The sequence below is a fragment of the Acomys minous genome (assembly GCF_964271855.1).
Source record: "Acomys minous genome assembly, chromosome: 12".
Taxonomy (NCBI): Eukaryota; Metazoa; Chordata; class Mammalia; order Rodentia; family Muridae; genus Acomys; species Acomys minous.
The window spans coordinates 11,052,181-11,124,269 of NC_140493.1; the positions used below are offsets into that span (position 1 = coordinate 11,052,181).

At 40.8% G+C, this 72,089-nt stretch overlaps 2 protein-coding genes across 3 annotated transcripts; both read right to left on the reverse strand.

The window, feature by feature from the left end:
* Positions 1-18,909: 18,909 nt before the first annotated feature.
* LOC311580036 (uncharacterized protein) lies at positions 18,910-35,473 on the reverse strand. Of its 2 annotated transcripts, XM_084751194.1 has the most exons (16): positions 32,121-35,473; positions 30,145-30,180; positions 29,307-29,360; positions 29,110-29,163; positions 28,455-28,505; positions 28,293-28,346; positions 27,128-27,181; positions 26,913-26,960; positions 25,495-25,524; positions 23,826-23,857; positions 23,572-23,734; positions 23,222-23,259; positions 21,163-21,273; positions 20,552-20,591; positions 19,809-19,923; positions 18,910-19,154 (listed from the first exon to the last, which is right to left on the reverse strand). In XM_084751194.1, exons 1-16 carry the CDS (start codon positions 33,859-33,861, stop codon positions 18,980-18,982), a joined length of 2,796 nt encoding a protein of 931 aa, XP_084607320.1. In that variant the 5' UTR covers positions 33,862-35,473; the 3' UTR covers positions 18,910-18,979. The 2 variants fall into 2 exon arrangements, with proteins under 2 accessions (XP_084607320.1, XP_084607321.1); XM_084751195.1 differs by lacking the exon at positions 28,455-28,505.
* Positions 35,141-49,850, reverse strand: LOC311579772 (uncharacterized protein; the record flags this gene model as incomplete). The annotated part of the gene is made up of 4 exons (XM_084750615.1): positions 49,794-49,850; positions 43,551-43,613; positions 35,239-37,583; positions 35,141-35,170 (listed from the first exon to the last, which is right to left on the reverse strand). Exons 3-4 carry the CDS (start codon positions 37,099-37,101, stop codon positions 35,141-35,143), a joined length of 1,893 nt encoding a protein of 630 aa, XP_084606741.1. The 5' UTR covers positions 37,102-37,583; positions 43,551-43,613; positions 49,794-49,850.
* Between the last annotated feature and the right edge of the window lie 22,239 nt (positions 49,851-72,089).

Genomic DNA, 72,089 nt, shown 5'->3' on the forward strand with positions numbered 1-72,089 from the left:
ATCCACAATGTAGGGTGTTTTTTTTTTTTTACAATATTTTTGAGATTACAATATTATGACATCATTCCCTTTCCCATTCCCCTGCTCCAAACCTCCCATCTTGCCCTCCTTCAAATTCATGGCCTCTGGTTTTTTTTTTTTGTTTGTTTGTTTGTTTGTTTTTGTTTGTGTGTGTGTGTGTGTGTGTGTGTGTGTGTGTGTGTATGTGTATTTATGGTACACACTGAACCATCTTACAGTGGCTTTTATTTGCTTGTTTGTTGAGTATCATAAACTTTTAATTACTGCATGTAGGAAGAGGAGGCACGTGGCTCTCTGTGAGTTCAAGGTCAGTCTGGTCTGCCGAGTGAGCTCTAGCCCACCAGGCATATATAATGAGACACTGTCTCACAAAATTACATACTGATAGAATTATGCAATGGCATCTCAGGACCTTAAATCTATGTACCACAAATTTTGAGATATCAGTAGAATATTCCAAAGAATTTCTTGAGCTCTGATCACATAAGAGTTTGAGGAATCGATGATGATGATGATGATGATGGTGTGTGTGTGTGTGTGTGCACATGTGCTCACAAAATACCTACTAAAATAGGCACAGGAAGGTGAGGCTCATATTCTATGTGTCAAACCCAAGGATCAGTCTGCTCATTTCTGCTTGTTGTGAATAAATTAGATATGCATATTACAGTGTCAATGTCAGACACTGAAACTTTGAAGCTGACACCAAAATTAGCCCTCATCTTTACTGAAATATGCAAGCAACTTTGACTTGTGAATGTGTAAGAGGACATGAGCAGGGAAATAAACCATACTGTCACTTGTGAACAATGACCAAGGCAGAGCTGTCGTAACAGTTGGGAGCTCCATTGCAAGAGTGAGGTAGGAAAGCATAGTCACAAAACCATCACCACGATGGTGAAATTAATGTGATCCTTACATAGCACTTAGTGTTTGCTTTGCTCTGTCTCAACTATATCATATGATTGATCTGTTGAATCACATCATACTTAGTCCATGTCATTACTAAGCCTCATGTTCAAGACATTTCCTCTTCTTCTTTAATTGCAGTTGCTTAAAATATTAGGACAATGTGGAGTTCATTGGTCTTTTTACTGCTATAACACTTGCCTGAGAGCAGCTTAAGGAGGGGTCTAGTTTACTTGACTATTTTAGGGTTTTAGTACAACGTGGTAGGCATGAAAAGACTTGACAGAGCAGGTAGAATTGTGGCTGCCAAGATGTGAAAAAGAGAATCCATGGGCTGAAGACCATTTTCCTTTTTTTCCTTTTATTTATTCCCTATGTGGAATAAAATGACACCACCCACATTCAGGAGGGTCTTTCCTCTCTGTGATGGTTTCTGTTTGTTGTCAACTTGATCCAATTTGAGTCAATAAAAGCTAAGCCCCTGGGTACACCTCACAGGGATTTTCTTGACCAGGTTAGTTGAAATGGGAATACCTACCCTGAAAGTGGACAGAATCTGCTAGTGAAAGCTCAAATAAAAATAGGCCTGAGAACAAAATCTTTTCTTTCTGCATTCTTGACTTTATCTTTATTGGCAAGTTCATACCTTGTAGTTATTGTTGCTGCAGCATTTTTAGCTGATATCAGAGCCGAGCTCCTTTCTGCTTCCAATGTGGACTAAAAAGCAATGGCCTTCCCAGAATCCTTCAGCCTTTCCATGTCAGGGTGCAACGATGAAGCAACTAGCCTCAAGGCTCAGCAGCACCCAGATTCAACTCTCCAGTGTTAAACTACGCAGTGCCAGGCAAGCAGAACTGATAAATCCCCTTTGTAGAATCCTCCCTGGAAATGATTTTGAAAAAAACAAACAAACAAACAACAGAGGTATGCTCTGCAAATCAACAGGCTTCACAGTCTAACCAAGCTTATAAGAATTACTACCACATTATGTTTATTTTAACTTTGTATCTTCAAGTTGTCATTTAGAATGTTTATATAATTGGTTGTTTTTAAAAAGAACTTTTATTTACCTGTTTCAGTTGCCATCTCTGAGGCTTCCTGGCTCTGTCTTTTAACCCAGGCTGCAAGCTTCTAGCCTCCATACAATCCTAAGTTAGGCCTAGACTGTTTTCAGCCCTGAGACTTACTGCTGAAATAAGATCGCCCTTTTCTTGTTCTTATTGATCTCTGGGCTGGCTGGTTCAACTCAGCTGTTCTGGCTCGAACTCCTCTCCCAGCTGACTTACTCAATCTGGCTTCTCTCTCAGCCCAGAATTGCTCTGCTTGGCCTCAAACTAACTCAGCAATCTGCTCTAATCTTCTGGCTCTTTCTCTTTCTCTGCCTTGCTCTGCCTTCAACCTCTCTCTGTAAAACTCTCTGGGTAAAATGCCTCCTCTCCCCCCCCCCTCTGCATTGTTTAAATAGCTTTTCTTTCTCTTCTAATGAGAGTTGGGCATATCCTATTCTGTCAAGTCTCTGATTTATCACTTTTTTTTACTGCCACTCAATTAGACATCACTTTCAAACATGGGTGTTTTTTTCTACAAACTAACATTACCTTCATTGTTTGAGATTAAAGGCATGTACCACCACACCTGAACCTAAGAATTTTTCTTTATCTAAAACTTGCTCTATACCAGGCTGGCTTTGAACTCAGATCTGCTTGCCCTCTGTCTCCTGGATTAAAGGCATGTTTGTATTCCAGCCAGATCACACAGATCTAGAAGGTCTTTGGATTTGATCTCTTGCCAGAGCAGCGCTGTTCTGAATTAAAATTCCTCTACAACTTTTCCCTTTCCGTTTAACCTAAAAATTCCCGCAAGTTTAACAGCCCAAATGTCCTTACGAAAATCCATTGATGTGATAATCCTTTAGAATTGCAGTCCTGGTCATCTGTCCTTCAGCAACAATCCATTTCAGGGTAAAGGTTTTCCAGTGTGCTGGTCTAGTGAACCATCTGTCTCTCTTCAGCGGGTTTGCTAAGCTGTCTCCATGCAGGAGGATCTGCCTTCTTTGTGGTCTGCACTGCTTTCCTCCTGCATCTCTTCCTTGAGTCTTGCCTTTCATTTGGAAGCTTCTCTTATTTGGAACAGATCTTTATCAATTTTGATGCAACCCATAGTCTTTCTTCCCCTATGGAAATATAGGTAAAACCTTTTCCCCAACATAACATATTCCCTGAGTTCCATTCTGGTGCTAAAACATCTTTAAAGTGCATAGGTTGATCTAATTCAGTGGGTTTTCTCCTACCATCCATTGTTGTTCAGTTAATCTTGTGCCCTCTTTCTGTTTATCAAGACACAATTAGCCCTTTATGAATCCACACATAAACTAGACATTTAGATGCTCTCATTCCATGCCCAGCTCCATGCCAGTGAGCTAGGCTCCACTCGAGCCAGCCAGGCTTCTTACCCATTATCAATGGGCTGCCTATCTTAATCCTCAATTTCATTAGGTACCATAGAGTCACAATTAAGCATTTTCTATTCTCGTAGTTTCTCTGTCTCTTGTTTCTCAAGTCTTCATATTGTCATGGCTGATTTTCCTTGATGTGATTTTTTTCAACCTCTTTTGAGAGGAAACCCATAAAGATTGCAATTGACAATACAGAGGGGTTCACTACAGTGGTCATAATTGCAACAAGTACTGCAGATGGCCTTTTCAAGCAACATTTCTATATGCTAAATTCCTATCCTTGATTTCAAGGGATCTGAACTGAAGTTTCCCATTTTTAATACAGGAAAATTCTATCTAATTAAAATTCTTTGGGTGTGGCTTGCTGTGATTCTCTGTCTCAGAGGTTTCTGCATCATGCCTTGCTCTGAGCTCAAGACCCCTGGTGCTCTAAGGTCTCCCCAGTCTCTCTAGGCATCCAGTGGAACCCGAAGAACTGAATCTTCCTCTGGAGGAGGAGGAAAAAGACCAGCCTGGTATAGAGCAAGTTTTAGATAAAGAAAAGGCTTAGGTTCAAGTGTGGTGGTACATGCCTTTAATCCCAAACAATGAGGGTAAAGTTAGTTTGTAGAAGGAAACACCCATCTTTGAAAGTGATGTCTAATTGAGTGGCAGTAAAAGAAGGTGACAAGTCAGAGATTTGACATCATAGGATATGCCCAACTCTCATTAGAAGAGAGAGGAAAGGGAAGCAACTTTAAGGCTCAATGTAGTGAAAGAGAGGAGGCAGTTTTACCCAGAGAGTTTTACAGAGAGAGGTTGAAGACAGAGCAAGGCAGAGAAAGAGAAGATTAGAAGCACATGCTAAAGTTAGTTTGAGGCCAAGCAGAGCAATGTTGGGCCTGAGAGAGAAGCCAGATTCAATATGTCAGCTGGGAGAGGAGTTTGAGCCAAAACAGCTGAGTTGAACCAGCCAGGCCCAGAGGTTAAGAAGAAGAAAGGGTGAGCTTATTAAGCAGTGTAAGTCTTAGGGGCTCAGCAGTCAGGGGCAGAGAACATTCTAGGCCTAGGTTAGATTGTATGGAGTCTAGAAGCTTGCAGGCCTAGGCCTTGGCTAGCAGACAGAGCTTCAGAGACGACAATTGAAAGAGGCAAATAAAAGTTCCTTTTATAGTCATTAAATTTCGAGGCATGCCTACATGCAGATCTACCAGGAGTACACTATAAAAGCACTATCCGGAGCTGTTGCGTCATCAAATATTAATGTCTAGTGTCTGTATCATTACTAAGTTTATTACTACAAAAAAATAAGCAAAAAGCCCGAGCAAGTGGCGCCAGCCTTTGGGAGGTCATTTTGGATGCTCATGTGGTAGTGTGAGGAGCCGCTGATGGTCATTACCTACTTCCACTGTTTTGTTAGCGGCAGATAAAATGCTGTCTTTACTTTCCCATTCCTCTCGATGCATTTGTTTCTATAAAGAAGAAAATTCTCCCATCAACTATTTCATTTCCTTTTCCTCCCAAACATTATTATTTTTTTTTTAATTAATCATTTGGGAATTTTGTGCGACGTGCCCTGACTACACTCACTTCCCATTTCTCCCAAGGTCCACCCTCCAACCCCATTCCTCCTCCCACCCCTCAAAATACCCCACCAAGTTCAGCGCGTACTGCTCATGCACTCACTGAAGTATGCTCAGACTCCCAGGGGCTTGCCCCTTAAAGAAAACTGAGTTCTTCCCCACAACCCACTGCCAGAAGCCATCAACTGTGAAGAATTACACACTTCAGCATCTTTAACACAATTTTAAGGACTCTTCTCAATACCTTCCTGGATGGACTGTTTCTTTTTCTCTTTCTCTTTTCTTTTCTTTCTTTCTTTCTTTCTTTCTTTCTTTCTTTCTTTTTGTTGTTGTTGTTGCTGCTGCTGTTGTTGGGGGGCGTTATGGTTGCTGAAGAAATATTTGATTTTTTTATTTTCTCAGTTTGAGAAAAGATCAGTTCAGACCCGCTGTTAACAGAAAAGCTTCGGACAAGACAACCTTCAGTTTATGTGAGCACTGGGCAAGTCAGAGGGGGAAGGTTTAAAGAATTTTTCTTCAACCACAGGAGTAGCAGATCTGCTGACAGAAGCAAAACAAAGGAAAGATTTATCCGGGTGGGACTAGGTGATAGGGTGCTTTCCTAGCGTGTATGAACCCTGAAAAGGAAAGCATTTGATTGGTTCCAAGTGGTTGTCTGCCTTACTTGAGGGCTATCAGGTGAACGTCCTCCCTTAGAAATGGGTTGGCTGTTTCCAACAGGTTATGCCCAGTTTCATTGCACTGTTTGTGTTCGGCTTCATTTTCCCATGGGTGACTCATGACTTTTCTTATCTCTCAGGCTGATGCCTCTGAATTAAAAGTCAGATTCAGCAACATTGTCCTAAAGTGACCAAGGAGTTTTATTTTCTTTCTAGTATCACTGTAAATTCATGAGTACATTTTAAAATATTTGATGTGTTTCAATGCATATTATTATTTTGATGCTTAAATTGGTCACTGTATGGCCAGTGTGAGCTCTTTGGCATATCTTTCTCATGAACTTGAGAGGTTTGAATGCCTTCTGTGCCCTCAGGTAGAAAAGATATCTTGGACACATTTGGTAACACTTAGGGGAAGATTAAAGTGGTTAATTCCTCAAGAGGATAGTGTTGTTTTTAGTGGAAACTGGGGCTTGAGGACAAGAAACTTACACAGTCTCCTAACTGATGGAGTTTTTAGACATATGAGAGACAAAGCTAGCAGTATATATATGTGTATATATATATATGTATATATATATACACATATACATACATATCATCTATATGATCTTTCTTAATAAGATGTATATATATATATATATATATATATATATATATATATATATATATATTCATAGAGAAATTTGAGCACTGGGAATAACAAAATAAACACCAAGTTAGTACCTGTGCTTTTAATTAAAAAATAAAAACAAATAATTTTTACACACACACACACACACACACACACACACACACACACACACATTTGGTTTTTTCAAGACAGCATTTCTCTGGGTAGCCTTGGCTGTCCTAGACTCAATTTATAGACCAGGCTGGCCTTGAACTCACAGTGATCTGCCTGGCTATGCCTCCCTGAGCACTGGGATTAAAGGCAAGTGCCTGGCTAACCTATCTTTATTTTTAAAACTGTTTGTACCATGTATTTCTTAACTTCACATCCTAGGGTTTTTCTAAGAGTTGTTTCCTATGGAGCTGTAACAATAGAAAGGTGTAACTATCACGTAAATCTGGGGTATTTCTTAATGTTGGCATTGTGGATAAATTTGTGAGCTGGTCAACCACTTCCCTATAAGTGACTTATCTTAATAAATGATCCTGAAAATCATATTTTTACATATTGCTCTTACTCTGTCTAAGCTATTAGTAACTTGTACAAGTTTTACTCCAGAGTGTGTTATGAAGCTATCTGTGGAGAGATTCCAAGATGGCGGCGAGCGGTGTGGACCTTGTTTAGACGCCAGAGAAATCAAGGCAGAAAATTGGACTTATTTCTTAAGCAGGAACACCAAGCTCCCTATGCCACTACAGTGGGAGAAACCATAGTGCGCCAGGAACAAAATAGGGACAAACTTGTGCACCCCTAAACATGGAGAAAAAAAGCACGGACCCCCTGGGGAGCAGAGCATCCACGGCGCAGCGACAGTGACAGCACAGAGACAGCCACATCGATGAAGCTACCTGTGTTTGTCAATAAGTACTATTACTATCCCTGCTACTAATTGCTGATCATTGGTTCGCTTTTGCTACATTATAAAACACGACCCCCTCACCCCCCAGTGTTAGCATATTGGAATACCAGAGCATTCACTGCTTTCCGCAGTTAGGTAGAACGTGGGTGGTTTTGGTATGAGCTGGTTGGGGCTAGATATGTTAGTGTGATTCCACCCGTTTGAGGCTGCACCTGGGACGGTGGCTCTGGTTGCTCAGCCATCACGGATATATCCATGTGGTTGTGCTCATGTCAGGATGCTAGTCTGGATTGGTTCATATAATGGAAAGATTCCCAAGAAAAGAATGGCACTCTTCTAACAGGCTAGTTCTATTTGGAAGTCTCTGCTTGTCACTGAAGAGCAAGTCTCCATTCCAGCCCCAGATTCAAGGATTCAGGGAGACTTCCTGCAACAGAGACTGTTCATAAAGGGGTGATGGAAAGGATGGGGACGTTTTGACATCTGACACCCATCAGAAGACAATAGTGCTGCTCTCAGTTCTTCTTTCACACAGGTATCTGACATCAGCTTACTGCCCACAAAGCCAACAAAAGCTGATGGTTTCCTTTTTTAGCATATTTGGTGACTTCTAACATTACTCAGAATGAGACCAAGCTCCTTGCTCTTTGTCCCTGGCTGGTACTGAGATTTCTTAAGTAATATCCCTCTCACATTGCTCCTCCCAGTGGATCTCTCTCTCTCTCTCTCTCTCTCTCTCTCTCTCTCTCTCTCTCTCTCTCTCTCTCTCTCTCTCTCTCTCTCTCTGTGTGTGTGTGTGTGTGTGTGTGTGTGTGTGTGTGTGTGTGTGTGTGAGAGAGAGAGAGAGAGAGAGAGAGAGAGAGAGAGAGAGAGAGAGAGAGAGAGAGAGAGAGTCTGAAGATTTAAATGATTTTTCAACTGGAATGCTTTTCAACTCAGCCTTCAAAGATAGGGCTTTTTCTTGTTCTCAGGAAAACCTCCTTTTCAAATATCACTAGGAAATGCCTTGCTGCCAGGTACATAGATGACTATGCTTTGTAGTTTGTGCTACTGGTTCCTTTTATCACAGGTCCTTGCACACCCACAGAGTAATCTGTGAAATATATATATATATATATATATATATATATATATATATATATATCACATGAATGTAATATTTAATAAATGTGTAAGCAACTATTATATGTTTTGTATTTCCATGGCCTAGAATAGTGTTCATTTGGGAAATAATTACTGAAAGACTCAGTATGGAGTCTATGCCTTCACACTCTCTGATGGATGTGCTTGTATTATATAGATGGACATGACTTCAAAAACAAAAGAGAATAGACTAAACTTCAGCCAAATGCAGTATGGAACATTAGCAATGACGTTAATGACTGTTTTGGATAACCTTTTAATCACAAAATTGTCAGGGGCTGTGCAGAAGCAACAGCAAAACAGCTCTAGAACTCATGGAATGGGACCCACCGGTTAGCACAACCCTGGTGGGTGTTGTCTCAGGGAGGCAGAACCCAGACAACTAAGTGTCCTGAGGACTTCATGCTGTTATAGAGCATCATTCTGTGTGTTGCCACATCCCTCATAATCTATGAACCGTATGAGAACTCTAAGGGGGCTTCTGGCCGCTCACTGGGCAGCATCACTGGCACTCACAATAACAATGCTTGATCTTTTTCAGGCATTGCTGCTGGAGCAGACTAATGATTCAACCACCACCCTTGAAAAGAACTAAGAGATGTAGATTGTTACCAATGACCGCCACCCTTTGAAAGAATTTGGAAAAATAGATTGTTTAGCAAGGTTAGAAAAACAATGTTTTGTTTTTGTTTGTTTTGGTTTTTTCGAGACAGGGTTTCTCTGTGTAATAAGTCCTGGCTGTCCTGGACTCACTTTGTAGACCAGGCTGGCCTCGAACTCACAAAGATCTGCCTGCCTCTGCCTCCCAGAGTGCTGGAATTTTAGGCATATGCCACCATGCCCAGCTTAGATAAAGATGCTTTTGCTAATGGCTCTGATATAGAAAATCTTAGAGAAAAGTAGATTGTTTAGAAAGCTCAGGATAAGATTTTTTTTTTTGCTAGTGGCTCTGATGTAGAAAATCTTGAGAAAATTTGAAGTTAAGAAAAGTACACCCTTAATATTAAAGCTGGGGACTTTTTGACATTGGTGAGCAAGAACAGTAGCCCAGGCTAACACTAGCTGATGTGACTTTTACAAGGTGGGCTGGTGACTAAGATTATAATTAATTTTCTTGTACCCTTTCCCCCCTCAGCTTCCTGATATAATTTAATAAAAGTATTAATGAGTAGATATATACCTTAAAATTTTAAAGTAAAAATGTCTGGGTTTTTTTTTTTCATATAAAAGTTTGAGTTTGTGATTCTTTTAAGATTTGTATAAAACTACTTTTAAAGGTAATTGATTCTGTTTTTGTAAACACAAATTGCCTGCCAGTAAAGAAAAAACTTGTTGAAAAATTACCTTGCTTGCTCACATCTGTTAATATATAACAAGTTGTTTAGTTACAAATGTATATGTGTTCTTGGGAATAATTTGATTTTCAAATCTGTTTCTCAACCATAATATGTAAAACATTTAATCATGTGGGGAACATGTTTTGTTTTGTTTTGTTTTTGTATAGTCATTGTAATTGTTCACCTAAAAAAAAATAGAAAGTAAGCACATTGTGATTTTTGTACTGTTTGAAAGATCTTGCTGGGATGTATAAGCTGTGGGAGAAATAACAAAGTTGTTGGAACTCACTCTTCAGAGTTTGTCCATCCACCAAATATATGTGTGTGTGTGTGTGTGTGTGTGTGTGTGTGTGTGTGTGTGTGTGTATGTGTACAGTAGCTGGAAAGGTTGGAATATTTTCCATCTGCAAAGAATATGTATGTATGTATGTATGTATGTATGTATGTATGTATGTATGTAAGTATGTAAAAAGTAAGAGATGCTTGAAAAAGAAGCTTCTTGGAACCTACCTGTTGAAGTCAGTCTTCATCGTCAAGTGTGAGTGTCTGTGTATGTGAGTGCATGAGTGTGTGTGTGTGAGTGTGGGTTTTCTTTTATCTCCTTTCCTTTCCTTTTTAGATGCTTGCCATGATCAGTGGAGTTCCCAACTAAGAGACAACAGCTCTAGTGCCCCGCTTACCGTAATAGGTATAAGCCCCCCTCCCCAAGAAGCTATCAGCACTGACCCACCACCAGCAATTTAGTTCTACCCCCTCAGCTTGCCACTACAGTGCAAACCGTTGCCTGTAGCTATCAGTTCTGGCCTGGAAAGTTCCCCTCAGACAAAGTCTGCTGGGTTTTCAGCCAGCTGGCCCATCTATGACCTGCTTCAGTTCCCCTGTTGATGTCGAAGCTGGTCTTCAACACAAAACATGTCAAAAGAAATAAAATACCCAATATTAATCGTATTAGCACTAGTCATAATGCAAATTATTTGTACTTACAAAAATCAGCAGAAAATATGTCCCTGGTATTTTAGTTTCACTGCGTGCTTGTGTATGACAATATACTCATACCTTAATTGACCATAGAAATTAGATTTAAGAGGTACTGAATTAACTAAAAGGATTTAAATAAAAGACAACATGTTTTTGTTTTTGTTTGTTCCTGTTTTTCCACCATGTGCTTTACTACTATTTCTGTTTGTCTTACAGGTTTCTATTGCTGTGGGGGAAAAAACCCACCATGGTCAAAAAGCAAGTTAGGGAGGAAAGAATTTATTTGACTTACACTCCTTCATCCATGTTCATCATCAAGTACCTCGAGGTCAGGAACAGGAACTCAAACAGAGCAGGAACCTGGAACCAGGAGCTGATACAGGATGGCTGCTGCTTACTGGCGTGCTTCCCCTAGTTTGCTCTTCCTGCTTTCTCATAGAACCCAGGACCAACCAGCCCAGGGATGGCCCCACCCACCATGAGCTGGGCCCTCCCTCATTGACCACTAATTGAGAAAATGTCTTACAGCTGGATCTCATGGAAGCATTTTATCAACTGAGGTTCCTTCCTCTTTGATTACTCTGTGTTTTTGCCTAGTAGACAGAGGAAAACTGTCAGCACACCATCCAAAGTGATGGTGATGTGTCCCACATTCACCTGGGCTAGCCTTGCATACGAGATAGGCTCACCTTATATTTTACTGACATTGTGTTTTGGTATGTATGTTCCCAATGAGATTCAGAAAAATGCACAGCTGCTGCCTCGTAAAGGCTCTGGCATTGCTATGAGCTCAGTTTTTTAAAATATCACTAAGATGCCATTCTAATGGTACAGAAAGATATGCCGGTTCATGGCTGAAACCATCATGGGTTGTCACAGATCTGCCCAGTGCAAAGCAAGGAATATGCATGGATAATGCTTTCAATGCTGCTGGATAATCTATAACATCGAAGAAATGTCCTGAGCATTCTGTGAGAAGCTGTTGCCCTGAGCAGTAGAGTACATGAAGGGTGTACGCCATGCTCCTTTAACCCAGTTTCCTAAGAGATCCCAAGCATGCTTCAAAATCATGGCAAAGGATGGGAAGAAGATATAAAAATACTTGTAAATAAAAGTGTAAGGCAAGGAGAGGAGAGGAAGGGCGGTGAGCAGTACAACACAGCCTCATTCCCGACTCGCTGCCATTTCAGTGGATTGCCAAGAAGTCTCACACTATGGAAAAGGGGACTACAAGTTCGAGTCTAGAAAAAAAAATGTTGAGTGCAGCTCTCTAGAACATGATAGGAGCTTGGCTCTCAGAGACAGACAGCACCGGGTCAATGGTGACAATGGTGTGTATTGTTATATGGGAAGAGATTTACCTCGGACCACTTATGAAGAATTGTCCAAGGACTGAAAGATGGACATCAAGGAACTGGGGAGAGAGAGTAGAGGGAGTTACGGAACAGACAGAGTGTACCCAGACAAGAGCAACAATGTCGGGCATGATTAAGTGAGGGTGGGGGAGGGGAGGCTTAAATCCCTACACACTATTTGAATGTTTTAAATATCATTCTGAACCCCATTAGTGTGTTAATGAGTTATCACTTGTTATATACCAATCAATATGTCTTACTTTGAAGAGAATAGAAAAAAAAGACAGCCAAGAAGAATACAAGGGTAATCAAAGATCTCATTACATGTGGCTAGAATTTGCATAGGAAATCTCCAGTACTTAGCATTTCATTCTGTTTGCCCAAGCAGCCATTGGTGTTACGGCTTGATTAATAATCAACGGAGTCAACATCGCTCCATTATTTCTCCTCTACAGGAACAGACTTCCAATTTGTTTACTGGTAAGTTTGGATTCCTGTGTATGGTGAGAGAAATTAACTTTTGATAATATTAGAACAGTGGATAATATTAGAACAGCTGTACAATTTAATCTCGATTATTGACCAACAAGCACAACATTAAAATTAAAAGAGACCAAAAAATCGGGCTGGAGAGATGATGGGTCAGCTGTTAAAGCCTAGGATCACAGCCAAAAGTATAAAATGGACAAAAGTAATTTCAAAAACAAATTATTCCAGTTTGTGTAACTGACCCTGTAACACGGGCTTCTAGTCCTGTCCACAGAGAAACTCCTGGCCTATAGATTGGGGTCAGGAGAGCTCAGTGTGGACTAGTTGCCTAGAATATGTGAGGCCCTGATTTTGATCACAGTAATGAGAGGAAGAGAAGGGCAGCAAAGATAGAAGGATACAGTGATGGAGTGCAGAGAGCTGAGATTTTTCTCTTTTCTCATGAGATACCTTTGAAACAGTGACAGGGCACCTTCACACTCAGAGCTCTAGGGAACTGTTTACAAGCCTCATCACATTCATCTTTTCATTTCACAAGAAACATTCCAAATGTCTCTCAGAGCATTTCTCTAGTATCAGCCTGTTTTCAACAAGTCTCCAGGCAAACTTGGATATCTTTGCTACCCAAGACAGTTGTTTCCTCATCTCCTAGGGCGCCATTTTGCTTTGTCAGTATCTATACATCTATGGCACGCAAACATGTTTCTTGAGCTGCAGAGAAACTCACGAATGAAAGAATGGCAAATAGCCAATGAGATGTTTTGCAAACAAATAGGCTAGCTGATACACGTAGGTCATTTCATTAGTCTGTTCTATACATGAGAGCAGGCGTTTGAAAAAGAAGCTAAGTAACTATTAGAAGAAACAGACTGTAATAAATGTTAACATGGATATAGAGAAGCAATGCTGGGGGGGGGCGGGGCAGACGAGGAGGCAGACAGGGCAGATGGGGAGGCAGAATTCCCATTTTGGGGAAAAAAAAAAGCAATTTCCTCAAAATGTTACACATGTGTTTAACACGGGATCTGCTTGCTCCGCTATTCCCTTCCTAGATACTCCTTTTCAAATGTATGATTTACAAATGTTTCTCCCGTCTGTAAGTTTGTCCTTCACTCTGTTGATTTTTTTTCCTTTGCTGTTTTAAATCACTTTCTTTCCTGACATTATAATATAGTGACATAATTCCCTCCTTCAAACCCTCCCATGTAAGCCTCCTTGCTCTCTTTCAAGTTCATGCTCTTTTTTTTTTTTTTGCTAGTAATTGTTGCTCACACACACACACATATGTGTATATACATTTCAAATGTTTTGTACATCAATATAAATATAGATTGCATCTCTGTGTGTGTGTGAGTGTGTTTGTCCCTAAGTATATAAATACAACCTGCTCAGTCGGTGTAAGGTGACATGTATGTATGTTTTCTAGGCTGACCATTTGGTATTGGATAACCAATTGGTGTGCTCTTCACTGCAAAGATAGTTTCTCCTGCTCTCCGCATTTCTTAGTTGCCCATAGATCTTTTGGTAGGGTTAAGGTCCCATAAACTTCTCCTTTCCATATTAGCATGACTATCAATGCTATTCTCCTTCAAGTCAGGTTTAAGCATTTCTGTTAGTGAGACTTTACAAATCTAACTTACGACCTTTACTAGGAGACACAATCTCTTCTAGATTATATAATCTTCCTCACCCTCTTTTGCAATTATCACCCAGTTTTGGCCACAGGAGCTGTGCTATAGATGTTAGCAGTTATGACTTGGTTCCACAACTCTATGTTTTGATAGGTCGGGGTTTTCTGTAATGTTCGTCGTCTGTTGCAAAGAGGCTTTTTTTTTTTTAAATGATCAGGAGGACTACACTTATCTGTGGGTGTAAGGACAGCATTTAGAATGGAGTTAGGGATTATGCTAGCTTAATGTGGTAGTTCTCCTGAAAGATCCATGACTTCACTAGCTTTGTGGTACTGGGCTAGGTTCCCAGTGCTAGGCATGTTTTCCCTCTTCTTGAGCAGGGCTATTTTTTTATTTTATTTGTATTAATTGAATTTTTACATAGTTTATTACTATGACACACACACACACACACACACACACACATACACACACACACACACAATAAACTACATACAGCAAGAAGAACCATGAAACAATCAGGAATTATATAAATGTTGTATTTATAGTGTTTTGGCAACCTTGAAGAAAGCATCATCCCTATCTTGGTGAGTCTAAAATTCTGAATGTAAATCAATATCTATCATATCTAATCTCTGTCAACTTAAAACATCTATCTAGACCTAAAAACATCTTAACGCCTAAACAACTAAGCTTAATTGTAAAACTAAGCTATCTGGTCTTCAACTCCATCAGAGACTTGAAAAGGATTGAAATTAATTGCCTGAGTAAACAGGAAGTTCAGGTTAACAGCTTCCAAAATGAAACAAAGAGAGAGAGAGAGAGAGAGAGAGAGAGAGAGAGAGAGAGAGAGAGAGAGTTTGTTGCCCAAAGAGTCACCCAAGTTCTCTATAACGTTGGAGCATCATCTCCAGCCTTCTGGTCCAGTGTATCTGACAGATAATATTGTGAGCCAGGAACTATTTGAGGACTTGTTTACCCCGTCTTGGCAGTTTGGCTGTCAACTCTGCTTGTATCCAAGCTTGCCCTTTTTAAGGCAGAATTCTGTCAATGGCTGAAACAAGGACACTTTGCCCAGTGGCTTGTTTGCCACATTTGAAGTTATCTTCACAACGAGGTTCTTTGATATTCATCATCTTCTTTGAGTTAGGCTGAGTGTTGCCAGGAATTAACCTGTCTTGTTGTCAATGAATCTTTAACATATTAAAAACATCTTTAAGTGCCATATTATGTAGGTCTCTGAGGTTTTTGAGGAACTTATCTAACTATTTTACTGTATCTAACTATAAAATCCTATTTATCCGTTAAATCTAGGATGTATATTCTTGTGATAAAAATAGACTAGCAATTGACATGACCACGATTTGATCAGCTAACAATTAACTTGTATAACCTATTTATCCTAAACAGCCTGCAACAGCACTTTCAAAGTATTGGAGGTAAACCTTGTATTCTACTTGAGGTGTATAGGTACAATACCTCATATTAGAGTATATATATATATTATGTGAAGAATAATCTTTAATTTGAATTCTATAATAATGTATCAAAATTAAACTTATTTTGCGTCAATATACAAAATTCCATACCAATGAATTAAAAATAACCAGTGAGTGCCAATTAAGGCCTTAATTTGAGGAGTAGATTCAATAATCTACTTTTTAATCCTATCCTATGTATTTCTATACTCCTGTTCTGATGAGGAACAGCAACTGAAGCACTTGGCGCTAGAACATGAGGGATGCAGGATGTCAGTGTCCAGCATGCTGGAAAGAATGAATCCTGTAAGGTCTGATTCAGCGTCAAGTGTCCGGTTCTTTTGTTCTGAATACATATTGTCGCGCCTCGCTTGACCGGCAAGTAAGACGCGACCACCGGTTCTTCTCCTAAGTAGCTTTATTCAGGCCTTTCTTCTTCGCTTCGGTGAAAAATCCCCCCAAGCCACGCCCCTCACATTCATTTATAGCACTCAAACAGCCAATCACACCAAGACACGCCTCACGCTCTGATAGGCTCGCGAGCAGCGGGCCTTTTTCAAATAAGGGGTTGTTTAAATCGAAACGGCTCCGGCTGCATGCCGGGCGCCCTGTGGAGGCGGGGGTCCACAAAGGGCTCCGTGGCTCTCCACAACATATAATTTCTCATAAGCATTATAAAGTCCTTACATAAATGTGTGAGGAGTGTGGGATGCACGAAGTCCATTTAGAGAGCTGCTGCTTACTACCAAGATGTGAGTTTCATAAATGCAGCCCTTGGGTTATTATGCCTTGTGGACCATTGTTATAGTTCATAGGCACCATAGCTGGGTAGGCCTGTTTCCTCGCCTTTGGAAGTTTCCATAGCACCTTTTGGTACTATGAAAGTTAGTTGTCTTTTAGGTCAGTTCCAGTTTAGGGGCCTCTGTGTAAAACTAAGGTTATTTTTCCCCTAATACCAACCCTACCTCCCAAATAATGAGACAGACACCTTTATATTTAATAATAATAATAATATATATATTTATTTATTAATAATAGAACTTTAGCTGGGCAGATATTGAGCTACCCTAACCCTGGGCTGGGCTCATTATCCACCATCTTATTCTTGTCTGGGCTGCCACACCTGCCTGCAGCCATGCTTCTCTGCCAAGGCAGTGACAGCAATGGAGTCCTATCTCTGTGCGACTGTGAGCTCCAAAGAAACCCTTCCTTCTATAAGTCAGCTTTTACACAGTAATAGGAAAGTAACTAACTCAATTTAGTACCTCTTCTTCTCCTGAATGAAGAACCTTTTTCTCCAGGCTGCTTGCTTCTGGGGAGAGGTGACGTCGGTAACCTTTGGTTCCCTGCTTTAGTCAATGCAATGCCTCTTGTTTCACTAAAATTGGGCACTTGTGGTCTTTTCCCCGTTTTCTTAATTCTATGTAGCTTGTGCATTAATGGCTGTTTAGATGGTGTCTCTGTGGGGATGCTGACTGCTGAGATCTTTCTCAGCTACCATGCTCAATATAATTTCATTTATGTTTTATTTCTTCCAAGGATATAAATTAGTATATAAGGGATACATTTCTGTAACTATCTTGTGATTTTAGAACATTAAAACAATGTGCAATATATATATATATATGAAAGCAAAGGGAACATGATAAGACATTATAGCAGAGGAGGGTTCCTCATATAGCTCCTTTCAATTTCAAAGATGGGCAAAGACATAGTGGGCTAATGACTGCATCCTTCGACGTTCAGTCTTCATACTTCAATATCACGGACTTTTGAAGATTTCTGAGAATGGTGCATATCCAACCCAGATTAAGTGACCTCAGAGAAGGCTCTGAAGTGGAGATTTTCATGCACCGACTTTATTCGGAATGCTCGCGGAAACCAGACTCATGCAGACGGGAGCAAGATTGGGAGGAGGAAGAAATCAAGGTCCTTGTGATGTCACCGCACGGGGGAGGCAGCTGCTCAGACTAGAGGGAGGTCTAGGAGTCTGGCTGAGGTTGGAGAAATTATCCCTTTTTATTATCTTCCATCATTCACTGGGTGCTATATGTTTCCCAAGAAAGGGGAAGCCAGTAATGAGGCAATCCCAAAAGAGGATAAAAGCTGAAAACTATCTGCCCGTGCATTCTCAACGTAAATGAAATAGACATGTAATTTGAGGAAGGATGTATAGGAATACATCCCAATATTCTAATAATCATTGTAATTTAATGGTCACTCAAGTTGTAATGTTCTAGCTAGAACCTAGGACTTGTTTGCATTTATTAATTTGACTGATTGATTTCTCATCTACTAAACTGGACTTTGGGCGGGGGGAGGGGGGAAGAGTTCCTAATTGCATAGCTTTACAAAAGCACTCATTGTCACATCTTCATTTAGAATCCTCATTTATGATTCCACAGGCAGCCTTGACTCTGTATTTTTTTTTCTTTTCGGGTGTTCATGGAAGATGTGTATAACTTCTGGGTCTTGCTCTAAAAACAAAGCACAGCACTCCCTCCCCTTTCCTCTTTCTTGTTTGCTGGATGTACACGGGAATAGGTAGGGAATACAAGGGAATCATTGTGGGCCATGGAGTTAGAAGACGAAAGATGCCTGTTGAAAATGATCGAACATGGGAGAAAGAAAGAAGGAGGGGGTGGTGCTAGCATATTCACACCTACATATCTTTGTGCATGAGGGAGGAATAAACTTTCATACCTGTTGAGTTTGTTGTTTCAGGTTTCCTATGGTTTAACACCAGGTATTTGGAGATAACGAACCAGAGTGTCTAAAACACAACGCTGTCAATGTGTTTGAAATGAGGTAGAACTCCCTTGGTGTGAGCGTGTGCCTGTGTTGATATAGTGTATCAAAACACTTGAATAAAATGAAAGAAGGAACACGATGCAGTTATAAAGGTTGAGACCCATAAAATGAAGCCATCCACGGGGGGCTAGATTATGGATTTCAAATGTAGTAGGGATGGCTAGAAAATTGCACAGGGAGGCAAAAATAAAAATGATATGAAACTCATGAGAGCTATGAGGAAGTTCAGGTGTCTCAGGAGAGGCTGATGGAGCACAGTGAACGTGGCGGTGCAGCTGGGGCAGGGGGGTGGAAAGGAATGGAGAGTACATCATAATTAAGTAGCAAAGGGAGGGAATGAACCAGAACATGGCAGGAGGACACTGAGAGGTGTGACTGGTTTGCATTCTCTACAACGTGCAGAATTCATAGTGTTTGAACAAATCCACGTCTTTACTAAGCCCCCGAACTATCGCATTATTTTCCAGGCACCGCCCATAACAGAATGACAAGAACACCTCTCATTCTGAGCCTTGCTTTTTGAATAAGACATACTCACATTTGCCCATTTTTCACTCTTTAATGATTGCTTTTTTTTTCTCTTCTAAAATAAGTACAACAGGAAAGGCAGTACAGAGTTTTAACTGGCTGTAGACTGTTTACACTGGTTCACACAAGAGCAGCTTGTCGTGTGCCTGTATTGGTAGCTGGTGGTGCTGCCGTTAGGGCAATCAAGGTCAATGTGCCTGACCTCGTGGTTTTCTTCACGGCAGCAGGAACATGAATTCTCCAATTGGTAGGTCTTATAATTATAACTAAAAGAAAGGGATTCAGTAGTAAACATTTCAGAATATCTGCAAACATTATACATCTTGACATCAATGCTCATATCCTAATGACTTCCCTACATGGCTTAATAGCCTTTACTTACTATGCTCCTTCTTTATACCTTGTGTCCCTTCCAACTACAAAATTTTAAAGTAGATCAGTGACAATTGGCCATTGAGATAAAAATGAGATTAGAAAGAAATAGTTATAACTGCCTAGTGGGAACATTGTGGTGCAAAAATATAAATAAGGTGTTTTAAATCAATATCAAATTATAATTATTTTAACTAAGTTAATCTATATGTAAGATTGTACATTAAGGAAATATAATGCTGTTCTAAAATTCAACTTTCAAAATTGTTTGAGCAATGTGTTTCTTTAAGTAAGTACTTTATATAGCCACAGTAGGAAAATGAATGCATTAACCACAAATACGTTCAACGTCTTTAGAAAATGACGTCAGAATAACTAAATGCTGAAGTCATTACTTTTAGTCCTTGGGTCTTAGTGTTCTGTATATTTTTTCATTGTGTCCTAATCAGGGAGTTCTTTCATGTCAAACTCCCCTATGTGATGTTGCTTGATATTCTTTATAAGCACCAAGTTAATTAATGCATGGAGCACATCAAAGGGAAACTCACTTGAGCTTGGCGGTCCCCTTGCAATCTCCTACACATCTTGCCATCTCAACCTTCTTCTTACAACCATTGTACTTAATGGTTACGTTCACAGGAGAAGTTCTGCATTCACTGTTACCTAAAGCAAAGTGCGCGGCAGACAAAGTGAGATTTAACCTTTAGCACTTACTAGGTGTACTTCATCTCAACCAACAGGAAAAGGTGTATCCACTACCTCACTATGGTATTAAGGGAGATAACCATCTCAGCCCCTGCTCTGAAAAAGAAGCCAGTTAAAACTTGGACAGGCATTGTCTCCTTGTTGCTAAGACAATGGCAGGTGAAAGAGGAAGTGATACTTAGTAGAAAGAGAAAGGGGACAGTCAGGGCAGAGAGAAACTGATGGGACATTACGGATGGGGGAGTGTGGTCTTACTGCTGATTACATAACCTTGGGTTCTAATATACAGATTTACAACACAGCCTGCTGCTGTGAGGGTAGAGAAGTAGTCTGGCTATTTGCATAGGAATAAAAAGTTTCCTTGTAAACACAATCACTTATGATTTTTATAAGAAAAGTTATTACTATCAATTAATAACTGTAACACCCCTTGCAAGCATATGAGTCGGCAGGTTATACTATAACCCAGATTTCTGTATTTTAATAAAAGTGGCCAACCTTCTATTAATGATTCGTTGTTCTGTCTCAAAGACATACTACTTTTTCAACCATTTAGGTATGTTTCTATATAGAGAAGTTAACTTACATGTATAGCAACATTTCTTTGAATCATAGGTTCTGTCTTTCTGTAGGATTAAAAAAAATTAAGGTATTTAATATTGAATGAAATGTAACATTTCTTAATGTACTAAAGTAGCAACAGGAAGGGGAAACTGAATGAGAAGAACATGCTGTCCTCAACTCTATTGACAGTTCATCACAGTTCATCATCCCCACTCCATTTGCAGGGAACCTAACACCTTCTTCTGACCTCTGAGGGCACCATGCATGTGCATGGTACACATACATACACACACACATACATGTAGGTAAACCATTTGTACACATAAGTTAAAATAAATAAACATAAAGTATCTGAATTTTTGTAATTACCTACTTTTAGAATAGCATTAAAAGAAGTTTTATGGAGCTAGAAAAACAAAGGCCTTTCTTGTTCTGAAGATTATACTCACTAAAGCTGATAATTCTGGAGTCTCATGGCTCTTGATTCATGAATTTGCATAAATATCCATGAAACTAACAACAGATTTCTATCTCTTGACCAATGGTCAAAGTTTCCAAAGGAGCACAGAGGTGAGAAGGGTCTGAGTTGAGCTTCGGGTGACCTTGCTTGCTTTTGTTAAGACCAGGGCTTACCTCTGCACACCAGGTTTGCTTTGGGCAGTCCTGAACCACAGCCACCAAGCCAGTGCTGTTGCAGGTGTAGGAGACACAGGGGTTCCTAGGGTCCTCAAAGGACGAACCAACCTGAAAGGTAAGTGGGGGGAGAAGAAAAGTTGTTTGCCTTGGGATCTCTTTAATTTACCAGTTAAAAACTGGTCAAAACAACAACAACAACAAATACAATTTCTGGTCTGAGTTATCTGTGAAGGGGCATTTTCAGTGGTCAAGTAAGCACTTAAGGAAAGCTGGTCTACATATCTTCAACTTCAGGGAATGAATCAAAATTCTCTATTGGGAGCACAGAATGCATCAAGATTCCCACTCTTCAAAATAAAACTTAACGATAGCCACTGTTCTCTATGTCTAAGAATAGTCTGCAAGAAATGATGTTTTATTGTCTGCAAGGAGTGCATCACTAGTTGTGCTCTGTGCTTCAAGGAAAAAATAGGACATCCAAACGTAGACAAGGACACAAAAGAGGTTTGTTGAATTAAGACTCATGGGTCCACAAGATGTCTTAGCAGGTAAAACCACTTCCTGCAAGATGGAAGGATAAGGTGAGTCAGATCCTAGGAATCCATTGTAGGAAGAGAGGACTGATGCTTATGAGATACCCTCGGCCTTCACACATGTGCCACGGTGCATGCCCATGCCGCAATAATACATGGAAACTTAAACAAGGACTAATAGGGCTGCAGAGGTGGCTCAGTCGTTAAGAGTAGTTAACTGCTGCGTTTCCAGAGGACCAGGGTTTGGTTCCCAGCACCCACATGGAGGATCTATACTTCACTTCCAGGGAATCCAGTACCCTATTCTGCCCTCTGAGGACACCAAGAACTCATGTGCTGCACATGCATAGATACAGACAAAACACTTACACACAGAAATAAAAAAAAAAACACAAATAAATATCTAAAGCGGGGCTAGTGTCAATCCTCCCAAGATTACTCCTCAGTTCAATTGTTGCTAGAGCCCTTCGGACTGTTTTGTAATTAATTTCCTTCCAACATTCAAACCACAGTCTGAGAACTGGCATTTAATTTAGGTAAGTGGGTTCTTGATCTTCCTAATGCTCCTCATGTTGTGATGACCCCTATCCATAAAATTATTTTCATTCCTGCTTGATAACTGTAATTTTGCTACTGTTTTGAGTCATAACATACATATGTGATATGCAACCCAATGAAATGATCATTTGACTTCCAGGGGGTTATGACCTACAGGCTGAGGACCTCTGGTTTAGGATCTTAGGCAGGAAGATAAATTACCTCATAAACTGAATTTTTACTATTTACATTCTTCTGCATATAAATTGTTGGTGATTCTCTTTTTGTCTATCTCCATTACGTTTTATGGTTTCTAATGTCACACCAATTTCAGCAATGGAACATTGCAAAGATCAAACTGGAGTTTGAATGGGGCAAATGATTTGTGAAAATAACACGCCCACCCTGTTATATGTTTCGTAGCATGCCTCATCTATTTTAGTTGGCAGTTTAAGCATTTAGCAACACCAGTTGAGAGTACTTACATCAATTTGGGAATCCACGGTTTTCTGAAACCCTTTCTGGAAAGTTAAGCCCTGCCCTAAGTGTGAGCTCAGTGGTCCAGACCCAGCCCTGTACAGGCTAAGCCCCTTAGTGGGTGGAACCCTTGTGTTTTCTTGTTTGAACTCTGGCAGTTTGGCCATCTGATCTTTCTGGTTGTAATTACAGTTGAATTCTCTCTGTTCATTGATTTGAATGTCATACGGTATGTCTTCTCCATCTGGCAGGACCCTGGGGGAGATTCTGTTTAGAGACCAACTGTTGGCTGGTTAATGATCGAGAGCACCACTTCCTTTGCAAGGAGCATGGCAAGTGCTCTTGTTGTATGTAAACAGTGTGGACAAGGAAAGACTTAACTTTGAACCTGACCAAAGTGTTTTTAAAATTGTTTTTTTATTATTATACCTTGAAAATCCCTTGGTGTGGCTTAGTATTGTGCTTATTCATGTGATTATATAAATAAAGTAGAGGAAAAAAAGGCTTACCTCATAATCAATATTGTTAAATAAACATGTTCTTGGTTCTGAAAAATAAATGTAATATACTTCTTTATTATTTAGGAAGGAGAAATTGTAGATGAGATCACACTCATCGACAAATTATGCATCCTTAAAATATTATCACTGCCTTTTAACCTATTGGTACTGTTAATATCTCTTAACTCTGGGAAATTTTTTTATTACAAACAATGATAAGTTTTAAGAAATACTAATTGTTTCATTTATCAGATCCTAATGTCATGTGTGGCATCGTAGCTCAAGATTACCCCTTGAGTGTGTATAACTGAGGAAAACAATTACAGATTTAGTTCATATAATGTATTAGAGACACATACCACAGTGGCCAATTTCACAGCAGGATTCATTCGATTTGAATGTCACAAGCTTCTCTCCAGATTTGCAAGTAGGTGGAGGTGGACACTCTTTGGGTTTACAGTCTACGGCCTGAGCTTCAGTACAGGTGCATTGATGGCAATTCGATGTCCATACGTCCCCAGGCTGCAGATAAGAACCATGTTTAGACTTTTTTTTCCACAAAAAAAGGCAGAAAGAAAATTTAGATTAAAGCAGAACGGAACTGTATACTTACAGACTTCTGTTCTCCCAGTGGACCGTAACATGCTGTTAATATAAAGTGATAAATATGAATTACATTTTGCAAATTACAATCACTTGCTATTTATAGATAACCAACAGGGGGCCCATAGAGTAGTTGACACCAGGACTTTAAAGGCCAATTTGTGGAAACATTGTGTCTGAAGGTGGATAAATCACACCCTCCTGCTCTCAGCTAAGTGTTTTGCATAAGTGTGTGTGTGTGTGTGTGTGTGTGTGTGTGTGTATGTGTGTGTGTGTATGTGTACACTGTCCAGCTCACTGTTGTATAAAACTGCTTTCTGTCTCTACAATCCAATAAATACCAAGACATTATCATTGGCAAATCTAAAGATTTCAAATTTCCTTAACCAGTCGTTTGAATTTCCTGTCAGAGGTGACACTCACTTCACATTCAAGAGGATGTATGTTCTTTCTTTCAACTTAGTGTCCATCTGGAAAACCCTATTCATCCGAAAAGCTCTTCTTACACCTTTCATTTTGTCTCTAGGCTTTTCAATGGGACTTTTTCCTCTGTGATGTGCAACACTGGGTAGAAGGCTTCTACCTCCTTTTGCCTCTTTGGCCATGAGCTGTGGACACCACTCTAGCTCTGTGAACACAGTCTCTAAACAGAGCTGTAAAAACTCCAACATAAACGCACAGCACAGGCTATGTCTTCTTGCCCCAGGCACTTCTCTTCTAGATTAAAGTATTCTTTCAATTATTAAAGCATCGGATTTAGGAGCAATGCTTGTTAATTGCACTCTGTCATCCAAACTGCCTCTAAGTCCCCATGTCTTGCCCTAGCTTTCAACCTTGCCTTTGTTTGTTCATGGCTAATCCTCCTCCTCCTCCTCCTCCTCCTCATCATCAAGTCAGCAGCTCAATGGCTTAGATTCTTTTCTGGCTCAATCCGTTCTCTATACCAAAACTATGGCTATTGTTTTAGTGCCTAATTATCTAATTGTTTTTATTTTAAATGTTCATATTCTAAAATAAATACTTAATTCTGGTTTCCAATGTCTCCCATATTAAAGCTGCTTCCTTAATCAGCTCTGCTCTCTAATTTATTGGCCCTAGAATGCTCTGTTTACTGCCCTCAAATTCCAATTCTACAACTTGCGTTCTTCATAGAACATGTATTTACTTCACATTGTGAATATTACTGCCTGTATTATATGAAAACTATGTTTTAAATTTTTTCCTTTTCCTCTAAGTCAGGTTAAAACTATTTTCTATTTTAACCGCTCACTGCAAAGTACATTACATTATCTTAAAGTAGTAGGAAATCAATAAAGTTCCCAGAAATTATTAAACTCAGGCACATCTGTGATGTTCAGCTAGAACAGAACCCCCAAAATGTTCTCTTGAATATTTATTAAGTGCTTACTGTTAGGAGAGCAGTTGCATTCACTAGCTTTTATTATGATATGTCTCTTCATGAAAGAGCTAGCAAGTGAACTGGTATGTATTGTTTGGCTGCATTTGTTTGCGGAGGAGAAAATAACTATTATACATTGTTTGGCAAGTAAAATCAAGAATCATGGCCTTGGTTCATTCTAAAATATTCCGTGACCAGTCATGTACTACAGGGACTTCAGGCAGCGGAAGTACAAGAAGGCTCGTCACTGAAGAATTACTCTGCAGTGAGGTGCACTCACCTGGGGCTGGTGAAAGGGTCCCTGGGCACGCTGTGAAGATAGAAAATCCGTTAGTCTCTCGGGTTTTTGGAATGGTGTCATGGTGTTGGGGAAATATATTTACCTGATTCGTTCCTATAACTCTGAAATAACTGGCTACATGCCCAGTGTGGCAGATACACCACCTGTCTCCACTCTGTGTTGTTTATGGCATTTTGACATTCTGCTATTGTACAGTGTTTCTTTTTGGGGGTCTCAAATTGTCACGGAGAAAATAAGAATAACCTTGAAAATTTTCTTGGACAAAATTCTGACAAAGAGGCCAGTGAGTAAAGAGTAAGGGATGATTTGGTTCTATTCCCCCCCTCCAGATGTATTAAATGCTTTGATTTGGTTCTATCCCCTCCAGATGCATTAACCAGATAATGTGAATTCATCCTTTGAGCTTCTATGCTTCACAGATACGGGCCGGCCATATTTTCAAAACTCTAATTTCAAATTTTAATTCAAAATTTCTGAAAGTCAAATTTATACTGTTATCCCATCCTACCAAAGGGGAAAAATAAAACAAAAACAAATGAAACAAAACTGACATTTTTTGGTTGGGCATTCTTGAAAGAAAGTTAAATTTTCTACATGTTTATTTAAAGCAACTCCACCAACTAATTGTTACCAAAAACTAATAATAAAGTAGTAAACTAAGTGAAATTTAAAAGATTAGATGTCTCTAACTCTTTGTTCAGGCAATCTAAGATAGCTCCTAATTATAATAATAGTAGAATCTAGCAATAGAAGAGAAAAATGATGAGAATATATATATATATATCAGAATAATCTGATATGCACACTGCTGTTACAGTCTCTTCTTCCAATGCCTCTGGGTATGTCAGTCTCCTCATAAAACTAAGATGGGATCTTGTTTGTTGAAAGGATACAGTCACATTTAAATTTAGAGCTAAAGCCTTTCACACACTTTTCTGTATTTTCTAACCTTCCTCCTTGACCCTCGTACTTGGATCACCAGCATGTGGCTGATCCCAGAACTCACCCATGCATCCTCCTGTCTCAGCTTTCATGTTTGGTAGAAGTTTGCTGCCCACCTAGCCAGGATCAAACTCAGCCGTCTTTATTCTGGTGCCTTCACTCATGACCACCAATTAGAAAACAGTAAAGGAACCCTCTGCTCTCCTCCTCTACGGAATCATACTTTTTGTATGTTTGCATGTAACAGTATTACCTGTGCCTCTAATAACCTATGTCTGCACTAGAAATGTTACAACATGGCAGTCCCTGCTCCTTGCTGATGGTCTTACTTTTTTCTTTTCTTTTTATTTATTTATTACTCTTTATGTGCACTACAGAGCCTATTGCACTATTGCATTTTAAGTACAGGAAACATTAATGGACCATGAAGCGATTGGAGGTCTTCTCATACTGACCTGTTGTATTTTCAGTGTCTTGACTTTCTGTTGCTCTCACAGTGGTTTCTGGGATGAGAGGGATAAAAACACAATGTTTTACTCACAATAATAAGAATCCATGTCATGCCTGTGTGTTCTTCTCATTAATTCATGTGCAAGGAGGACCCCCCCCCCATATGGAAGAGATTAATTTCATAGGATCCATTTGAGTCTACTGGATCTTTCAGTTTTACCTGGTTGTGATATATAGGGGCTGGTTGTGACTCTAGCTGCTCCTGAAGTGGAATCTGCAAAAGGAATTAAATAGATGATTCCAGGACCAGTACCATGCCATAAGCTTCCTTTCAGGGAACTCAGATGGAGTCAGGCATGTGGCACAGCCCGGAAGCCTGAGATAGGATAGCAAGTCTGAGACCAGCATATGGCACATAGGGAGACCTTCTTTCAGAACAGCAGAGAGGTCCAAGGATTGGTGGAGGGCGGGAAGAACTGTGTTTATATGTCATCAGAGCAGACAGTCTAAAAATATTGTGAGCTTAACTAACTTCTTTCTCTTTCTTGTTGAAAGTATTTGTGTGGAAAGTCATAGGTATAATGGTTGCTTCCCTGGGGGATCAACAGAGCACTAGCTTCACAACAGTACTGGAAAAGCTATGTGGATCTGACTCATCAGAGGACCTTTTGCCAAATCACTGCCTCTGAAGGAATGAACCATCTCAAGTCTTGCTCCTTCCCATGAATCACTGGGGTTCCCTCTCTATAGAGTAGACTGAAGAGATGCCTGCTATGACGGGGGTTCATGAAGAAGAAAGGGATGACCATTCTGAACTGTATGCATCAGTTACTTATATTGCTTTGATTTTATTCTGTTTAAAACAGAATTCTTTGACTCTGGAACTCTAGAATGATATTGACACTGCCTTGCCCAATTTCAAGCTCTGCGAGCTGAAGCTCCCCCAGGTGAAACCACCTTGCTCAGTCTTAAATAAGAAGGCTGCCAAAATGATACATTTTTTTTTCATCCCACTAATATTTTTCAAGTGTCTCCTTTATGTGACTTTGTGTTCAACCCTGGGCTGTAGTAGTGAGCAGGGCACTCAAGGATCTCTCTCATTCCAGCACGTGGGAACCAGAAGGGAAGAAAATCATAAGAAAACTCAGGCTCAATGTTATATGGACTTTTTGAAGGGGGGGGAGGTAAATTGTATGTAATAATTGTGGTCCTGATAGGCAGACTCTGGCAATAGGTAGTGCTTTCAACCCTGTAAGGCTCAGGGGCTGCAACCTATAGTCTATGGTCATGGCATGCCTGCAGGTTGGATCCACAGGGAAAATGTCGCTCTTTTCCTCAGCCTACCTTCTCACATTCACTACAGCCTTCACAGAGTAACAGCTCACCTGTCCGAACTTCTCCTTGGGTAGTTTCACTGCCTCCTGTGGAAGTTGTGGCCTCTGAGAGAGAAAACAGAGAAAGGAGTAAGATTGCAGTCTAGGAAAGTATACACTGTATACTGCTATAATAATTCAATGTCCACATCTGTTGTGTGTTTCCATAATTACCAGTACTAGATCCCGTTGGTTCTTTAGTTTCAGAGACTGCAACAGTGGTACCTAAACCAAGAACCCAATGGACTCATGAGTTCAATTGTGTGCCTAGCAGTTGATTCAAATAGGAACCACAGCTCTACAAAGCCACTGCTGAGACCTGCCATGCTAGAAGCTGCCCCATGTCACGATTCTACACCAAGTCTACTGAGACAGCTGTGAACCATAGTGTCATTTACTTAGAATGTACACGGTCATTACTCTAGATGCATGATCATCTAGCACAGAGGTTACCAACCTTCCTGATGCTGTGACCCTTAAATACAACTCCTCATGTTGTGGTGACCCCCAATCATAAATTTATTTTTTTGTCACTATTTCATAACTGTAATGTTGCTACTGTTATGAACCATAATGTAAATATTTTTGGAGCTAGTGGTTTGCCAAAGGGGTTATGACCCACAGGTGAGAACCACGGAGCTTGTGTGTGCTCTTCTTGTGAGCTTGCAGCAATAAAGGAGGCAATACAAGGTGTGTTTGTTTGTTTGTTTGCTTGTTTGTTTGTTTGTTTTGCTCTTCCCTATAATTTTCTTATCAACTAAGCTTATTAAATAGTGTGTTTTCAGAAGATTTGAAGGAGTTACTAGAAGGGAAGGTACAAGCCTTTCACCTGTGGATGCTTCACTCTTTACTGTTCCACTTCCTTGTGGGGAAGTTGTGGCCTCTGAGAGAACAAAAGAGGAAAGAAATTATTGGCAAATATTTAAGGATGACAGAAAACACCCTGTGGTCCTCTTTCCAGGAAGCAGAGGCAGCATCCATTGATGAGAAGGCACATGGAATATTCACATCACGTCCTTAACTCACCTGTTTTCGAACTGTGTGGGGTAACGGTTGTAGCGGAGGTAAGGCCAGTGGTGACTGAAACACAGAAGGGGGTGTCAGCATTATGGTGGCTTTTGTTGGCCTCTAAATGACTTACTCCTCAGAAGTCTACAGAGTCTCATGTAGACTCCTTTCCCTTGCACCTGCTATGATGGTTATTCTCCACTGATTATCCCATTTCAAAAGCAATCAGAGGGCTCAGCTTCTCAACTTGAAGCAATATTCCTAATTCTAGAAGAGGAACACAGGTGGATTGCTCCTGCACACATTTATTTACTGCCCAGAAGCAAAAGGCAATGGGTTAGTAGGTTTGTTGGAATTTTTAAATATCAAAAGTACTAATTATTAGTACTGCTTTGGGGACATAGATATCTGTATCTAGGGATGTTTCTATGGCTAATTTATGTTAACTCTACCTTTCAGGAAAGAGATCTTCTGAATATCTTAATGTCATTTTTTGTACAGGAGAAATCCTACAGATCATCCATCATATTTTAATAGAGACTACTGGGAGATTCTTTTAAAAACGGGCATGGTGGTGCATGCTTTTAATCACCGTACTCTGGGAGGTAGAGGTAGGCAGATCTCTCTGAGTTTGGGGCCAGCCTGGTCTAGAAAATGAGTCCAGGAAGTTCAAAGAAACTCTACTCAAAACAAACAAACGGTGTCAAAAATCTCCCAGTAGTCTCTATTGAAATAGGATGGATTATAAGCCTGGGCTACCCTCCCCATTCCAGCTAATATTTTTGAACTTTTAAGGGGAAAAGACAAGAACAGTATGTTGATATACATTGTACATACATAATATTGTGCAACTTACATGGAATTAGTATGTCTGAAATTTCTTCAAATGGTCCTAGTAAAGAAAAGATAGAGTCAGGATGAAATATATTACAACATGGTCCTTTAAGAAATCATCTCAGTTAGAAATCATCAAACTAAATCAAGCCATAAATGTCTTCACAACTGTAGTACTTCCTTACTATAACTAAAGATTAAGTCTTAAAATGGTAACCCTTGCAGCTATTTCATCACTTTTCAGTGGTAGTGTTTTACATTTGGAATAAACCATCTAGTTTATTTTTGTTTAAATTCATAGTTTGAATAATGAATATTTAATTTATTTGAGTTTCATTTAAGTATTTAATTCCTTTCTAGAACCCTGTTTGAATAAATGAAGCCTAAATCTTTGCCAGAAAAGAGTAAGTAATCTAGTCCTTAAGTCTACAGATTTAACCTCAAGATCTGTTCTTTCAATTTATTTGTTAAAGCCTCCATCCTGTGTAACACTCTGCAAACTAAGAGATTCTTGTTATTAGGGTGTTTTATCTTATTTTAATATGTATGTATGTTTTATTGCTTACATATATGTGCTGTGGGGTGTAAATGTGCGTGCGTGCGTGTGTGTGTGTGTGTGTGTGTGTGTGTGTGTGTGTGTGTGTGTGTGTGTGAATTGCCTGTTGAAGCAAGAATCAGATATCAGATCCCCTTGGAACTTGAGTTATAGCCAGTGATGAACTACCAAGCAAATGCTGGAAATTGAACCCTGGACCACTGCAAGAGCAGCAAATGATCTTAAGTGCTGAGCCTGAGCCATTTCTCCAGCTTCTGTTGCTGTTGCTGCCATTGGTGCTGCACTATTGCTGCCACTAGTTGTTGTTGTTGTTGTTGTTGTTGTTGGAGGTGTTGATGTCGGTGGTGTTTGTGAGGGTGTGTGTGTGCTAGGATGGGTTATGTGCCATGAGTCCCACGTGGAGGTGAGGGAACCACTTCGCCAAATCTATCCTTCCCCTTTACATGGGTTCTGTCACTCAAACTTAGTCTACAGATTTATGTGGCAAGAACCTTTACTGATTGAGCCATCTTCTGGCCTAAAAATTAAATTTTTTCCAGCATTATGGTTCTAGGTATCTTCATATTCTATACATTTAATTCACAGTAACCTTAAAAACAGAATTTATTTCCTGATTAAGCTCTGTGGAGACAGCTGTCTATTCTTTCACGAAAACTCTCCATCACCTAACAAGATATGAAACACAAAATACTAGACAAGTTTTATATGATCTTCAGATTGATTATTTAAATCATCCCCATTGGTATTATGAGATTTCCCAGGCAACCTCATACGAAATGGAAGGCAGGGTCATATGCTCATTCACCCTTGCCTGACTTTTCAGGTGCAGTTATTTGGTCATGCCCTCGTTTGTGACAGTGGTGGATCTACATGGTTCATTTTCTATTCATGGTTAAATAATAATATTATATATGTTTTTAGTAAAACCAGTGAACATTCTGTCATGTATTTCAAATTCATATATTGAGAGAATAGACCATCTCCTAATAATTTCTTGTAAAAATTCAGATTCTTGGTTATATAACTTAACTTCATCATAGGTTGAGCCTCAAACATGCTTGTGGTTAGAGCCCACAGATAAGCCATATATGCTCTGATATCAGAAAGCACAGTAGAGAGCACAAAGCTTCCCGTGTGCCTGTCTGTGTCATCGTGCTGTACCAGGGTTTGTTATTTTATATAAGAAAGATAACAAATTTCTCATGAAGTGTGAAAATTCACAAGATAATACAGGCGTTTTGGCGGCCATGAGTATCCAGCAATTTCAGGACTGAGTAGCTTATTTAAATATTGTAACATTGTTATAAAATAAATGGATATGAGAAAAAATATTTTAACCTTTTATACATACCCCAATAGGAATTAGGGCAACCATCACCTTGGCCACATGAAACCCTCTACTTTCAGCTAATCAGACTTGCCTTCAATTATTGTAGGCTCACCTCCTGGCACTCCAGTAGTATTTCTTCTGGTGGTTCTGTCATGTGCCTGTGGGGTACTTTCCAGGATTTCAGTGGATAAAGTGGATGTCAGTGTGTTTCCAGGTGATGGCTCAAGTGTTACAGTCAGTCTAGTTGATGGCTCTAATGTTGAAGTCAACTCATGAGAGGTGCCTGGAGATTTTGATCCTGGGGAAGATGAACTAGATGCACCAGTAGTTGCAGATGTTTGCCCAGAAGACACTGATGCTCCAGGTGATAATGCACTTGAAACTGATTTTTCAACATTTGACAAAGTTGTCTCTGTGACTCCAGTTGATGCACCAGATATCACAGAACCAGTTACTGATGTTCCAGTTGTTACCCGTTCTTTACTTGATGATACAGTGGTTGATGATTCTCCAAATGATGAAACATTACTCACTGTTACACTAGTTAAAGGTTTTCCTGGGTAAGTAACTGTTACCCTAGTTGTTTCTGGTGCTTGAGAGGATGGTCCAGCTGTTGTTGATTCTTCAGATAATGGTGAAGTTTTCTCTGTCACTCTAGTTGACACACTAGTTGTTCCTGTTCCAGTAATGGTTTTGTTAGTTGTTTTTGGTCCCTGAGATAATGAAGTTGCACTTGTCTGAGGATGTCCAGTTGTTGATCTAGTTGGGTCAAAAATTACAGTTGTTCTCACAGTAGTCTGAGATGGCTGTGTTGTTGTGTCACTCACATCAGATGATAGTTGAGATGTTACAGTCACTCTAGGTGTCTGGCCTGGTGTCACAGTTGAGAGATTGTTTTTCACTGTACTTCTGGAAACAGAAACTGATGGACTAGTAGATGCTGTGTTCCCAGGTGTTTGTGCAGATGTCACTGCCTCGCTAGCTACTTGTTCAGTTGTTGTTCTTTCTCCAACTGATGATGAAGGTGTCCCTGTTGTTTCAGTTGATCTAACAGTTGTTGCTCTATTAGAAGTTGATACTCCACTTGTTTCAGGTGCAGGAGACGATGGTCCAGTTGTTGCTGATTCTCCAGGTGATGGTGAAGTTTGCTCCGTAACTCCAGTTGACACTCCAGTTGTTCCTGTTCCACTTACAGTTTCTTTAGTTGTTTCTGGTCCCTGAGATGAAGAAGGTTCAGTTGTACTTGGATGTGTAGTAGAAGATCTATTTGTGTCAAAAATTACAGTAGATTGCACAGTGCTCTCAGGTGACTGTGTGGTTGTCTCACTCACTTCAGGTGACTGTCCAGATGTTACAGTTGATTGAATATTTGTCCCTGTGTTTCCTGAAACTGAAACTGATGGACTGGTTGATGCTGTGTTCACAGGTGTTTGTCCAGATGTCACTGTGTCTCTAGGCACTGGTTTAGTTGTCTCTGATTCTCCAACTGAGGATGAATGTGTTCCTGTTGTTGTAGTAGACGTGCCAGTTGTTGCTGTTGCAGAAACGGACACTCCAGTTGTTTCAGGTACAGGGGATAATGGTCCAGGTGTTGTTGCTGATTCTCCAGGTAAAGTTGAAGTTTTTTCTGTCACACTAGTTGACACACTAGTTGTTCCTGTTCCAGTAACAGTTTCTTTAGTTGTTTTTGGTCCCTGGGATAATGAAGTTGCACTTGTCTGAGGATGTACAGTTGCTGATGTATTTGGGTGAGAAATTACAGTTGTTCTCACAGTGCTCTCAGGTGGCTGTGTTGTTGTCTCACTAACGTCAGCTGTTGGTGGAGATGTTATAGTTGATAGTTCAATTATCATTGTACTTCCAGAAACTGAAACTGACGGACTGGTTGATGTTGTGTTCCCAGGTGTTTGTGCAGATGTCACTGCCTCGCTAGCTACTGGTTCAGTTGTTGTTGTTTCTCCACCTGATGATGAAGGTATCCCTGTTGTTTCAGTTGATCTAACAGTTGTTGCTGTTTTAGAAGTTGATGCTCCACTTGTTTCAGGTGCAGGAGACGATGGTCCAGTTGTTGCTGATTCTCCAGGTGATGGTGAAGTTTTCTCTGTAACTCCAGTTGACACTCCAGTTGTTCCTGTTCCCCTTACAGTTTCTTTAGTTGTTTCTGGTCCCTGAGATAAAGAAGGTTCAGTTGTACTTGGATGTGTAGTAGAAGATCTATTTGTGTCAAAAATTACAGTAGATTGCACAGTGCTCTCAGGTGACTGTGTGGTTGTCTCACTCACTTCAGGTGACTGTCCAGATGTTACAGTTGATTGAATATTTGTCCCTGTGTTTCCTGAAACTGAAACTGATGGACTGGTTGATGCTGTGTTCACAGGTGTTTGTCCAGATGTCACTGTGTCTCTAGGCACTGGTTTAGTTGTCTCTGATTCTCCAACTGAGGATGAATGTGTTCCTGTTGTTGTAGTAGACGTGCCAGTTGTTGCTGTTGCAGAAACGGACACTCCAGTTGTTTCAGGTACAGGAGACAATAGTCCAGTTGTTGCTGATTCTCCAGGTAAAGTTGAAGTTTTTTCTGTCACTCTAGTTGACACACTAGTTGTTCCTGTTCCAGTAACGGTTTCTTTAGTTGTTTGTGGTCCCTGAGATAATGAAGTTGCACTTGTCTGAGGATGTCCAGTTGTTGATCTAGTTGGGTCAAAAATTACAGTTGTTCTCACAGTGGTCTGAGATGGCTGTGTTGTTGTCTCACTAACATCAGCTGTTGGTGGAGATGTTATAGTTGATAGTTCAATTATCGTTGTACTTCCAGAAACTGAAACTGATGGACTGGTTGATGATGTGGTCCCAGGTGTTTGTGCAGATGTCACTGCCTCACTAGCTACTGGTTCAGTTGTTGTTCTTTCTCCAACTGATGATGAAGGTGTCCCTGTTGTTTCAGTTGATCTAACAGTTGTTGCTCTATTAGAAGTTGATACTCCACTTGTTTCAGGTTCAGGAGACGATGGTCCAGTTGTTGCTGATTCTCCAGGTGATGGTGAAGTTTGCTCCGTAACTCCAGTTGACACTCCAGTTGTTCCTGTTCCACTTACAGTTTCTTTAGTTGTTTCTGGTCCCTGAGATGAAGAAGGTTCAGTTGTACTTGGATGTGTAGTAGAAGATCTATTTGTGTCAAAAATTACAGTAGATTGCACAGTGCTCTCAGGTGACTGTGTGGTTGTCTCACTCACTTCAGGTGACTTTCCAGATGTTACAGTTGATTGAATATTTGTCCCTGTGTTTCCTGAAACTGAAACTGATGGACTGGTTGATGCTGTGTTCACAGGTGTTTGTCCAGATGTCACTGTGTCTCTAGGCACTGGTTTAGTTGTCTCTGATTCTCCAACTGAGGATGAATGTGTTCCTGTTGTTGTAGTAGACGTGCCAGTTGTTGCTGTTGCAGAAACGGACACTCCAGTTGTTTCAGGTACAGGGGATAATGGTCCAGGTGTTGTTGCTGATTCTCCAGGTAAAGTTGAAGTTTTTTCTGTCACACTAGTTGACACACTAGTTGTTCCTGTTCCAGTAACGGTTTCTTTAGTTGTTTTTGGTCCCTGGGATAATGAAGTTGCACTTGTCTGAGGATGTACAGTTGCTGATGTATTTGGGTGAGAAATTACAGTTGTTCTCACAGTGCTCTCAGGTGGCTGTGTTGTTGTCTCACTAACGTCAGCTGTTGGTGGAGATGTTATAGTTGATAGTTCAATTATCGTTGTACTTCCAGAAACTGAAACTGATGGACTGGTTGATGATGTGGTCCCAGGTGTTTGTGCAGATGTCACTGCCTCACTAGCTACTGGTTCAGTTGTTGTTCTTTCTCCAACTGATGATGGTGTCCCTGTTGTTTCAGTTGATCTAACAGTTGTTGCTCTATTAGAAGTTGATACTCCACTTGTTTCAGGTGCAGGAGACGATGGTCCAGTTGTTGCTGATTCTCCAGGTGATGGTGAAGTTTTCTCTGTAACTCCAGTTGACACTCCAGTTGTTCCTGTTCCCCTTACAGTTTCTTTAGTTGTTTCTGGTCCCTGAGATGAAGAAGGTTCAGTTGTACTTGGATGTGTAGTTGAAGATCTATTTGTGTCAAAAATTACAGTAGATTGCACAGTGCTCTCAGGTGACTGTGTGGTTGTCTCACTCACTTCAGGTGACTGTCCAGATGTTACAGTTGATTGAATATTTGTCCCTGTGTTTCCTGAAACTGAAACTGATGGACTGGTTGATGCTGTGTTCACAGGTGTTTGTCCAGATGTCACTGTGTCTCTAGGCACTGGTTTAGTTGTCTCTGATTCTCCAACTGAGGATGAATGTGTTCCTGTTGTTGTAGTAGACGTGCCAGTTGTTGCTGTTGCAGAAACGGACACTCCAGTTGTTTCAGGTACAGGAGACAATAGTCCAGTTGTTGCTGATTCTCCAGGTAAAGTTGAAGTTTTTTCTGTCACTCTAGTTGACACACTAGTTGTTCCTGTTCCAGTAACGGTTTCTTTAGTTGTTTGTGGTCCCTGAGATAATGAAGTTGCACTTGTCTGAGGATGTCCAGTTGTTGATCTAGTTGTTGTTCTCACAGTGGTCTGAGATGGCGGTATTATTGTGTCAGTCACCTCAGATGATAGTTGAGATGTTACAGTCACTCTAGGTGTCTGGCCTGGTGTCACAGTTGATAGATCGTTTTTCACTGTACTTCTGGAAACAGAAACTGATGGACTAGTAGATGCTATGTTCCCAGTTGTTTGTCCAGATGTCACTGCCTCTCTAGCTACTGGTTTAGTTGTTGTTGTTTCTCCAACTGATGTTGAAGGTGTCCCTGTTGTTACAGTTGATCTGCCTGTTGTTGCTGTACTAGAAATTGAAACACCAGTTGTTTCAGGTGCAGGAGAGGATGGTCCAGTTGTTGCTGATTCTCCAGGTGATAGTGAAGATTTCTCTGTAACACCAGCTGTTGCGGTTTCAGTTATAGTTTCTTTAGTTGTTTTTGGCCCTTGCGATGATGAATATCCAGTTGTCCTTGGATGTTCAGTTAATGATATAGTTGGGTCAAAAATCACAGTTGTTCTCATAGTGCTCTGAGTTGAAGTTGTGAATGTCTCTGTAACTTCACGTGATAGTCCAGATGTTATAGGCACTTTAGGTGTCTGGCCTGATGTCTCAGCTGATTGATCCCTTGTCCCTGTACTTCCTGAAGCTGAAACACTAGTTGTTGCTGTGTTCCCAGGTGTTTTTCCAGATGTCACTGCCTCTCTAGGCACTTGTTCAGTTGTCCCTGTCCCTACAGCTGATAGTGGATGTGTCCCTGTTGCTCCAGTAGATCTGCCAGTTGTGGTTGTTCCAGAAACTGATACTCCAGTTATTTCAGGAGACTGAGATGATGGTCCGAGTGTTACTGCTTCTCCTGGTGATGGTGAAGTTTTCTCTGTAACTCTAGTTGACAGTCCAGTTGCTCCTGTTCCAGTAACAATTTCTTTAGTTGTTTTTGGTCCCTGAGATGATGGAGGTCCAGTTGTCCTTGTTTCAGGAACTGATACTATAGTTTTTTCTTGTGCTTAAAATATAGAACAAAAAAAAAGAACTTTAAAATCCGGATAGAAAAATGGCCAAAAGAATTTGCAGACCTATTAGACTTATACCTGAATTCTCAATGTAATCTGTGAAAGACATAAAGGTCTAGATAAGTGTGCTGCCTACTTCGTAAGAACACACATGCCAGCCTAGTCTACTATACCCAGCAAATGTTTCCATTAGAATATATGGAGGAAAAAAAAGTCATGATAAAGTTAAATTTAAACAATATCTATCTGCAAATCAAGACATACAGAAGGTGTTAGAAGAGAATCTAAAGCCTAGTCTGAAGAAAGGAAACACCCAAACATACACACACACACTCAAGTATATCACTACTATCCTTAACAACAATGAAAATAAAAGGAATCAACAATTTTTAGTCACTTTTATTTCTCAACATCAATATTTCTCAATAAAAAGTCACAGACTAGCAGAATGACAAAACAAACAAACAAAAAAAAACAAAAACAAAAAATAATCACCCCAAAAAGAGCAGGGTCCTTCTTTCTGCTTTATCCAGGAAACCCTTCTCAACATGAACCATAAACATTAACTCAGGGTTAAGGACTGTAAGAAAAATATCCTAAGCAAATAGATCAAATAATTAAGCTGGGGTAGTCATTTAATATCTAGCAAAATAGACCTCAAACCAAAATAGAAAGATACTACATTCTCATCAAATCTACCAAGAATCTACCTTAATCCTTAACATCTATGCCTCTAACACAAGGGCACCCAAGTTTGCAAAAGAAACTCTCCAACAGCTTAAACCTCATATTGATACCCAAGTGCTGATAGTGGGAGACTTCAATACCCTACTCTCAGCAATGTACATGCCATCCTGACAACAACTAATTAGAGAAATACTGTACACTTAACATATATTTACAGAAAATTTTATTCCAACACAAAAGAATTCTTCTATGCATCACAATAAAACTTTCTCTGAAGTTGGCCACATACCCAGACACAAAGCAAACCTCCACAGTTAAAAAAAAAATTGAAATAACTCTCTGTGTATTATCAGATCACCATGGATTAAAGCTAGATATCAACAGAAACCACAGAAGCTTACACACTCAAGAAAAATGAACAACTCTCTCTACTGAATGAAAAATAGGTCAAGACAGAAATAGAGAAGTAATCAAACTGAAGGCTGAAATCAACAAAATAGATACAAATGAATAATACAAAGAATCAATAAAACAAATAGTTGGTTCTATGAAAAAAATCAGCTGGATAGACAAACCCTTATCCAAACTGAAAGGCAGAGAAAGAATATCCAGATAAAGGAAGTCGGAAATGAAAAGAAATATATAAAAACAGAAACCCAGGAAATACTAGGAAAAGCAGACACATAAGGATGTTGTTTAGAATCTTTTATTCCACCAAGTAAATCTAAAAGAAAATCTAAAAGAAGTGGGTAATTTTCTTGGTAGTTTCCACTTACTAGATTTAAAATCAAGATCAGATAAATCATATAAATGGGCCATAGCTCTTAGTGGAATAAAAGAAGTCATTAAAAGACCCCCAACCAAAAAATGTCCAGGGCCAGATGGTTTTAATGCAAAATTCTACCAGATTTTCAAAGAAGACTTAATGCCAATAATCTTATAATTTATTCTTAAAAAATAGAAACTGAAGAACCATTGTCAAACATATTTTATGAGGCAACAGTTAGACCAAAACCTAAACCACATAAAAATTCAACAAATAAAGAAAATTACTGATCAATGTCCTTTATGAACACAGATGCAAAAATACTCGATAAAATACTTGCAAACAAAATCCAAAATCACACAAAAAAGATCATGTACCATAATCAAGTAGGCTTCATACCAGAGATGTAGGCATGGGTCAATGTACAGAAATCTATAAATGTAATCTATCCCATAAACACACTGAAAGAAAAAAACCCACGTGATCATTTCATTATATGCAGAAAAGGTCTTTGACAAAAATCCAACACCCATTCATAATAAAAGCCCTGGAGAGATTAGGGTCATAGCTAAACATGATAAAAAGCAATTTACATAAAGCCTATAACCAACCCCAAATTAAATGGAGAGAAACTCAAAGCAATTCCACTAAAATCAGGAATAGGAAAAGGTTGTCCACTCTTTCTTATCTATTCAATACATAGTTGAAGTTTTAGCTAGACCAATTAGACAACGGAAGGAGGTCAAGGGGCTGCAGATTGGAAAGGAAGAAGTCACAGTATTGTTATTTGCACATGGTATGATAGTATACATAAGTGACATTAAAAAATCCACCAGGCAACTCCTGCAGGTGATAAACATGTCAGTAATCCACCTATATGTAAGTAACAAATGGACTGAAAATGAAATTAGAGAAACAAAACATTTTACAGTAGCCACAAACAATATAAAATATCTTGGGGTAACTCTAACCAAGAAGTAAAAGGCCTGTATGATATAAACGTCAAGTCTTTGGGGAGAAAACATTGAAGGGGATATGAGAAGATGGAAAGATCTCTAATTCTCATGAATTGGCATGATTAACATAGTAAAGATGGCCGTCTTACCAAAAGCAATCTACAGATTCAATGCAATTCCCATCAAAATTCCAATACAATTCGTTATGCACCTTTAAAGAACAAGTCTTAACATCATAAGGAAAAATGAAAACCTCAGGAGAGCTAAAACAGCCCTAAACAAGAAAAGAGCTGCTGGAGGTCTCACCATTCCTGATTTCAAGTGGTACTACAGAGCTATAGTAATAAACACCACATGGTGCTGTCATTAAAACAGACGTTGACCAGTGGCATCTAACTGAAGACAAAACATAAATTCACACACTTATGAAGACTAGATATTTTTTTTATAAAGAGGCCAGAAATACACAATGGAAAAAAAAGAAAAAGCATCTTCAACAAATAGTGTTGATGTAAATAGATGTCTACATATAGAAGATGCAAATAGATTCCTAACTATCACCTTGCACAAAACTCAAGCCCAAGTGCATCAAAGTCCTCACCATAAACTGAGATATACTGAGCCTGAAAGTGGGGAATACTCTTGACCGCATTGGTACAGGAGACAGCTTTCTCAACAGAACACCAACAGCTCAGGCTCTAAGACTAACAACTAATCAATGAGACCTCATGAAGCTGAAAAACTTCTCTATGGCAAAGGACACTGTCAATCAAACAAAATGGGACCGCTGACTAACATGTGGAACATTGGGAGAAGAACAACACGGACATGGCGAGAAATCAATTCTGCTTGGTTCATGGTAAGTGTGGGATGCCTATTAATCCCCCAACTAGAGACATCAAGGCAACAGTGGTGTATGAATCCTGAGTTCGTGACAAGTCAAGGCTGGAGACCTGTATGGAGCATTTCCATTGCCAATGTTCCTCAGACTTGATTTGCTTCCTACAGACTACACAACCACCCCTACCAGGCCTCAGGTGACTGCCATAGGGAACCCTCTTAACTCAATACGGCAGAGCCGACCCACCAGCCAAACCAACTCCTCCATTTCCTGTAGGCATATTTGCTAAGCACCCACTACCCAGCACTACCCCTGGAAGCATGACCTTTTATTATGGGGGAGCAGGGATTGAGATGGGATCTCTTGGCCTGTCCTAAGATTGAATATGTAGACCAGGTTCAACACACAATGATCCACCTGCCTCTGCCTCCCAAGTGCTGGTATTAAGGATGGGTGGCAACCAAATCTGCCTTGCAACCTTGATTTTATTCTTCCATCAGAGATTTGAATTAGAATCCTGGTTGAGGTGCCCTGTGCTTTGACACTGAATTACCAGGGTTAGTTCCTTCCTGAATCTGTGGCTGGAATGAAGTGCTCCTAAGTTCCACATTCTCATTATCATCAAAATAGTTAGTTCTGCCTTTGTCTTCTGACATCCATATCAAATAAACTTTTTTTTCTCTCTTTTTAACTCTTCTCTTCTATATGATTACCTGTGGCATGCAATATTTCCACCTCCCTCTGGCCTTTGTTTAATAAATTCAAGGTCTAACAACACTGGTCTTTTCTAGAGTTCGATACTACTACCATCCTGATGTTAACAATCCCACTAAAGGAGCAGACAAGAAAAGAAACTGGGTTTTCAGAAACATTAATTTAAAGAGTGGTTGCATTGACTGGTATGCATTTTCAGCAGAATTAGACTTGTGTGTATAACAAAAAGTTGCCTGTTCCTTCCCCATATTTCTAGTCCTTCCAGAGGAGCTTTATCCCCCATATAGTCTGTTAATTTGCTTCACATATCTGAATAAAGTTGTTATCCCTAAACAATCTAGAAGTCTCTATTTATTTACTGAATCATTACATGCCCACCAGGCATTCAAGTGCCTAAGGCAGAAACTAACCTAGGATTTGCAAACACTAGGGTATCTAGAACATGGAGAGATGGGGTGGGGTGGGGGGGTTGAGGCAAGCAGGAAGGGAGGGAGGACCTAGCAAAAGGGAGGGAGAGAGGGAGGAGTGATGGAGGGAGAGATAAAAGAAGAAAGGAAAGAAGAAAGGAAAGAAGAAAGGAAAAAAGGAAAGAAGGAAGGAAGGAAGGCAGATAGACACAGACAGACAGACAGACAGGCAGGCAGACAGGCAGACAGACAGACAACAAATAGTCCTTATTTAGTGTTCACGGAAATCTACAGTATTGGTGCCCGGTATGGTAAGAGATTGAATCAGTAAGGAGTGGAACCTCATTCCTCCTAGACCCCTACCACAGTTCTTTACTTTTTGGAGTAAGCACTCTCATTTGACACACATAAACTATGAGTAGCTTCTAATACAGTTAAAATTTCAAAGAGATAAGCAAGATTCAAGCAAGTTAACATGTATAAATATTTGTGCATTTTAAACTTCATATAATTTTTATAATTAGCATTTTTGTTAATCAGAATGAGATGTCTCATAAATATTTTTTCCAAAAAAGCTGTTTTTATTCTGTCAGTTACATTCTACTCAATATATCTAGTAAAAACCAAGATAACTGAACACTTTCTATCTGGTACATTTTTTAAGGAAAGTTTTTTCCTAGCTCCTAAAAAATACTGACCAATAATTCACTTGTTTTTTTTTAAATCTATTTCTTCAGCTCTAGAAACAGAAGTATTATGCCATGCAAGAACTGTATAGTAAAAGGTAATGATACCTCTTGCGTCGTTTATATATTTCTCATAGAAAGGTCCCTTATTTCTCCAATAATAATTAGAACAGCAAGTTCTCAATAAACATAGTTTTCAAAATTGAGTTGGTTGTTTGAGTATTTTATAATTGAACTATTTGTAATGTCCTTACTATATTACATTTTTAATCTAAGATCTCAATTTCCACCAGTTAGTTGTGATTTTAAATATAAACAATGCTTCAATTCCTGCCTCATCCAGAGCTGAAGAAGTTGCCAGCTGTGCTATTATAATTAGATTCAATTTGAAAATTTTGAGGTTCTACCTATAGACTGTGGTTGTACTACAAGTGTTATTGAAGAAAAAATCCACAGTGAAACAAAACTGGTCATTTTATAGGTTTCAAATTTATCCCAATCATTCTCTTTTAATTGTGTCATTGAAAAGCCCTCTCAGACTTTTTGCAAATACCTGAAGTCTTTCTTTGTGATGGCCGTTGTTGGGACACCTTGAAATGCTATGCCTACGTACGGAGTGTTCTGAGCTAGTGGCCTCAGTACTGGAAGCTCTGCCTGGGCTGCCTTGTCCCTCGGTAGCTCCTACAGTCTGGTCTATACTGCCTGAATAACATTTAGGAAAATAAAAGCTGGGATTTTACCGACTTCCGAAAATGCAGGGAAACGAATGCAAGTAAGTACTAAATATCCTTTCATGTTCCCAATACTTGAATGCTCTGCTTGTGACCGGTATAACTGACGGGGACTGAATATGTGATTATTTGCATCACATATTCACTTTAATGAATCACAACGCAAACTCACTGCTTGGCAGGCTGGTAGTTCTCCCTGTTGCTGCGCTTGATTGGGCTGAGATTTCAGTTGCCCCTGCAAAAAGAAGAGAGGAGATAAAACTAATAAAATCTGTGGACCGGAGAGACATTTCCACAGCCACTTTTGCCACCCAAGTCTCGTTTCCTTTGTTTAAAGTGAAATACAACAGTTGGCGCTAACTTCGCCCAATCACCAGGTCAGTATTCGTCATCAAAAACCTGGCTATCTTCTCTGCTCCAGAGCGAGACATGATAACAATAATTCTTAATGATCAACAATTAGCCTTAACCCTTCGTATGTCTAAGAGCACTAGCTAAACCTTTTAAAGGAAAATCCTCCCATTTCCTAGCTATTTGAAACACTAAAAAGCTGGGGCTTATGTTGTAAATAGTCTCTTGGGTTTATTTTCAGTTTGTGGGACAGTGTTGGGGAGGATAAAAGAGTAAGCTTTCTTTACAAGCAGCATTACAGGACGCAAAAAGAATGGAAAGTCTCCCTAGTCTCCTTCCCCCGCCCTTCTGGTTTCTGTAAGCACATTTGCACCCATGAGGATTTGAACAACATACATGCATACGGACACCCAATTTTTTTAAAAATAAGGCTATAGGGCACATGCAGGCTCTCCTTTGCCGTTTCCCTGATCAGATTTGGAAGCAGATTTTTTTTACATCAATGTTTCTGCCCTCCTTTGCTAAGGCGGCATGGTGCAGCAGTACATCTTCCTCCTCCTGTCCTCTTTAACTGAAGGCAACTACTAGTGTTAAAAAATCAATGCCAGCACAAGCAGGGTATGTATGTATCATAGAGGATTAATGTGGGGTGTCTGGGCCAAATGGTGACGGCTATAATTCTGTTGCATTTGTCTGGCAGGCCTCCTGTGGGGGTGTCTCAGGGCGAGCACCCACCTGCCAGGCGCAAAACACCACCTGTCCCTTTCCCAACCTGTCAACAGTGCTGTTGTCAAACTTTTGGATTTCTGCCAAACCAAAAAGTGAGAAGTGGCACTTCCCGACAGTGTTTGAATTTGCAGTGGGGGCGGGGTGCATGAATTTGGCCATGTATTTCAAATGCCGTGCTTCCCACCCTTACCTATTCCAGTTTGTTGTTAAATCTCAGATTGTTAAAGGACAGCATGAGGCTGCCTGTCCTTGTCTTCCTGCCTGCGGGCAAGGATGTGCCTGCTGCTGCTGCTGCTGCTGCTGCTGCTGCACTAAGAACTGAGTTTATGACTGAGGAAGCTACATAATTCCTTCCTTCCTTCTATGTTGGGTGTTCTTTCTCTGTGAGACAGTGTTAATTACATAAACCGCCCCCCTCCCCATCTTTTTCTGGCCTACTGGAGATAACGGTTGTTTCTTTCTCCTGGACGAATCTCTCTTATGAATCTTATCACTGAGATTCCTAATCTTCAGAAGGCCTTCACTTAATTAAGAGAAACTATCAGCACCTTCTTCCTGAAGACTCTTTTTTTCATCGTTAGCAAACTCACCTTTCTTTTATTTTGCTCATGAACTCTTAATAATTCATTTGGTCACTTACTGTCTGCTACCTAGCAACGCTCATCTAACTCTCATCGTTTTATCCCTGTCTTTCATATATCAACTTCTTTTTCTTTTTGATATTATAATTGTATCATTTCTCCCTTCCCTTTCCTCCCTTCAAAAATTCCTGTATAACCCTCCTTGCTCTCTTCCAAATTCATGGCTTCTTTTTTTTTTTTTTTTTGCCCCATTAATCATTGTTACATATATTTCTACGTATTTAGAAATTAATTAGCCCAATTATGAGGGATTTACATATCACTCCCTCACCTCTACCCCAATCCCTGTTTGTTGCTCAGATGCAGTTTCCAGTGAAATTACAAGTGGCTCCCGTCTCAAGTTCTTGTGTGGTTTCAGGTCCTTCCTGCAGAACCAGTGCCTGAGCTGCATTTAAGTGGGTATAAAGCCGTGGCTTGTGTTTCCTTTATTTGCTATATTAGCTGCTCAGCTAGCTGGTGGCAGATCTACTATGAACCTGGTACTCCTGCTTGGTCCCTGTAATCCCGCCCCCTCTTTTCCCCTCCCTCTGTCTTTCCTCCCTCCATCTCTCTCCCTTCCTTACATCCTCCCTCCACTACTCTCCCTTCTCCCCCCCCCCTTCCTCCATCTCTCACTCCCTTCTTTCTCTCCCTTCCTTGGTCTCCAGACAACTTATTTCTTTGTTTCAAGTAAAATATCTTCTAAGTTACAGAAGTCACTATAATAAAGACTTCTTCCAAATATTAACTGAGTTATTTCCTTACGTACATTTAAGGATTTGGGGTTTTTTTTAATTAATGATTGTTTTTCTTCTGATTTACACAAAAGCATTAGGTCTTGTTCACTGATATTTTTCAATCCTGATTTGCATAATACATATTTTGGATATGTTTATCTGTTTTCCATGATAACTGCATCCTTTTGTAATCGTTCTGTCTTTGTTTGAAGTGTCTGAGAAAATGACCCTATTAGCTTATACTTGTAACCAGAAGTCTCAGAGAAAAGGACCGTATTGAGTTTGAGGCCAGCCTGGATTATATATAGCCAGTCCTGGGCTGTCTCATCTATGTGAGTATAAGACAATGTGTGAAAAAAATTATATTAAAACTATCTGCAATCTTTTAATTTGGGTAGAAGGAATCTTCTCACTCAGTCCTATCCCCTCCTTCAAATCCCTTTTCTGTGTTTCTAATCATTTTGATTTCTAGTTGGGGAGCTTGCGATTTGGCCTTCTTGATTGACATAATTTTTATTTCTCTCAGATTTGCTTCCTTGGTTTTCATCAATTGCTATTTGACATTGCTGCTACTCATATATTTTTACTGTACCATTTTCAAATTCATATCTTATATATTTTTATTTATTATTTAAGATATCTGCTAAAGTTTCATTTTAATATTGTTTCATGATTGCATTTTTTAAAAAAACTTGCTTGCTTTTGCTGGAAGTTTTAATGTATGTATAAAAATAACTAGACACAATTATGCACAGACATTGGAGTTTTCTTTTCCCTTATCCTGGAGTGTGTGTGTGTGTGTGTGTTTGTGTGTGTGTGTGTGGTGGTCCAGTAGCAGGAGATCCTTGTAGTGTCAGATGGGCTTCCGGTTTGGACCATGTTTCTCAGACCAAGGGCTCCCTCTTATGTTCTTATAGAAAAGGGCTCTTTTATAAGTGGGTCCCCTCCTTTGTCTGACTTCTGATTGTTAACCGTTACCTTACGTTAATACAACCTTGTCTTCACGTGCTTCATTATTTCCTTTGATACCCAGGCTGAACAGGGATTCCTCCACGTTGTACAATGCCTCCCTCTGATCTGGATAAGATCGGTAGTTTCCCTAGATGCTCAGCTATCCTTGTACGCATGCTCTCGCCTTCATTCCTTCAACATCATGAATGTTTTCACCTGATGAAATCTGATATCCTCCAGTACTTTCCTTCCAAGAAATAACAGTTTCCTTATGGCCCTTAGTCCTGCTTGACAGAGATGTATGTTCTGCCACTGATGAGGTCTTCCCAAATGTCCCTTTCTACTGTGTAAATCTCCATTCTGTTTCCTGGAGGGATCCTTCTGGCTCTCTGGAATACTTGCTGTCTTCTCCACGGAGAGACTATATGTCCCACTTTGTGGCAGATAGAAATACCTATATATCCTAGTTTAAATATCTACCAGTGTCCCATCTTCCTTATAAGAAAACCCCATTAGTGCCTTCAGCCTTTGTGCTGTTATTCTTTGTGAGCACAGTGCACATTCAGGATCAAACTGGTCTTGTTACTAAATTACTCTGTCCTTTTGATAAAAAGTATCTCTGATATAAGGAAATAGTTAGTTAAATAATTGGACACTGAAACAGAGACATAATATTTGAGGTAAGGTAAGAAGAGTTTTCCATTGATCCACTCATGAACACTGCACCCACGTGCATTCTTTCCAAAGGTGGGTTTAGTGTGGCCTGTTTTGAGCAAATAGTTCTGTTAAGGCCTCTCACTTAAGGGCTGTCATCGGTTATACTGGAGATGTGAACGCCACATATCGTGTCTACTTGGCTGCAAAGCCCTTTAGTAGACTGGAGTGCAGCTCATCCTACTTTAATATTTATCCAACAGATTCATTTTTATTCTTTTCCACCTTTGTAGAAACTGATGTTAAGTTTAGAGACTATTTTCAATTTTGTTTTCCAAGCAGCATTATATGTCCCTGAGCTATCTATCTGAAATGTGACATAGCCTTAAAACTACATGATATTTTCATATGTGCTGAGGTATTAATTAAGGTGTTCAGCTCAGCCTTGCCAGACACTGGTAACACAATCTTCTCAAGACAGGATAAACCTATTATTTGTAAACTCCAACTAATCATACCCCTCTTCTAAAAGTGATTCTGGGTAGATACCCAAAGGACTGTATATTCTACTATAGAGACATCTGGACATCCATGTAACATTGTTCATGTGACAATAGCTGGAAAATGGAGTGCACAGGAAAGTGGAGTTAGCCTAGACATGTGTCAACAGAAAAGTTAATAGTAAAAATATAGTAAGCTCTAAAATAGAATTTCTTCCAGCTATAAAGAGAAATGAGGTTATAAAATATGCCAGGGCATGAGCGGAGGGACTGCTGCTTAGGCAGTCTGCACGTAGTCCCATGACTAGCAAATAAAAATATAAGCCACCAAGTAAAGGAGAATCCTATATAAATAAGAACAAAACACACTCTAGTTATTGCATGGGACGTAGTATAATAAAAAAAAATTCTTACTTAGGTAAAATTTAAATATAACTGGTATTCTGGGGTGTGTGTGTGTGTGTGTGTGTGTGTGTGTGTGTGTGTGTGTGTGTGTGTGTGTCCATGTCCAGGACCTTTGGAAAGGTGAGCATATATTTGTTGTCTCCAAGCTATACCTACTTTTGTTGTTTATTTGTTTGGGGTGTTTCCCTGTTTGTTTGTTTTCTGGTAACCATAATCTAAATAATTGGTTATGTAGAAATTACTCTTTGATGAAATTTCAATGTTTCCGCTAAATGCTCTAAGAGATATATACCACCCAAGATCACCTGTTCTCATATTGCTATGACTAAAGTTACCTTAACATGAGCTTTTGAGTCTCAGATAAGCACATGATGAACCAAAAATCAAAAGGAGAGAGATTACCCTGGCCCTGGCCTGTGAGCTCTTAGGCAGGGGAAACTGTGGAAACATGTGTAGGAAAGATGCTGGGTCTGTAGACTTTGGTGCTAGACTGGACCAGCACAGGGTAGGGAGGTCACATGCACTGTCCTGACAGCACAGCACTGTAGTGATGATGTCAGACCCAGTGGCCTTTCCCTAGCCTCTGCTGCTAAATCTGACCAGCAACACATATGCTGAGCACACATGTAGTGAGCACAGCACAACATTGCAGTGCCATTGGAGGGGACACTTTAAGAAAACAGAAAAAAAAACAGACAAAAATCTTGACAGTGCTAGACATCTGCATGCCACTCCACCCCTTTGATTGGATTTCGTTTGGTGAATAAATGTTTAGGGCAACCAATAAGTTTCTGATGAAAGACGTTTTCCTTCACAGCCATGGCTCTGAAAAAACATTGCCTACTGACTGGAGTTGACTGCAGGTGAGGTCATCTCATCACTTGGATCTCTGGTTCCTATCAAAAGATGCATGTGTTCTCTGGTTGCTTATTAAGGAGATAGGACACACTGTCCTCTGCCTCCAAAATATCTTTCAAAAGTTGACTTGTACTTTTTCATCTGAAGTCTACTGTTTGCATAAATGAGTCATAACAATTCCCGATGCTCCTCAGAATTCCCAAGTCCTTGTTTCTATTACATCAAACAACTTTTTATCAACTTGTTTAATATTAATATATTTGAAGCTATTAGTTTGCAACTTATGGTCCTTATAGGAACCAATTGTGACATTTTAAAACATCTTTTTTTCCTGGGTCCTTCTTCCACCAGTACAGAATTTATGTATATGTGAAAATACACCAGCAGGACCACTAAAATCATTTCTAATTTCTATAAGCCATGACCCACTAATATACTCAGAGTCTCAGCATCTCAAGGGCAGGGATGCTGTAGCCATACTGGCCACAAGGATACTTTGGGGCCATGAGTACTACATGTTGCAAAAACCAGTCTAATAGTTCCTCGACTTCTTCACTTTGCTCTGTTAAAGGAAATAGAGAAAGAAAATTCCAGTCACTCCTTCACTTACCTGGTCTGCTGCTAGATGATGCTGTGACAGGATGAGCTGATGTCGTGGCAGGATGAGTTGATGTCATAGCAGGATAAGTTGATGTTGTGGCAGGATGAGATGATGCTGTGGCAGGATGAGATGATGCTGTGGCAGGATGAGATGATGTTGTGGCAGGAGGAGATGATGTGGTGGCAGGATGAGATGATGTCGTGGCAGGATGAGATGATGTTGTGGCAGGAGGAGATGATGTCGTGGCAGGATGAGATGATGTTGTGGCAGGAGGAGATGATGTGGTGGCAGGATGAGAAGATGTCGTGGCAGGATGAGATGATGTCGTGGCAGGATGAGAAGATGTCGTGGCAGGATGAGATGATGTTGTGGCAGGATGAGATGATGTTGTGGCAGGAGGAGATGATGTGGTGGCAGGATGAGATGATGTCATGGCAGGATGAGATGATGTCGTGGCAGGATGAACTGATGTTATGGCAGGATGAGAAGATGTTGTGTGAGCTGATGTCGTGGCAGGATAAGAAGATGTTGTGTGAGCTGATGTCGTGGCAGGATGAGATGATGTTGTGGCAGATTGAGCTGATGTCGTGGCAGGATGAGCTGATGTCGTGGCAGGATGAGATGATGTCGTGGCAGGATGAGATGATGTCGTGGCAGGATGAGATGATGTCGTGGCAGGATGAGATGATGTTGTGGCAGATTGAGCTGATTGCGTGGCAGGATGAGATGATGTCGTGGCAGGATGAGATGATGTGGTGGCAGGATGAGAAGATGTCGTGGCAGGATGAGATGATGCTGTGGCAGATTGAGCTGATGTGGTAGCAGGATGAGATGATGTTGCGGCAGGATGAGATGATGTTGTGACAGATTGACCTGATGTCGTGGCAGGATGAGCTGATGTCGTGGCAGGATGAGATGATGTTGTGACAGATTGAGCTGATGTTGTGGCAGGATGAGATGATGTTGTGGCAGATTGACCTGATGTCGTGGCAGGATGAGAAGATGTTGTGTGAGCTGATGTCGTGGCAGGATGAGATGATGCTCTGGCAAATTGAGCTGATGTGGTAGCAGCACGAGCTGATGTCGTGGCAGGATGAGATGATGTTGTGACAGATTGAGCTGATGTCGTGGCAAGATGAGATGATGTTGTGGCAGGATAAGATGATGCTGTGGCAGATTGAGCTGATGTTGTGGCAGGATGAGATGATGCTCTGGCAGATTGAGCTGATGTCGTGGCAGGATGAGATGATGTCGTGTGAAGTGATGTGGTGGCAGGATGAGATGATGTGGTGGCAGGATGAGATGATGTCGTGGCAGGATGAGATGATGTCGTGTGAGCTGATGTGGTGGCAGGATGAGCTGATGTCGTGGCAGGCTGAGCTGATGTCGTGGCAGGATGAGCTGATGTCGTGGCAGGATGAGATGATGTCGTGGCAGGATGAGCTGATGTCGTGGCAGGCTGAGCTGATGTGGTGGCAGGCTGAGCTGATGTCGTGGCAGGATGAGATGATGTTGTGTGAGGTGATGTGGTGGCAGGATGAGAAGATGTTGTGGCAGATTGAGCTGATGTCGTGGCAGGATGAGATGATGCTGTGGCAGATTGAGCTGATGTCGTGGCAGGATGAGAAGATGTTGTGTGAGCTGATGTCGTGGCAGGATGAGATGATGCTCTGGCAAATTGAGCTGATGTGGTAGCAGCACGAGCTGATGTCGTGGCAGGATGAGATGATGTTGTGGCAGATTGAGCTGATGTCGTGGCAAGATGAGATGATGTTGTGGCAGGATGAGATGATGCTGTGGCAGATTGAGCTGATGTCGTGGCAGAATGAGATGATGCTGTGGCAGATTGAGCTGATGTCGTGGCAGGATGAGATGATGTCGTGTGAAGTGATGTGGTGGCAGGATGAGCTGATGTCGTGGCACGATGAGATGATGTGGTGGCAGGATGAGATGATGTCGTGCCAGGATGAGATGATGTCGTGTGAGCTGATGTGGTGGCAGGATGTGCTGATGTTGTAGCAGGATGGGATGATGTCGTGGCAGGATGAGATGATGTCGTGGCAGGATGAGATGATGCTGTGGCAGATTGAGGTGATGTGGTGGCAGGATGAGAAGATGTTGTGGCAGATTGAGCTGATGTCGTGGCAGGCTGAGATGTTGTCGTGGCAGGCTGAGATGATGCTCTGGCAGATTGAGCTGATGTTGTGGCAGGATGAGATGATGTGGTGGCAGGATGAGAAGATGTCGTGTGAGGTGATGTCGTGGCAGGATGAGATGATGTCGTGGCAGGATGAGATGATGTTGTGGCAGGATGAGATGATGCTGTAGCAGATTGAGCTGATGTCGTGGCAGGCTGAGATGATGTCGTGGCAGGATGAGCTGATGTTGTGTGAGCTGATGTTGTGGCAGGATGAGAAGATGCTGTGGCAGATTGAGCTGATGTGGTAGCAGGATGAACTGATGTTGTGGCAGGATGAGATGATGTTGTGGCAGGATGAGATGATGTGGTGGCAGGATGAGATGATGCTGTGGCAGATTGAGCTGATGTCGTGGCAGGATGAGAAGATGTTGTGTGAGCTGATGTCGTGGCAGGATGAGATGATGTCGTGGCAGGATGAGATGATGCTGTGGCAGATTGAGGTGATGTGGTGGCAGGATGAGAAGATGTTGTGGCAGATTGAGCTGATGTCGTGGCAGGCTGAGATGATGTCGTGGCAGGATGAGATGATGCTCTGGCAGATTGAGCTGATGTTGTGGCAGGATGAGATGATGTGGTGGCAGGATGAGAAGATGTCGTGTGAGGTGATGTCGTGGCAGGATGAGATGATGTCGTGGCAGGATGAGATGATGTTGTGGCAGGATGAGATGATGCTGTGGCAGATTGAGCTGATGTCATGGCAGGCTGAGATGATGTCGTGGCAGGATGAGCTGATGTTGTGTGAGCTGATGTTGTGGCAGGATGAGAAGATGCTGTGGCAGATTGAGCTGATGTGGTAGCAGGATGAACTGATGTTGTGGCAGGATGAGATGATGTTGTGGCAGGATGAGATGATGTCGTGGCAGGATGAGAAGATGTCGTGGCAGGATGAGATGATGTCGTGGCAGGATGAGATGATGTTGTGGCAGGATGAGATGATGTGGTGGCAGGATGAGATGATGTCGTGGCAGGATGAGATGATGTTGTGGCAGGATGAGATGATGTGGTGGCAGGATGAGATGATGTGGTGGCAGGATGAGATGATGTCGTGGCAGGATGAGATGATGTCGTGGCAGGATGAGATGATGTCGTGGCAGGATGAGAAGATGTTGTGGCAGGATGAGATGATGTTGTGGCAGGATGAGATGATGTCGTGGCAGGATGAGATGATGTTGTGGCAGGATGAGATGATGTGGTGGCAGGATGAGATGATGTTGTGTGAGCTGATGTGGTGGCAGGATGAGATGATGTTGTGTGAGCTGATGTTGTAGCAGGATGGGATGATGTCGTGGCAGGATGAGATGATGTCGTGTGGGGTGATGTTGTGGCAGGATGAGATGATGTCGTGGCAGGATGAGATGATGTTGTGGCAGGATGAGATGATGCTGTGGCAGATTGAGTTGATGTCGTGGCAGGATGAGATGATGTCGTGGCAGGATGAGATGATGTCGTGGCAGGATGAGAAGATGTTGTGGCAGGATGAGATGATGTCGTGGCAGGATGAGATGATGTCTTGGCAGGATGAGATGATGCTCTGGCAGATTGAGCTGATGTCGTGGCAGACTGAGATGATGTCGTGGCAGGCTGAGATGATGTCGTGGCAGGATGAGATGATGTCGTGGCAGGATGAGCTGATGTTGTGGCAGAATGAGATGATGTCGTGGCAGGATGAGATGATGTCGTGGCAGGATGAGATGATGCTCTGGCAGATTGAGCTGATGTCGTGGCAGAATGAGATGATGTCGTGTGAGCTGATGTTGTGGCAGGATGAGAAGATGTCTTGGCAGGATGAGATGATGCTCTGGCAGATTGCGCTGATGTCGTGGCAGACTGAGATGATGTCGTGGCAGGCTGAGATGATGTCGTGGCAGGATGAGATGACGTTGTGGCAGGATGAGAAGATGTTGTGGCAGGATGAGATGATGTGGTGGCAGGATGAGAAGATGTCGTGGCAGGATGAGATGATGCTCTGGCAGATTGAGCTGATGTCGTGGCAGGCTGAGATGATGTCATGGCAGGATGAGATGATGTCGAGGCAGGATGAGATGATGCTCTGGCAGATTGAGCTGATGTCGTGGCAGGATGAGATGATGTCATGGCAGGATGAGATGATGTCGAGTCAGGATGAGATGATGCTCTTGCAGATTGAGCTGATGTCGTGGCAGGCTGAGATGATGTCGTGGCAGGCTGAGATGATGTCATGGCAGGATGAGATGATGTCGTGGCAGGATGAGATGATGCTGTGGCAGATTGAGCTGATGTGTTAGCAGGATGAACTGATGTTGTGGCAGGATGAGCTGATGTTGTGTGAGCTGATGTTGTGGCAGGATGAGATGATGCTGTGGCAGATTGAGCTGATGTTGTGGCAGGATGAGATGATGCTGTGGCAGATTGAGCTGATGTTGTGGCAGGATGAGATGATGCTGTGGCAGGATGAGATGATGTCGTGGCAGGATGAGATGATGTCATAGCAGGATGAGATGATGTCATGGCAGGATGAGAAGATGTGGCTGGATGAGCTGATGTTGTGGCAGGATGAAATGATGTGGCTGGATGAGCTGATGTTGTGGCAGGATGAGATGATGTGGCTGGATGAGCTGATGTTGTGGCAGGATGAGCTGATGTCGTGGCAGGATGAGATGATGTCATAGCAGGATGAGCTGATGCTCCATGGCTGGTAACAGTGGATGCTACAGACACCATCGTGGTCTCTGAAAGCAGAAACAAATTCCACAGGGAAACTGAACATGGGTATGTTTTCTAAGACTTTTATGGTTCTCAGTCTCCAGAAGAAGATGGGAAAAATATTCTTCCAACTTTCTTTGGGCTGGAGGACTTAACCCTCTTTAGGGCCTTCTGTGATGCTGAGCAAAGCCTGTGCCTCTGGTGCCTGGTTGCCCAGGGGTACTTCCTCTTGTAACTCTGGGAAAGTGGTTCTCAACCTTCCTAATGCTGCACCCTTTTAATAGAATTCCTCATGTTGTGGTGATCCCACAAACCATAAAGTTATTTTCACTGCTACTTCATAACTGTAATTTTGCTACTGTTATAAAATCCCAATATAAACATTAGTGTTTTTATTGATGGTATTAGACGACCCCTGTAAAAGGATTCTTTGACCCCCCAAAGGGGTTGTGACCCACATGTTGAGAAAAAGTCTTCTTAGAATTGGTCCAGATTAGGCTCCAGTATAACTAATAATGAATTGGGAGTGGGGGTGGGGAGTTCATAAAATTAGATCCTTTTTGGAACGTGATCCTGACACGTTAGTTGTGTGTCCTTTAATAACTGCATACTCTTATTCCATAAACTAAAAGTGTTAAATTCTTGGTTAAATACTGATTTCCATGTCTCAATGACATGGTGATTGTGTAGATAATTTAAGATCCAGTATTGACTGGCTTTGTCATTTTTAATAAAGTTTTATAATACAGTCACCCACTCCCCTTCCATCAATTCTTCTGTCTCAAAGATTATCTTCTAAATTGGTTTGAATATTGTTTTCTATGTTGGTTTCCAACATGAACTTAAGTAAGGAAAAACACATTGTCACATTCCTTGCCTATATTTTACAAAGCAGTACAAATAAATATGCACAAATACTTGTTTGTATCTTCCTGATGACTTGGATATGACATCACATAAAAACAAAGAAAGAATTCTCCAGAACTCTCGCCAAGGGGTAAATTTTGAGCACCCAGTCTCATAGGCCTACACAAACCTCTATTCCCAGTACCTGTTCTTCCAGATGTGTTTTCACCAGCAGGTCTAGTAGTTTCTGTGCCTTCTGTTACTCTTGGTCCTGTGGAAGAAAAACAATGCTTCCTGTATTCATAATGTTAATATAAACATAACTTATTCCAAAAAAAAAATCTATAAGCTGTGAGTGCTAGTTCAGGAAACTTCCTAAGACCAAAGCAAGAACTGGCTGCTTACCCTGGGAAAATTCCCTAGTTCAGTCCTGGGTGGAAAAATAAGAAAGGGTGGGAAGGAGACAAAAAAAAATGATTCAAGGGATTTAGAGAAGAGAGGATTGAAAATAGAAGAGAGGGATGATGAAAGAAAAAGTGACTAAAAGAGTTAGTAAGTGAACAGTCATAGGGGAGGGGAATAAGGGGAAAATGGGAGGGAGGGAAGAATGGGAGGATACCAGGGATGGGATAACCATTGAGATGTAACAAGAATAAATTAATAAAGAAGAAAAAAAAGAGTTAGTAAGTGAATGCCAAACTGATCAGTAATTATCAAAATGTCCCAGAACATAGTATTTCTATAGGTCTAAGAGTTATACAATTGTTTTCAGCCATCTCTCGATCCCGTGGCCAAGCCATGTACTGCCTCCTTCCACAGGCCCTGAAGTTTTACCTGATGCTGTAACAGTGCTGGAGGCCACAGATCCTGGTGTTCCAGCTGAGCTTCCCTTGCCTGCTCCTGTGCTGGTCGATGCAGGGGCCCCTGTTGAACCTGGCAAACAAGAGCATTGGATTCTAATGTGCTGCAGCTTTGAAAAGCACTCTGGGAAATGCACTCAAACTTTCCATGGTCTGCCTTTCTACCATGTTGGTGGCAATCTTCATGTCTTCCTGGTTGGAGACATTTAGCACAGAAGGTGCATATTTGGGATTACCTGAGCTTCCTGGGCTGGTAGCTCCAGTGCTTTGTCTGCTGGGTGTGCTGGCTTCTTTTGTGGTGAACACTTGCATAGTGGGACCTCCGTCAACCACTAATGAGAAAATAGGGATTTAGAATACCCTGGACACAAATAAGTATTCATATTGTTTAGATCTATTCTAACTGCACTTACTGTTCTTGAATGTGTTTGGATGGGATGTAGGGACACACACCAGGTCACTAAACTTGTGAAGAACACTCCGACAAGAAAAACTCAAAGGACATAGCCCTAGCTGTGCCTCTTAACACGTGTGCCATCGACACATTATCATGCTTTCATGCTTGAAATTTAGGTCAGTGTTAAATAGGAATGAAAGAGTTTAAAGAAAACTCATGTCAAACAAAACCTTTTTTTTTTCCAACAGAAGAATAGTTGGACTACTGTGTCAGGTGGGCGTTCTCCTGAGAGCTTGAGCTCTGAGCTAAACTTCTCATGTAAGAAGCGCTGTGGGACCACTCTCAGGTGAAGGCAACGCTTTGCATCTCCCCTCATCACAACTGACAGAGCCTAACAAACGAAAGGTACAAAGGACCGAGTTTTGAGTAATGTAACAATAACTCTGTCAGAAATTAGGAAATTAGGGTTCATGGACCATCACTTTAAGATAACAATCAGTTCAAGAATACTGGACCACTTAGACACCTGAACTGCATCCCTGTGTGTGATGGCTTGAATGAGGATGGTCCCCATAGGCTCATACATTTGAAGGCCTTTTCCACACTTAGTGAAATTCTTTTGGGAGGATTAAGAGGTGTGGCCTTGTTTGAGAAGATGTGGCCTTGAGAGGAAATATGTTTTTTTGTTTGTTTGTTTGTTGTTTTTTTTTTTTTTAGGGAGGTGTTTCCTTGTGGGAGGAGGTATTTCACTGGAGTTGGGCTTTCTGGTTTCAAAAGCCCAAGCCTGTCCTAATTTAGCTCTTTCTCCACCTGCTGCTTACAGAGAAGGACATAAGGTCTCTGCTAGTGCTCCAGTGCTAGGACACGCCTACTGCCACGTCACCTGGTATCACCATAGACTAACACTCTGAAATGGAAAGGAAGGCCTGAACTGATTTTTTTTCTTTTTACAAGTTCCCTTGCTCACTGTGTTTCAGTACAGCAAGAGTAACCTTAATTAAGACACTCTGTAAATTCCATTTTTCAATCAATTATCTTATTAAGGAATGTGGCCCTGCAAATTCTCTAAGTCACATATTTTAAGTCAAGACTCTCAATAGCCTAGATTCACAAGGACAGGCATATTTTCTTTATTTTTTTGTTACTCTCAGTTTTTATCTACATATTCCATAGTGTTGCTTTTGCATTTGTTCATTTGATAATACCTCAACTAATAGAAATATCATCACCTAGCCATTAATGTTTACTAACTTACAAGGCACATGTGTTGAGTTTAATAAGGGAGCTCTGAAGTTTCAGAGAATTATGTTCTTATTTTATTTACAGATTTTTACATTTTTCCTAATGACTTATTATGTGGACTTACCTCCTCTGAATCCTGTGTCAGTGACATTTTCTTTGCCTTTGTCTATTGTGGTGGTTACATCTGGAGACTTTGAAGTTGTCCCTAATAAGTTACAGAAAAAAAATTAATAATCATCTGCCTAAATATCTACATCATTATCAGCAACACTCAAGGAAGGAGAAGCATAAAATTACAATTTGATACACTAAACCAAAGTGACTATGAAAGATTAAAGGCATTATAACTCAATTAGATACAAGAACCGAGCCTAGCATTATATATCAGAAAAATAATACTGTCTGTTAAGAATTTCTGTGAAAAGGCTTGGGCCAGGATTCTCACTCACAGCTGAATTTACCTTCTGTGAGCCCAGAATTTGTAAAGCTGGGGTGGAGCTTTGTCGTGGTTCCTGCACTGCCAGCTGAGGAGCTGATGGGAGCTGAGGTTTCAGCAGAGCCTGAGAAAACATCAAAGGGAGGACTCAGTTAACATTTGGGTGGAGTTGGGTACCAATAGAGTACTTCCTACTCATATCGTCCCTCCTAATGGAAGTGCACTAGATGAATGCAGGAAATATCAGTCCTGAGTTCCCTAAACTTTTGTTCTACTGTGATAGTCTCAATTGTGTTGGTTTTCTCTTATGACACAGTTTTTACACAGACGTAGTTAAACAGCTGGAAATGGGCTAACCAGATTCTTTACATTTCACGAAGCTATCGTGCTTTAGTAAGAAACAAGGTGATAATGACACCACCACTCTGACTATCACCTGCTCACTTGGTTTGTCTCTGGGTTGGGTTGATTCACTGCTTGAGAATCTAGCTGTTTCACCAGCTGATGGTGCTGTCGCGCCTTTCAGGTTGAACAGTAAGTAGATCGATATTAGGACCCTTTAATAATGCTCATGATGCCATGCTGCTCTCTGATTTCACATCTCACTTACATACTCATTTTCACTTCTCCCTTTCCAGTATGGCATTTCCAACATTTGATCACTAATCACACACAGTTTGAATAATTGTGTATGCTCCATTGTTAACTGGAAGCATTTCAGCATTGCCATATATTAACGTATTTATTGTCCCTAAGCTGAGCTTGATAATTTTGTTGTGAGGTTTTGCACACTGGATTGTACTGAGCCTTTTAATATTCTTTCTCCCACAATTTCAAGATTCATGAGTCTGAGGGTCTCTCTATTCACGTTAAAAACATTTGTACTTGTTCCGTTATCTAAGGCACCTTGCAAGTTACATTCTGATTTCAATACTTATTGTCTCACAAGCTGGAAAGAGTCCTCACAGCACTGTGGCCCTATGCATACTCAGGGTACCTACGGAAATATGATCTACCACACTTGTGTCATGACAGCTTTTCATGCAGCAGACCTTACAGCACCAATTCTTCCAACTCTATCCCATCAGGTATCAGTCTCCACCAACAGAAAATGGGCTCCACCTACAATGAGAGTCTCTTTCTTTCCTCCCACTTGTCTTCTCTTTCTGATTAACCTGGGCTGCTCCTAGTGTTGCTGGTCTAGGTGACTTTCAAGGACTCACAATGCTGGAGACTCCAGAAATGTTTAAGGTTACTAGAACCAGAGCAATTTGGGAGTTTGAGACCTATCTATTTTTCTGGCTTTCACTATGAATATTTTAAAAATTCAGGAAATGAAAATGAAAGGTTTGACACCCCTCCACTCCCCAGGCCTTCTCATGGCTGTAGTAGAATCCAGTAAAGGCTATGAGTTCAAGAGAGTTCCGTACTCAGGGGAGCGTGGGCAGGAGCTGCTGGGGCATCACCCTAGCCTATTGGGTCTTACCTGAAGCTGTGGGTTGAGTGCTTGTTTCTCCAAGTGTGCTGACACCTGATGTACCAGGGCTGGACCCAGGGGATGCCTGAGGTGAGCCTTATGTAGGTAAAAGGGAAAAACATTACACAATTATATACTTTCATGAGAGGACTATTAACTCTGTTAGCTTTTTTTTTTCTTGGAAAGGATATACCTGAAGACATTCATAACTGAAAAATGAGTGTCCAGATCTTGGTAGATAATACAATTCTTGGTTTTAAGTCAGTCTATTAATGTTTTCATACTTCAAGAAACAATAGTCATGCCAATTTATCAACATTAAACATGAAGTGAACATAACCTTCCTCATTTGTATACAGCTCCCAGAGTTCTTTCTTGCATGCTTGCTATTTTATGTTTATACCTTAGGTGAATACAATATCTGCCTTTTTTTCAAATGGACGCCAAGTGGGAAGATAAACACCAACTTCACACAGCACCACACAGAGTATCTGGAATACAACCTATAGAATTGGACTAGTTCTCATCTCTGAGGCATATGACATCAATTTGTCATCCTTCACAATATCCCATAGACTACTCAGAATGCAAGAAATGAATTTGTTATCTTTCTTATCTATAACAAAATTGTCTTTATATTGAAGACAATGTGGGAATTTTCTAGGAAAAATTTTATCATCAATGGAATCTTGGCACTAAGCTTTCAAGTCTCCTCCTTGACTCTAACCATCCCTTGACCCTCAGTACCTGTTCTTCCAGATGTGCTTTCTGCAGCAGCTTCTGTAGCAGATGTGTCTGCTCTTCCGCTTGTGCCTGTGGGACGAACAGAATGTATGGTATTAAATTGTGAAGAAAACCACCTCCAGGGAATTCCAGTGTTCTTTTGATAGCCATAGTTCCCTCAAAGTTGTCCTTGGTCACCTTTCCTTAACTTCATTTTCACAACCCGAGTGTCAGATACAGTTGTCCTGGACCCCACTACATTTTTCAAGTAGGAGCTATGCTGTGCTTCTCAGGGCAGTGGGTCCTTAATGCTCTTGCTATTTTCACAGTGTTCCTGTCTGCTCACACTCATGGTTCTAATGGTTTCACACTCATAATCCTGCTGTTATCAAATTCAAGTTCCTGGTAAGCTAACTCTCATGGTCCTCTGATTCTCATACTCATAGTCCTGGTGTGCTCACACTCATGGTCCTGGTGTGCTCACGCTCATGATAATGCAATGGCTATACATACAATCCTGCTGTTATCAAGGTCATGGTTGTGTTGTGTTAACAATGACGGCTGTTGTATACTCCTACTTCTAGTCCTCCTGTGTTCACAAGGATGACCTTAGGTTCCCACCTACTCTCCCTTTACCCCTGATTAACTACTATGCAGTAGGGCTTTCAGCATAGGCTTGGTCCTCTATGGGAATTAAGAACCCAAGACAAAATTGCTACCTTACTTCATTCATCATATCTCCCACATCTCTACTGGGATACTTTCCCCATCATAGGTACAGAGATGCAAATCCTGACTTACCTGACTCTCCTGGACTGGTAACACCAGGGCTCTGAGGTGTGGATGCGCTGCCTTCTTCATGAGTATGTATGGGTGTGGCAGGGCCTGCTGTTACCAATTAAAAAGAAAGGGCATTTAAAACTATTCCAGATGTAATCAACCTATTGAACATTCTCATCCACATCTGAGACAGAAAATGCTATTGTGACTATTTACCATGGGTAAATGACCTGGGCACATGGATCCGCATTGAGGCTGAGAAGCAAACCCAAGCAGTCTAAACTTAGAATTTCTATGCAAACGTCTGATTCTCAAGCTATGTGCAGCAAAACAATAGATGTATGAACATTTTGGCTGTGGTGGACAAATGCTTTGATTACAGCTTTCCACCATGCATATAAAAATGGGGAGGGGTCAAAGGTGAGGCACCAGAGTATGTGAGAAAGTAATATCCCACTCTCCACTCTACTGTGGAGAGTGTTCTGTCCATTGGCTAGATCTGGGTAGGGGTTTAAAGTTTTAAGGCCTGTATTGTCCTTGGCTGGTGCCTTAGTTTGAGCGGGACCCCTGCGCCCAAATCTGCCTATCATAATGTTCTACTTGTAGGCTTCTAGGACCCTCTGGATCCTTCTCCTTTGCCATTCTCCCATGATTCTCTCATCTAGAGTCCCAATAGGATGTCCTCCCCTCTGTCTCAGGAGGGGAATAAGGGGAAAATGGGAGGGAGGGAAGAATGGGAGGATACAAGGGATGGGATAACCATTGAGATGTAACAAGAATAAATTAATTTTTTTAAAAAAGGAAAAAAATGAAATTTAAGACAAAAAGTTTTTGAAAATGACACAGTATATATTTAAACACAATTTTGGAATGACACGATGGTAGCTGTTAACATGCTACTTATTGTTTTACCAGAGTGTGTTTAGTTGGAATCTCTGGGCACCTCCCATTCCCTAATTGATTAGATAAAATCCATTCTCTCTGTTCAACCCTGACCCCTCTGGGGACAGCCTCCTCATTCCTGGCATTCCTGAAGATGCCCCAATTCATCACCCGGAGCCCCAATTCCCCAAGCCCCCTTCTCAAGTGACCGTATCTGGGCACAAATCCAGCATTATGGCAGACACATCATTTTCCTCCATCTATACTCCTTAAGAACCCCACTCATCATAGTCTGGCTACAATTTCCTCTAGTCTCATCCCCCAAGGCTGTTGAACTTGCCCAGGAGCCTTGGTTTGCGTCCCCCTAAAAAAAACCCTTCCTCTTTTATACTTTTAGTCTGGCTTAGATTGGCTTATTTTGATGGCAGAGTTAACCTATGAGAATGTTACTGGGTAACTTTGCTATATCTGACTCATGGTACTTAAGACGCGTCTACCACTGTAAAATGTTAGCTTAAAAAAACACAGAGGCAACTCTTCTTGTGAATGTAACTGAAAATAACATTGCTTCTTCACATCACAAGAAATTTAACTACCATCAGCTACAAAGAAATAGAGCAATGGTTACTCACCCACTCGCTAGCATCTAGAACTCTCTTTCAATATCAAGAACACCATGTAGCCTGGTATTCTGCCCTTCATCCAGGACCTTCTCCTTTGGGTGAGACCTACCTCTACCAGCATGGATCCATCACCCTCTCATATGCATGTGAAATCCTGGTACCAGGTGACCCTGTCTACTTGGGTTATATCCTTGGTCTCTGACTAGTGCTCAGAAGCTGCTGGACAGGTTGCAGGTATAATTGGGTAAATGGAACGAGACTCCCTTTGGTTCAAGCCTTTCTCTTCTTCGCTCTCCCAAAAGTTTCAAATGTACAACTAACAGAATTTCCTCCCTAACCTGCTTAACGTTGTCTTCTACCCATATATATATATATATATATATATATATATATATATATATATATATATATATATATATTCCAGTGTCCTGCCAGATTTCCTACATCCAAGCCAGTGCCAAAGCAGCTACCCACGTGCTCCAGCCCAGTCTCTCAAGTTGTGACAGCTGATCTGCATTGTCCCTCTAGCTGAAGATGTTCTCAGACCCTCGACAGCAAATATAACAGCCTGTTCTTCCTGGACTTGCTCAACATTTCAGCCTTTTGGCTCCCTATCGCCACCCCAATGGCAGCAGAAAGCAGCCAAAGGCAAGTGATATCTTGTCTATCCTCCTATCCACCTCCTCTCCATTTGCTATCAACAAAAGGCTGGAATGGTGTGCTTCAGACCCGAAACACACAGTTCCAGGTTCTCCCAGCACTCCTCAGTCCCTATTTGCTACAGAGCATGGCGGGCATATTGTGCCCTCTACCCCGAACTTTCCAGGACAGGAGATTTTCCTTCCCTTTGTCCATATAACACAGACATTTTGTTGCTCTGGCTTTACTCCCCCATGCCCTAGCCCCCTTGCATAGCAGCCAAGAGCTCTTCCCAAAGAAACCAAATTTATATACTTTGAGTAGTCTTACAAAAGAAGCAGTCCAACATCCTCATTTCCACCTAACTACCCCTTCCTAATTCCTTACTTTTTAATTAGAGGAAAAGGGAGGATTATTAATATATAAGCATCTCCACTACCCTGCCTCTAGGTTGCTTAGCAACCTTGATGTCATCGCCTGCAGCTGCCAGGTGTGTGCCAGATGCTCATCAGCTACACAACAGATACAAAAGGGCTAACTCGCCATCTTATCTCTCTTCTGCACTCTCACTTCCTTGGCTTCCCCCTCTCTGCTGTCTCCCTAAGGGGTGCTCCCCTTTTCCTCTCCCCCTCTGTATCACCATCTCTCTCTATCCTCATGGTGCACTGAGGCCTTAACTCCTCCCCTCTTCCCTTCCTCAAATAAATCTCTCCATATCAGATCTATTGCAACTCACACTTTCCATATATATATATATATATATATATATATATATATATATATATATATATATATATGATAACAAAATTAACAATGCATGTGTCAGACATAAAATACTTTCACATATAATACAAGATTCAGTGATTAGATCTTTCTAGGACAAACTTCCCAATGTCAGCTTGGTACCATTTCCCAATTTATTTCTGCACTAATTATTTCTGGGTCCTTCCTCGGTACATTTCTTAGTTTTTTAACTTACTAAGTTGTAGTTGAGTGAGACATATATAATATATAGTATATACATTACTTCCTTGCCAAACTGATATCTGACCCGCTCTCAAGATGTACAAATAGATTTGGGGCACATGGTTGATCTTTCGGCCACTTGACACCACCTGAACAGCTATCATCATGTTTCCCCAGGAACAACTGTCTGTGAGAAATCTTAAGCCCAACTTAAGATCACAAGTCTACTATAGGATGCCCTGTTTCTGTGCTCGCATGATACCTGTCTCTCCAGATGTGTGTTGTCCAGGAGCTACAGAGGTGGCTGCAGATGTCCCTTCTGTTGTTCCTATGGGAAGAAGAATGGGGTTAATATGAACAGTAGCTACAGAAACCTTTAAACACATATTATCATGTCATACATGTGCTTATATTCAATGGCATTTTGGGCCAAACCCTATGCTGAGCACCCTACATCCTCTATAGAGGCCGTGTCTGACCTGATGGTGCAACAGGGCTGCTGGTCCCAGTGCCTGGTGTTCCAGGTGAGCTTCCCTGGCCTTCTTCTGTAGAGGTCTCCACAGAGCCCCACGTTGCACCTGGAAAACAAGTGCAGTGGATTAAACTTTACTATGGTCACTAATGTGCCCTGAAGAAATGCAGACATGTTCCAGGATCTCTACTATTACCATCTTTATATCAGCCTTCAGATTTTCATACGAATCTATATTAAAGATACTCAGGTTCATGTGTGGAGTTACCTGAGGTTCCTGGGCTTGTGGCTGTAGTTTCTTGTCCCCTGGGAGTGCTGCCTTCCTGAGTACTGGATGTTTGTGTAGTGGCAACTCCTTCGTCAATCGATGAGAAAATATCAATTATGAATGCAGTGGAAAACATACACATTGTATTGAAAAAAAATCCTGTGTATCAGTCAAATTGTTCATGTTGATTGAATTTAATTCAGTGATGTGATAATGCTAACTTTGCCTAACACACAACAAATCTACTATCAAATCAAGCACCCAGCTTAGTTTGAGTAAGATTAATGCTTTAAAATGCAGCAATTGTGACAAGTGAAGGGACACTGCCATGCGAAGCACACATCTCTGAACAACAGAATGCTAACAACCTCCTGTATAGATGGGGTTTTTTTCAGAAGGCATAGCTCTGTGTGTTCAGCACACCACGATCCAGCAAAAGGCTGGGCCCCTTGGGTTTAAAAAACAAAGTCTACATAAAGTTAGGAGAATATGAAGGAGTAGTGGATGTGGAAGGAGTTGAAGGAAGGGCACTAATAATGATCAAAATATGTTGTATGAAACTTTCAAAAAGTTAAAAAATACAAATGACTAAATAGACTCCTGTGAATAGACATAGTAAGGTGGCTGAGAATATATCCTGCTCTTTGTGATGAGTCGAGGGTGGGACACCCATGTAGGTGTCTCACAACTCTTAACTCCAGTTAAAGAGAATCCCACAGATTTGGCTTCCATGGTTACATGTGTGAATAGTAACACACACACACACACACACACACACACACACACACACACACACACACATACACACACACTATTTAAAGAAAATGTAAATATCATTAAAAGTATTGTCCCTATAATTTTAAGGTTTATGAATCTGAAGGTCTCTCATTTTACATAAAAATATCTCTGGAATTCTATCTAAGTACCTTGTAACTCACTGCCATTTCAATATCTAAAGGGTCAAAAGCTGTATGGAGTCCATAAAAACACTGTGTCAATATACACAGCAGATATAACTACAGAAATATGACCTACCCCACTTTTGTCAGAACAACTTTTCATGCAGAATTCCTTATAGTGACAATATCTTATTACTTATTTCCATTAGTCATCAAATTCTCCCAACAGAAAAGGAGCTACACATACAATGAGAGCAAGACACACTCATCGCTCTCTGATTTACCTGAACTGCTCCTAGCAGAGGTCATTGCAGGTCTAGCTGTTGTTTCAGGACTCACAGTGGTGGAGACCTCAGAAATGCGGGTGGATCCTAGGACCAAGAACAAAATGAGAATCATGGACCTACATATTTTTCTGGATTTTACTTACAATGTATTAAATATTCAGGAAATGAAAATGGTAAGACATGACACTCCCCACACCATTATTTCTTCTCAGCCCTGTCATATAATCTAGGTAAAGCCTAGGCGTCCAAGGGAGCTCCTTACTGCAGAGAGCCATGGGCAGGAGATGCTGGGACATCACTGTGGGCTACTGTGTCTTACCTGGACCTGTGGATTGTGTGCTTGTTTCTCCAACAGTGCTGACACCTGATGTGCCAGGGCTGGACCCAGAGGATGTTGCAGATGGACCTAGTGTGGAACAATGTGAAAAATATAAGACTAAGATACATACTTTATGAAAGGACTACTAACTGTTTTGCTTTTGCTTAAAAAGAATCTGTCTACAAACATTCAGAACTGAAGATTGAAACTCCAGATCTTGGAAATGATACATTCTTATTATGAAATCATTCCATTAATGTTTTCATACTTCAAGAAACAAAAATCATGTCAATTTATCAACACTGAACATGGAGGGAACATATTTTTTCTCATGTCTACTATGCCATCAACACAGGCCCAAAAATTCCTTCGGTCTTACTTGTTATTTTATGTTTATAACTTATGTGAATATAATACCTGTTTTTTCAAATGGAAGTAGAGTGGTGATATAAATATCCAATTAACACAGCCTTATTTAGAGAATTTGGATTAAACCTACATCATTGGACTAACTCTCATCTCTGAGGCATGTGACTTCAGCCTCTGATCCCTCACAGCATACCATAGACTACTCAGAATGCAACAAATGACTTTGTTGTCTTCTCATCTATGAAGCACTTGGCTTCATATTGGAAACAATGTGAGAATTTTGCAGGAAAGTTATATCATTGGTGTAACCTCTGCACTAAGGTCTCAGGTCTCCTCTTTTACTCTCACCTGCCCTTGACCCTCAGTACCTGTTCTTCCAGATGTGCTTTCTGCAGTGGACTCACTAGTAGATGCACCTGCTCTTCCAGTTGTGCCTGTGGGACAAAGAGAACTTATTCTATTAAGCATTGAATAAAACCATCTCAGGAAAGTCCACTGTTTCTTCCAAGCCTTAAATCCTTCAAAGTTGTTCTTGGTCACCTTTCCTTCACCTCATTTTCACAACCTGAGTTTCAGAGATAGTTGGTTGGAACATACCACACATCTCAAGTAAGAGCTATTCTCAGCTCATCTGGGAAGCAACACCTTAATGCTGTGTTATTTTCACACTAGTTCTGTGTGCTCACAATAATCATCCTGCTATTATCACATTCTGGATTGTGGTATATTAATGCTCATGGTCCCCTTACTCTCATACTTATGGTCCTGCTGTTCTCACACCTATGACCCTGCTATGCTCACACTCATGGTTCTGGTGTGTTCACACTCAAGAGAATAATGTGGTTGTACTTACAGTTTTGCTATTTTCACACTCAAACTTTTGCTATGCTAACAGTCGTGGCCCTGGTATACTCATTCTTGTGGTCCTGTGGTTCTCACACCTATGGTCCTCCTGTGCTCACAAGCATGCCCTTAGCTTCCTGCCTTCTCTGCTTTAGCCCTGACTAACTGCATATTGACTTTCAACATATGCTTATTCCCAAACAGGACATTAAAAAATGGGGCCACAACTGCTATCTTTGTGTATTCATCACCTCTCCTACAGGATACTTTCCCCATCACAAGCACACACATGACAATCCTGACTTACCTGACTCTGGACTGGTAAGTCCAGTGCTGTGTGGCCCAGGTGTGCTGCCTTCTCCAGCAGTGTGTGAAGATGTGGTAGGGCCTGCTGTTACCAATTAAAATAAAAGAGGCAATTAACAATTTCACAGATGTAATCAAACCACTGAGCATTCTAATCAACATTTGACACAGAAAATACTACTGTACCATATGTGGTAAGAGACCTGGGCCACATTGATCCACATTGAGGCTGAGAACCAAGCTCAAGCTCTCTAGGCCTAGAATTTCTATTTAAAACTTGGATTATCAAGATTTGCAGAGCAAAACAATTTGTTGTAAACATTTTGGATGTGATGGACATACGTTTCGAAGCATGTTTGTGCCCCAAATATGAAAAGAGATTTTAGACAATAAGTTTTCGAAAGAAACACAGCACAGGCTCAAACATTATTTTGGAATTATATGGCCCCAGATGACCATATTCTTACTAGCTGTTAAGCTTGTTGTTTTACTGGAATGTTCCTGGAGAACTTTACAATATCGTACACCTGGTTCTTCAGGAGTGACTACCATCGTAAAATGTTAGCTTATAAAAACACAGAGGTAATCCATGTTGTAAACACAGCTCAAAATACCTTCACCTCGCAACAAATTCACTACCCCACCATCTACATGGAAAGGTGGTGGTGGTTACTCACACACACTGGCATCTAGAATTATTTTTGAAGATAAACAAAGCACACTAGATTGCCCTGATATTCTACAACTTTGCAATGCATGTGTCAGAAATAACATACTTCCACACATAACTCAAGGTTAGACTATTTGATCTATCTTTCTAGAACAGGCTTCCCAAGTTCAGCTTGGAACCATATTGCTCTTAGATTTGCACTAATTACTCCTGGTTTTATACCTCTGTAGATATTTTAGTTTATCTCTTTAATGTTGTAGTTGAGTGAAACATGCATACTTTTTTTTGTGACTTCCTTGCCAGAAATCTGACTTTCTCTTAGGATGTACAACATAGATTTTGGACACTTGATACCTCCTGAACAACTCTCATGTTGCCCTGGGAACAACTGTCTGTGAGAAACCTTAAGCACAACTTAAGATCACAAGTCAACATCAGGATGTCCAGCTGCTGTGCTGGCATGATACCTGTTTCTCCAGATGTGCTCTGTCCAGGAGCTACAGATGTGGCTGCAGTTGTTCCTTCTCTTGTTCCTATGGGAAGAAGAAGAGGGGTTAATATGTACAGGGAGCTATAGAAATCTTTAAACCATTTTATCATGTCATGCATGTGCTTATATTCAGTGGCATTTTGGGTCTTGTCTCAGGTCCATGGCTAAACCATATGGTGGCCATTTCACATCCTCTATAGAGTCCATATCTGACCTGATGGTGCAACAGGGCTGGTGGTCCCAGTGCCTGGTGTTCCAGCTGAGCTTTCCTGGCCTCCTGCTTTGGATGTCTCCACAGAGCCCCGTGTTGAACCTGGAAAACAAGTGCATTGGATCAAACTTTTCAATGTTCACTGAAGTGCTCTTTGGAAATGCAAAGAATCTTTCCAGGGTCTGTACCTTTACCAACCTTACATCAACCTTCTGTTTTTTAGAACTCTCTAAAAGATTCTCAGGCTCATGTGTAGAATCATTTGAGGTTCCTTGCCTGTGGCTCCAGTTTCCTGTCCCCTGGGAATGCTGCCTTCCCCATCAGTGGATATTGGTCTAGTGGGAACTCTTGTAATTCAATGAGGAAATATTGATTGCAAATGCAGTGGAATACATACATATTGTTGCAACAGTCTCCTGTACCAGTCAAATTGTTCTTGTTGATTGCGTATAAATCAGTGACACAACGAAGGTCACTTTGCATTACATATATCAAAGCCATTGTCAAATCAAGCAGCCAACTGCAGTTGGACTGAAACTCATGTGTGTGAGACTGATCTGACATTCCCATGTTTTCACAGCTGAATGCTTTACAATGCTGTAGGTGTGCAGAGTGAAGGGCACAGTACTGCACTACAAGACACATCTCTGAATGACAGTGAGGTATCAGCTCTTGTGTACACGTCAGCACATGCTCTGTTCTGTGTCTCTGCACACCATGAACTAGACAGACAGAGAGTTGGATGCTGGGATTTATAAAAACAAAGACCACACAGAGAGCAGTGAGTGTTGAAGGAGTGGTGAACATGGAAGGAGTTGAGAAAAGTCCTCAAATAATCCCAAAGAAAGTTGTATGAAGTTCTCAAAAAGTTTTAAAATGGATAAAAAAAATCAAATACACTTCTTGTGATTGAAAATTAAGTAAGGTATTTGTCAATATATCTTGCGCTTTCAGAGGACCTGAGTGTGGGATACTCATTTAGGTGTAAGATTCAACTCTAGTTATAAGAGAATCCCACAGATTTGGCTTCTTTGGGGACATGCATGAACAGAACCCACCCCCCCCACACACACACTGATTCGTACTACTTAAAGAAAAAGAAATCATCTTTGAAATTAGTATGTTTAAAGGTCCAATTGCAACAAAACTGTAAAGGATGTTCTATTAATATTCTGAAAATATGTCTAGTGGATTTGTTTGTCCAAGCAGCATTGGACATAGTATCTTCATATCATATTCCACAGTCTCACATGATGTAATGACTCTTCAAATCAGTACAGCCATAAGCACACTCGGAGCAGATCTCAGCCACACTAAGAATCCCCAAATTCGCTCTATAAATGTTCATGGAGTAGGGTTGGTTACTCTGATCTCTAATTGCTAGTTGCCGTTCTACATCAAACTGCACACAGTAGATGGGCTCTGTTAACACACTTTGGACAAATCTCTCTCTCTCTCTCTCTCTCTCTCTCTCTCTCTCTCTCTCTCTCTCTCTCTCTCTCTCTCTCATTTACCTAGACTGAACTTAAGAGAGGCTGATCTTTGTCTAGATGGTATTCCTTGGACTGGGTTGATGCAGCCTACTAAGATGCTTATGGTCATAGACACAGGAACAAAATGGCAGTGCTGTCTATCAAGACAGTCCTCCTTATCACTGCCATAAAAACATTCCAAATCCCATTAAACCAAGAGACAGCCCTTCCAGCTTTCCAGCTTCTCTAAGCCCTTCACTTGAATGTACACCAAGTCAGGGTGTACAAATGAACATGTGATTTGAAGGGCGTTTAGGAAAGCAGGGGAGCCATTAGCCCAGGAAATCAAATCTTACCAGACCCAGTGGCTCCAGTGCCTGCTTCCCCAGGAGTACTGACACCTGCTGCTGTAGAAGTTGATGCAGATGATGCCTTTGGTGTGACTGAAGCTGATCATGGGGGAAAGGTCAGCCAAAGATAGTGTGAGGTTAGATGTTGCCTTGAAATACTGAAATTCTTTTTCTATTAAGAAATAGATGAATCTCCCTCAAACATCCCTGGAAGGTAATCTCCTTTATCTCAGTAAATCACTGTCTTCTGATCGTGTGTTCCTACACGAGGATATTCTGTCTCTCTAACCTAGCAATGGCGGAGATGACATAATATTCAGAAAGACTGATCTTCTCTTCCTTATTCCTGTAATACAATTCACATTAATCCCACAATTTCTCCCTACTATGCTTCTTCTTTTGTGCTTCTTTCTACTGAGATTATAAAATCTACAACTTCTGAAGACAAGAAGAGTAAGAAGATAAACACCTTCCTTCACTTCTCTGAATTCGATAGAGTTTGCACATCGAGTATTTAAAATATCGCAATCATTTAGGGTCTATTTCTAGAATCTAAACAACTTGCAAAAAAATAGCAGACTTTGAGACAATTCCAA

Coding starts and splice junctions, on each gene's coding strand:
- LOC311580036 (XM_084751194.1), bottom strand. CDS start 33,861: ATGATAATTGAACTATCAACTATAACATCTCCACCAACAGCTGACGTT. Junction 23,735..23,825: donor CACTGGGAGAACAGAAGTCT/GTAAGTATACAG, acceptor TCTTATCTGCAG/CCTGGGGACGTATGGACATC. Junction 19,155..19,808: donor AAGGGGACCGCCAAGCTCAA/GTGAGTTTCCCT, acceptor CCTTTCTTTTAG/TTATAATTATAAGACCTACC.